The following is a 72089-nucleotide window of genomic DNA, read 5'->3' on the forward strand; positions in this document are numbered from 1 at the left end:
CAACCTATGGTTGCATTGTCTAGTACTGAGGCTAAGTACATGGGTGCTGCATTGGTAGCATGTGAGATTACATGATTGTTCAAACTTGTGCCTGATTCGAACATACAGGTGGTTGCTCCAGTGACCTTGTTATGTGACAATCTCAATAGTATACTCCTAGCAACGAATCCAATATACCATGCTAGGACTAAACACGTTGACGTACACTACCATTTTATCAGAGAGATGGTTCTTGCAGGGAGAGTAGATCTCATACATGTGAAGACTGATGAACAGGTTGTAGATATCTTTACCAAGTCTTTGGGTAAAGATAATTTTTGTGTTTTTAGACAATTGATTGGTGTGCAGATATTGTCTTAAGCTTGAGAGAGAGTGTTAAGATTTCAAGCTTAGCTCTACTATCTTTAGGTTGTGTGTAATCAACACTTAGCTTGTCCAGCTGTTCCACATGCGGACATTAAATAAGTTGGTGACTTTAGACTTAGTCGGTACTTGGTGTGAATGGTCTTACAAACCTTAGTGTGTTGTATTCACTTTAGTTATATGGGTTACTAAATATGAAGAAAAGTAGAGAGTATAAGACTCCTCTATGTTGCTCCAACACTTCTCTCTCTATCTCTCTCTTTCAACATATGAGGCCTTTATAATTTCAAAAATTTGCACTTTTCAAATGAAAAAATGTCATGAGCTTCTTTTTAATGAGACCTAGCTAAACCTAAGTATTAGGAGGAATACTTTTAAGCCAACCCCCCTCCCTTCCAATTTTTTTGTGGCAAGTTTCATTCAATTAGCAAGCATGAGATCCATGTGGGCTAAAAAAATGCCCCAATCACTTAACCTAATGTTTACCGACGGAAATGTATGTATGAAACTCTTAGAACTAGACCACAAGTAATATATTTGCTACCAATTCTTTCTCTTTGTGGACCCTCCTATACACTCACAATTTTCCATTATGAAAATCCTCAAACACCATTATGCATTTCTTTTTTACCATCTAGGATTGTACTTTAATTAGTTAGAAGTTCATGGCTTCCTTTGAGCATAGTGAAATTTTCAACTATTGAACTAACATGCCTACACACACACATGCACATACAAAGACGAAGGAATGGAAGAATGGAAGTTGTATTAATGTCCTCTAAGATGCCTCAAACAAGGCAATGCATTAAGATTTTAGTTACAATCCACTTTGAGGTGCTTTCGCACAAATAAAGAAAAATCCAACTACTATAATAAAGGTTACTAAATACGTCAACCCTAAATCAACTTGACACTTGAGCTTCCTAAACTCCTCTATGACGACTTTGCAAGGTTGATAAACTACCCATTTATTCCCTTTTCTAGCCAACTTCACTTTGGCAAGTTTATCTAGTCACGCTTTGAATTAGGATCATATAAGTTCATCAATGATCCACATTTTTGTACACTTGAAAAATGTCAATTGCTTCAACGGTTCAATATTATATTGTATGTCTCCAAACATGATTAACCTAGTGAGCAAACATGTCAATTGCTTCAACGATTCACTATTATATTGTATGTCTCCAAACATGATTCACCTAGTGAACAAAATGGCACCACCCAATTGAATCCTTGTTTTCCCAATATTGGCCATATTTGGTCTCTAGTGTGCACGATTTTGAGCATGCTTTGCAACATTATCTAGTTCCTCATGTTTCTTCATACCACTTATCAAGGAAGCCTTGTTTATGTGCATGGGATGCAATCTAACTTCAACTATTCAAAATAAGTGCCACTTATCTACTTCCTTGTTTCAATTTCCTTTTAAACCTCCTCTTGCAATTCAATTGTCATTTCCTTAACTTCATCTTCAATCTTCCAATTAGTTGCAACTACCTCCGTCACCAACTTTTCCTCTAAATCTACCAAGTGGATGCACACTTTGGCAAGAGAGTCCTTCAAGGTAATATCTCCCCTTTCAAGTTACAAACTTGCCAACAAAAATTACTCCCACGGGCTTGGCTTGGATAGTGCTTACCAAGATCCACACTTCAATGCATCAATTTTATTAAATCCTTCAAATAGCACCACGTAATAACATGGTGCAAAGTATTCATAGAGAAAAGTTGCCATTGTTATTTAGAAGCCAATTATTATGATCACATTTTACAACAAGAAACCACAAGGTCAAGTGGGTTGTCATGAGTGTCTTTTCTGAGACGAGTTACTTACAAAGTTGGGAGATAAAGACCTATTACAATCAAATTAGTAGATTATTTTTTCTATCAAAATACTTATAATCTAGTATCGCAAACAAGAAAAGCCATAATTGACAAGACACAATGCACTTAGATTTTTACCTAGTTCAACCAAATTTTAATATCATCAAAAGATAAAAATGATCACTTCACAAGGACAACTACTGGATTACCTCCAAAAAATGGATTTTAAAATACTTGACATTAAAATCCAATAAAAGATTTAGAAAAGAGAAACTTGAGAGGTTTAACTAATATCATGTACTAATATAAACAATGTTTCCAACAAAAGGACCACTTCTAGATCATTTGAGGAAAAACAAGGTCAAAACATTTCATTCAACATGTGAATGGCATTAGACAAGGAAACATGACAAATAAAACAAAAAAATATGTTAGTTACACACCAAATGATAAACACGCAACCACTACCCAAAGTGGGCAAACAATTTTTAAAATTGGATGTAGACATAGACACTATCTTTATATACTAAAATGACATTTTGCAAAATAATGAAAAGTAATATATTTCTTATTTTTTTGATTGGTTACAAATGCAAAAAGTATACCCTTGTCCACCACTTTACAAATTGGGCCAGGAAAACTCCTCTCATCTAAAGATGAACAAGGAGTTCACCTATTTAGCAAGTAAACAAGTCATATCCACTCCAACGTAAAAAACTATGGATGCCCAACCTCTCAATAGGTGCCTTCATTAACACTTACAAAGTGGGCATCCACCATTTGGTGTGTAACCAACCACTAGAAAAGACCCCTTTCGTTTCATAGAGCAGGCTGACTGCATGAGCAAGTAAATAGCCAAGTAATGAACAAACGCAATAACCAAACAATTCCCAATATGCGCCAAACATAAGATTTCTTTTGGGATCCTTACCTAATCAAAAGATCTATGTTGGACCCGTGTAACAGTAAAGGAAGATTCCCTTAAAAATGGAAAATATGTACTACCACCATAATATGGCAGAATGTCACACCTTAATCATGATACACGTGAGGAGTAGAGAAGTGTCATCAACTTATTCCAATCGACTCCCCTTTTCAAAAGACAGGCACGCTCTCGGGTGGTAGACTCGCTATTTATGGTCTCACTTAAAGAATTCCTTCGGAGTGTCCCGTCAAAGAAACAATTCGATCTTGCTGTGGGAGCTGTGGCAGACGGTGGGCTTAGAAAGAGCCAAGGCCATTGACCAAAATATGTACTGTCATCGGCTTTCACCTGTTGTCACTTGCAAGAGATGATCCAGCTCACCAACTAACAGAAGCCCACCATTTTTCAACCTCAAGACGTAACAGAAGCCCAAACCGCTCTGATTTCAAGAGAGAACACTCAGCTGCGGTGGAGGTTTTGCTGCCAAATGTATAGTCATTGTAAGGCTGTCGTTTTACTGGAAACCGGCAACCCATTGTCTACTGATACAGCCGGTGATATGGCCCTTACTCCTGAATTGCAAGCGTCAGTGCCCACTACATTGTAAGCATTTGGCATGGTGAAATTTCCAGATATTGCCGTGGTTATAGGCCTGACTATTGGTTGGGCAGCAACAGGGACTGGACGAGCAACAGTAACACTAACACTGTTTGAACTCAATTGATGATGTGGTGGTGGTGGTGGTGGTGGTGGGGGCGGCAGTGGCTGTTGCTGCTGTTGTGGTTGTTGGTGTGATGCAGCAGTCTGATCCGTCCTGGTTGCCTTTGTGGAGTATTGTGTGGCTGTGTCAGCACACTCAAAATTATTTCCTTTCAAGTAGGACTTCTTTTAATAATAAACACAACGCACCAAAGAAACTTGCACAGACTGAGAAGAGTGAAAAGTTATGCTATCCATACCTCTCTTATTACCAACAGAGACTATCCTTCGCAAACAGTCTCGGAACTCTGAAAGGATAGCCTTTTCTTGCCTTGCATACACAGGCGTCACAGACGATGACTTGTGTGTGGAAATACTACCAATGTTAGACCCAGATGGAGATGGCGGTGCAGTGAACACACTGTCTTGCTCATCACACATCAAAGCCAGTGTTCCAGGAGACATGGCTCTTTGTTTGGTTACATCTGTACCAACTTCAGAGTCTGTCGCATCAATGCTCACATTTGAAGCTTGCCCAGTTAAGCCTCTCTCTCCTCTGTGTTCGTCACACAGGTCCTTGCTTTCATTCTGATTCCTTGTAGCAGAAACATCACTCTCCTTGATATCTGAAGTGCTCTTTTCCGTTGTCAGCACCTCAGCATTTTTCTGTTCTGCTTCTGCTGAAGCACCAAAGCCGTCCAGTGATTAAATGTCCTTCAAAGTTTGAATCGGAGAGTTTATATTTGTAACCAAAATAACTTTTCTAACGGTGATGGAAAAATGGAAACAACAGAAAAACCAAATATATCGTGGAATTGTGTACTGTCTTTGTATAGAAGCTTTAGAAACTCGCAATGATCATTTGAAGACACAGGAAGCTCAAGCAACAGTAGCTAAGCAAATTCTGGGGAAACCATCATGCAAAAGGAGATAGAAGACATGAAAAGAGAACCTTGCTGCAGCAAGATGCAAGTGACTGCAGAATGGAAATGGATCCTCAATTTCTAAGAAGCTCACACTAATCATTACCAGCAAAAGCTCTGCTGGCTTCAGCAGAGACTATAACCAAGAGTTTACAAAGCTCTTGAATTGCCTCTGGCTGCACCACTCCTGTTAGCAGTGAGCTGCATCACAAGCATCATAGTTTTAGTGTAAGACAATCCTGAAATTATGACTGTAGAAACCAACTTGAGGCACAGAGTCATAAACCTGTATGAAAGTTTAGAAGCTGGCACAGCAGGCAAGGGTGCGCGAAATGCTGGTAATGATGTGCCAGGGGCATGCATTGGCCCGCTACCAACCTTAGCACCATCAGGCTGTCAATCACAAGAAACATTAGCCACCGAGAAAACATGAAAATACATAATTCTCATAGACATATGCCACATCCATTAACACATGCATTAATTTCCCATGTGTGCAGCCAGTCTAATGCATTAAATATGATGCAAAACAAAGGCAATTTGTATACTGCAAAGATTGTGAAGTCGTTACTATCCTGCACGGTATTTAATTTTCCAAAACAGCTTGTCAATTTGTCACTGCACAACAACAGTGCACTAAAGTTTATGCTATCTAAGCTGTAAAAATGCCCCCAACATGAAGTAGACCTTCATTATGGGGATGGACGCCATGGCAATTTTGGACAATGACAATTCAGTAGCAGTTCTGATACTATGCCATTCAATAACAATATCAATATCACACCGTATACATATATTGATAGAAATATTCAAACAGATTATTACAAAGAACATTGATTTTCAATTCATAATGCAAGAAAAAGGTTGAACAGGCTAGCATTACCAACATTGACCTATGTATATCAAGCCCGTGCACCAGTAGTAAGATCTAAAGAAAGCATAGGCTTGCCCCTCAAGTTATTTTCAATGTATCAAACCAAGCAATAAAACTCAACCCTACCAAGTGAAAATTAGTTCCAAAACTCACTCTTGAACTTCACCCATGACTTTCAAGAGAGGAACTTTCCAACTTTATTTTGATCTTACAACAATCCCAAAAAAGCAGCAATTACCACTATGCTATCACGTCCCACATGGATTTCACCAGATTGGTTATATGCCTTTTCACAATGAGAATACAAAATATTTAACTTATACCTTGGAATATACGGGTTGTTTATAAAATTGTTTGCATACACAATGATAAATACAAAATAACTCCCAAGAAATGAAAGCCAAAAGGTTGTCATTGTGAATAGGACAGCTGTTTTTCTTGTTTTTGGCATTTCTGCCCACCAAAACAAGTTTAAAAATTTTGCATCTATCAAATGATATGGAAACATTAAATTTTGAGATGCTTTAATCTTGCTGATAACACTTGATTTAAGTTACTAATCAAATGTGCAAGGTCGTTTAGCACATGTGATACACATGGCAATTATTTCATGTAATAGGCCAAGGATCCCAAGGATGCAGTGATTGTCAAAGGCAAAAGTTGTGACGAGTTATGCTAGCCAGGCTTTGGTAGTCAATGCTAATTTTGACCCTAGGACAATTGTTTGGCCAATGAGTGTCAATGGTGACACAAGGGACTAGCATTAATTAATAAATTAATGCCAATCTAAGGATATAGCCAATTTAATTACAGATGGGCACATTTAATTTTGGGCAAGGTCAAAAGGACTAAAATTAATTTTCAAAATTATTTAATTCTAAAAATTGATTGCATGTCTGGATAATGGAGAAATTTGCGTTTAGAAAGCTACCACTTGACAAAGATACCCATGCAAACTAAGAAAATGTTTTTGGGGCTTGATCTCAATCATTCAAAGGAGTTTTCGCACAAAGAGAAGAGAGAAAAGGCTGTTGGTCCATTTTCTAAGCAAAAAACAACAGATTAAGACAGGTAACAACCATCTAAAGCCATCAATAGATAGACCACTGTAAAAGAAGGCCCCATCAAAGGCTGGAGACATCATCAACTGGCTGGCGACGGCATTCTGATGCTCCCAAGCTACAAGGGATTGCATTTCTTACTGGTTGAAACAAGCAATAAGTAAATTTGAGGGTTTCTCCAAGAGAAATCTCTAAATTTTCTCTCTCTATGGCATTCTCTAACCTTCTTCAATCAATTCTCAAGAGATCTCAGCTTATCTCAACAATTTGAAGTAAATCTCAGCCAAATTTGGCGGATAGCTGAGGGAGTTCTGCTATAAAACCTAAATTTTTGCAACAGCAACCACCTCAGAACCCATTCCATCAATAGAAGGCATGATGTTTGAATTCAACACCTAAAATTTGTAAAATTATCAAGGAATTTAGATGCCAACCCATCCATTGTGAATTTGAGACAACATTTGGCCTTTTGGGATCCAATTTGAGCAAGTCCTAGGTGAAATTTAAGAGGCAATTTGCCCAATTTGTGTACTAATTGTGTTTGCAACAAGGGGCTTTTGAATTAGCCAAGGAGATTGTGGAATCTCAGCTTGTGCCCAATCTATTAGTCAATGAATGTAAAGAGGCGCTAACTTTATGGCCAACAAGGTGTCTACTATCCAAGAATTTCAAGGTAAATTATGCATTTTTAATTCATGTTTATTCACTAATTGCTATAATTAAGTGCTTGATTAGGAGTTACTACCCTATCCGAGAAGAAAGACTCGTTTCAATATGTGTTTAAGAGATGCATGTCATTTTCCATCCCATCCAATTTATGCCCTGATTTTGAACTTGAGATGTTATTTGATGTTACATCATCAAGATGGACACGTGAAATGTCAAACCAAAACCACACATTAACCAAAAATGAAAGATGCCTCACCACGATGACATTATATCATGCATTTTTTAATGCTTATGCTTTTCTTTCATCCAATATCAAATGCTTTAATAACATGTACTAAATAGGTATGTTGAGCCACTAAAATTAGGGTTATCACTAGTCTAAAATTAGAATGGATTAATTACTATTTTACTCTCCTTAAATAGCCCTAAAAGGCATTAAATGTTGATTACCAAAAATAAATGGCTTTATTTTTGAACCGTAGGACAAATGCTCCACTATCCTCCATAAGTAAAATCAGAGGTGAGCATCCCATGGGCCATCATCCCACTCTAATCGTTCATCATAACTCCAGCCTTCAGCCACCTACTGTCACACAGCAGCCCGTACCCCAACTGGAGTTGCTGCAGGCCTATTCTCAGCCTTCCACCCTGATTTAGCTTGCTGTCCCCCATGCGGAGGACATTCATCATTTCCATAATGGAGGGCAGGTTCTGGACTCACAACCTGCCGCCCAGCTGACATACTCCAATCTGCATAATCTTCACAATCTGTTACACATCCCTTGGAGGCCTGTCTTCTGCTCTCTTTGTTACCGGCCAGTACAACACTTTGACGTCACTCTCATTGGCCTCTGCCCTAATCCTTGAGACACCAAGGTTCAATGCCCCTCATTGCCTAATTCATATTTTCATTGACCATTTTACAAATTGTCTTCATCACGATGTCATACGTGTTTGAATTTCTTTGTGTTTGCCATACCATTTCTTCACATAGTATGCTTTTTTGCCAATATGCATGTCCACTCAAAGACTTTTCTTATCCAAGACATTTGGATTCATTGAGCTTATCAAATGTATCACGTACTGCAAGAAAATCCCTATAAGCTATACGAGTGATGGGATCTAATTATTTTGCCTAACACCATATTGTGTTTGAAAACCTCACAACAATGCTGCATTTGTCGTAACTCACAACATTCTTAGTCCATCCCCCCCCCCCCCCCCAAAAAAACAAAACAAAACAAAAAAAAAAACCTCAATTTGTGTAATCACACAATCATTGCCTCAATCCTCGCAACATACACATTCATATCATGTTGCACACTTACATCAATACTTAGTGCTTGTATTTACGTAGAGGGAATAGAGGCCTACTCATCACGTTTTTATTCAACTTCCCTATAAACATGTTTGATTGCTCAAGCTACTCTCAATTATTCTGGCCTCTAAAATAATAGTAAGATGCTTGGGGGGTCTCATAAACCTTTGAAGCTGCCATTCATGGTGGAAATCATAAATAAATAGGTCTCTTGATCACAAGCATTACATTATGCAAATTTTGGCTACTATCATGGTCTCTATAGGCTTCATCCTAAGGATCATGTTGTCTTTCTCATGCTTGTGCTTTGTCTCACCATTCTCTTCATGAATATACAATGTATGTTTAAATATGGAGGTTGCACTCTTAGGTTTGGCACATAATTTGTCTCCCAAGTAATAAATATCACAGACATGCATCCCCTTGTTAGCATTGTTATCAACAATGTGATAAACCAAAGGATAGGTATTATCAATGCTCATGAAAAAAACAAAAAAAAAACATGTTTTTTGACCCAATCGTCAATCATTGTGTGTGCATGGGTGCACACACGTGTGTGTCATATACCTTATGACAACACTTGGAAATCTGGTTGACCCTATTTCTAACAACTTGGAACTCCAATCTCCACATTTTTTAGGACTCCTCAAAACAACAATAGCACTCTATCTTATCTCCAAGCTCTCTACTTTCCTTCCCCAAGTAAACTTAGAATCAAGGCAAGTTGTGCAGTTTGCAACTTTGCTATGTTATGTAAGGAGAGCTTTGACATATAGTATGCATTGCCAAAGGGCCTTAGCATGTCAACATACGTGAAACTAGCACATAAATTTGTCTCCCAAGCAATAAATATCACTTACATGCATCCTCTTATTAGCACTATCACCAACAATGTGATAAACCAAAGGACAGAAATTATCAATGCTCATGAAAAAGAAAACATGTTTTCTGACCCAATCGTCAATCATTGTGCGCTCATGGGTGCGCAGATGTATGTGTCATATACCTTATGACAACACTGGGAAATCTAGTTGACCCCACTTCTAACATCTTAGAACTCCAATCTCCACATTTTTTATAACTCCTCAAAACAACAATAGCACTTTATCTTATCTCCAAGCTCTCTACACTCCTTCCCCAATTAAACTTTGAATCAAGGCAAGTTGTGCAGGTTGCAACTTTGCTCCGTTATGTAAGGAGAACTTTGACATATACTATGCACTAGCCTTAGTATGTCAACATGCACAAAACAAGCACATAAATTTGTCTCCCAAGCTGCAAGCAAGAAATATCACTTACAAGCATCTGTTGAGAAACCGCTTTTTCAGTTCACACACTTTATTTAGTGTTTCACACTGACAGTCCCAAAAAGGGCTGGTATCCCTATAAATAGACAATCGCTTCATTCATTCTTCACTCCTACCACCACTTTCTCTTCAGTCATTCTTCACCACCTTCTCCAGTCACCACCACTTTCCTTCTCTCCCTAGCCCCTTCCACTGCCCTCACACCCCTTCAAGAGGACATTGCGATTCATGGCTCGTGACTCCCTTTATCCTTCCTCTTCTGCTTCAAGTGCCTTGTTCCATCATCATGCCTTGCGTGTGGGTATCTTCCACTTGGCATCACCATCATGTGCTTGGCATCAGCATCCTTCTTCTTTAGGCCCCACCTTCACCTACATTTTTCAATCTAGAGGTCTTTTCCTTGCCTGGCATCATCGTCTCCTACTTGGCATTAGCATCCTAGCCTCTAGCAGCAGTCTACATAATTGAGCATCAATGATTTCATTACTTCTCTATCACAAGGGCTACTAAGACATGCGTTTTTGCAGCCTGGCTTCTCCTCCATCACTTGGCATCACTCGTCTGTCTCAGAGGCTATTGGAACCTACGTTTTTGCAGCCCGGCTCATGTTCCATCGTTTGGCATCTTCATTATCCACCTAGTATCAGCATTTGGAGTACTCTCCCTACGTTTGACGCTCTAACACTCTAGAATTTGTGTTTTGCTGCCTTGATAGCTGGTGTTCATCTTCCACATCTCCAATGACATCAAAGAACTGCGGTCCACTCCCTCAACAATTCTCCTTCACCTTCCAATGATTACTTTGATCCACTACTCAGAGAAGTGTGTTTCACTCCCTTCATTATGTAGATTTCCCACATATGCTACTACTTGATTCAAACAGGACAGTGCAATTATCTTTTGAGTTTCGACTCTATTGTATCAACTTTACTTCTCATAGCATGATTCAGTGCATCATCACCGTATTCTTCTCGTTTTTGAGTTTCTCTTCTCTCACAATGTTTGCTATACACACACTATGTTACTCCCCGCAAACCCTACTATCTCTCTGCACTGTCACCTATTTTGAAATTGTATGAGAGCATACCTATTATTTTTGACATGGTATCAGAGCATATCTATTTTTTTTAATAGCATCCTCTTAATAGCATTGTCATCAACAACATGATGAACCAAAGGACAGAAATTCACTACATCTCACTCTCACATCTAAAGTAACTTAATATGAAACATTTGGTATGTTGACATCTTTATTGATCTTTTCATGTTGGGTTTTGTATTTCAATTAGGATTAACATTGTAGGTCCTACTGGGACTAAAGATTTGTCTCTCTTTTTGTGCCTTGGTGAGTATTGCCTCGATTAGCATGGAGATAAAGATCATATCTTCTCTCTCAAGATCGAGTCTTGGGCATCCTTATTCTCTTGGCAACGGTTTTTCTATTCTTTCAATTGAGGTCTTTTTATCATTTATGAAGGGAGAAGCCCAAGTGAAAGCACGAGCACACAGGAGCAATGGGGTGTGGGCTATGGCAAATGGAGCAAGAGAGAGAGACTCAAGATGTGAAAACTCCAACAATCACAATGTATAACTAGCCTTCCTTATTCTACTAGTCATTGAAAGAATAAAGAATGAAGCGATAGTGATGGGCACTCACCACCTACAATCATAATGACAAGAAATGTCCGAAATTACCTTACAAGACGCCAAATCACCATTTTCGCCCGGCCTGTGCTCAAAATCACATCCCTGTTAAGCAAGATGTTCCCTATCCCATTCCTAGTTTCCTATCAAAAATGTAAAGAGGAAACACAACATGACACAAACTTACACAATGAGTTGACTCCCCCCAATGTGCACTCACTCCCACTCTCCCTGGTTGTCGCCTTTCTCTTGCTATGACAACATGCCATGCCTCTACCCTCCACATTGCCCGCCAACCACGGAACTCCATGTTGCATGCTACCTACTTGTATTGCGCAAGCAACAACTAGCCGCTTTAGCCTTCTCTTGAATCTTCTCTTTACTCAAGATATGGAAACTCCAACAATCACAACTTGTGACTGGCCTCCTCTTAGCAATCTAATCAGCTAATGTGAGTTTGGACTATGCTTGATATTAATGGGTAATTTAGACATTTTATAGTGGTCATTTTAGTGATTATTTAGGAATTTATTACTAGCCGACCAACATTAAATGCTAACCGACCAACTCCCATATTTAGCATATTTAGGGCCTATTTATTCAATGGCTCCTCCTCCTCTCATTCAATCATCATCATTCTTCAAGTGGTCTTCCTATCGGAAGAGGAGCCACTGTCGGTGTCCGCACAGCCAATGGCTCACTATTGTACACGTTATCCTCATATTTGGTATATGGATTCCATTTCCCGAGCACATCTCTGAGAGTTCTCTTCCTTTGCAGTGTTTTTTTGTTCTTTTGTTTCCTTTCACTTTTGTCTTGTGTTCAACAATTTATTTCAATACTAGTCTATGCTTTCATTGCTACACCACTTTTGACATGGTATCAAATTGTAGAATAATTCATGCTACAATTTTTCTATTGACTACAAGTTTTTCTTCCCCTGCTGATCAAGAATGCGTTTCTGAAACTAGCAACTTGCATTTTCAACTTCCACCTGGATTTCAGCCCGCAATAGTTAGTTTGTTGCATCAAATGCTCCAACAACCTACCTTTTTGGTTTTTGCCCCCTAACCGTGGTCGAGAGCAACTGTTTGTACAAACAATTTTGCTGTTTTTGGCAATTTTTGGTTGACTTTTCTTCATTTTGCAATAGTTGGCCTTCATTTTTTTATTAGATTTTTTGTTACACTACATACGAACTCTCATTTTGTGAAGTCTTTGCTATTGGTTTCGCTATAGTCCCTCTCCGTATACCCTCTATCTTCTATCTTCTCTTCTTCTCCTCTCTAGATAGCTCCTCCGTGCACTTTGGAGTTCCACAATGAAGTCCATGCTTATGATGTCTTATGGGCATCTTGATACTGGCATTAGTTAAAGTAAGCAAGGCCCCCTTTGTGCATGGAGCTTTCACTAGTTGGCAAGTTAGGCATGTCTTCACTTAATCGATAATCTCTTTCTTCATGTTTGGCTAAAAAAACCATCTCCTTAAGGCCTCTAAGGTCTTTCTTTGTCCCTTGTGCTCCCCTAAGTTCCCATCATGCACTTCATGTAAGATGATCTTCTTCAACTCCACACTATTGGGAATGTACAATTTCTTGCCTACAAAGAGGATTCCTTCTTCAAGTGTATACATTCTATGTGGTGTTTTCTTAGCTTTCACTTCTTCTATCAAGTGGAAGATGGAGCAACAAGAAGAGAAGACACATGCTGATGTTAAGAGAGATACAACACTTCATAGTACACATGATCATAAGATTGATGTTTCAAGAGCAACTGGAGAAGCCCTAGATCATGATAATCTTTAATTTAGTTTGCTAATTATGACACATATATATAATCTTGATGACACTTGGGCCATTGCGCCATGACAACATTATATTTGCACTTACAGTCTTACAATTGCTCTTTGGACTATTTTTCACATGCCACATTTTGCTTTAGTCTACAAATTATACTTCATATTTGTAGTCTTTTAAAGTTTTTTAGTATGTCTTTCGGCTTAGCTCATTGTTCATTGTTTTATGGCATATGTTTTATACGTCTTATAATTGACTAGCTATGATTTAATTTATAGTAACTAGTTTTAGAATGATGTGTAATATCTTTAAAGTTAAAATGATTTGTCCTTGTGGATTATATACCTTGGCTTTAATACTCCACATGAATTATGAGTGAAATATTAATCCTTTTATAAATTTTAAGTTTTTAATGTCATTCCTATTCCCACGTCCCCATTCCCTAGGTTTGGCATCTCCATCGTCACTATCTCTGTTCTTGTTTTCCATTTTATGTTTTTATGCCTACAATGTATAGGTGTGCGGATGCTATCAATATAGTGAATATATAAGCGGCATAGACACAAGCGTCTTTTTTTCCAACAACCTTCCACTTAAAGACGAATGTGCCTCTAGTGAGAAAAAAACAAGAAAAAAGTCACAAAGTACAACAGGATGAGAAATGACGTTATCTTATCCAATGCTCATCGTCTTCCTAAGGAAGGCAAAACACTCCACTAAGAGACTTTTAATAAGCAAATATGCAAGATTTTGATCAGTTGAGATCTTGACAAGCTCAATGGACTTTTCCTTAACATCTTTGATAAAGCGGTAACGCATCTCAATGTGCTTTATCTTCGCATTTAAAAACCAGTCTCTTAGCCAACAAAATAGCACTCATAAAATCTGAATGCAATATAAGAACCACATCAATAATATCAAGGTCTACTACCAAACAACCTAACCAAAGAGAAAAGATAAAAACATAATCAGATATGGACTTCCTACTATTTGCATGTCCTACATAACCACAATCAGTGTATCCCACGACTCATGTATCCTGGCCACCATAATATATGCACATATTTACAATGCCCTTAAAGTACGTCATGATACTCTTTACGACATCCCAATGCCACCTGTCATGTGTAGCCATATAACATGCCACAACTCCCATTGTAAATGTTATGTCAAGACAAGTGACTATCATGACATACATCAAACTACCCACTACAAATGTATAAGGAATTTGGCCATCTCAACCTTTACTTATCAAACTAAAGACAATTGGCTTGACTAACCATCCCATAAGAAAGTAAAGGACAACTAATAGACTTAACGTCATGCATATGAAACTGCTCAAGGACCTTTTAGATGTACTCCTTCTATGATAAGTAAAGGAGCCTCTTAGAACGATCATGCATGATGTGCATCCGAAGAATATGTGAGACATGTCCCATATCTTTCATCTCAAAGCTCTTCTTGAGTTTGACTTTTCACGGCCTTCAACTCATCATGAGCACCCCCAACAATCAACATATCATCCACATAAAGTACCAAGATCGTAAGGTTACCATCACAAGCCTTCTTCATGTATAAACACAAATCCATATCATTACAAATATATCCCTATAAATGCATAAAAGCATAAAACTTGTGGTACCATTCCCTAGGTGTCTCCTTAAAGTCATAAATGCTCTTTTTCAATTTGCACACTAGGAATTTTCTGTCTTTTTCCTCAAAGTCCTTAGGCTACTACATATAAATCTCATCATGCAAGTTCCCATATAAGAAAGCCGTTTTGACATCCATCTGATAAAGGTCCAAATCTAATTGCACAACCAAGGCCAGTACCAAGCATAAGATAGGCATCTTGACTACAAGAGAGAAGACTTCATTGAAGTCAACACCATACTCCTGCTTAAAACCCTTAGCAACCAATCTAGCCTCATACATTGACCTATAGTATCTAAAAATACTCTTCAACTTGCACATCTAATTGCATAGCAAAGCACGCTTTCCATTAGGCAAAGAAATCAAATCTGTAAACGCCCCGAACAACATAGTATGCTTAACAATTATAATATTCGCTTGTTTTCGAGATTTAATATAAAAGAGAATGAACACTTAAAGCTGAAAATGAAAATTACTCACAAAATTACAGCCATGAAAATATAAAAGTAATGGAGACAAGATTGAGGGTTAAAGATGGGCAACCCCCTCCCGAAGGAATGTATTTCTGCTCAACCCAAGTCCCTTAGGGAAGAGCTCAGTTACAATCAACCTGAGAGTGAGAAGAAGTAATTCTCACTCTCACAAGATCATGCAAAGATGTACAAACACACATGCATTATCTATTATGCAGTGATAAGAACTGATTTCTTTACAATATGAGAGAAGAAAGAGGGGAAATCAGCCTTCTCCATCGTTGAACAGTAGTACATGGATAGGGCTTGCTTCTTGTTGCTAAAATAGAAGAAAGAGCTTGAAAAGGAGGTGCTGTAATGAATTTACAGACTTGTTGTCCTGTAAAACAGCAGTGATAGAAGAGGGAATATGGAGGAATTTGATAATGGAGAAGTGGAAGATGATGATGAGGATGGATGGGGCCAGTTTCTGGCTATCTGTGGGTGCTGTACATGAGTTTACAGCAAAGAAAAATGATGCTGAATGAAGAAAAACGAGCTCTTATTTATAGGAGAGGGAAGAGCTAGTACAAAAGGGGAAAGTGGAGTAGCACAAGACAAGTGTCCAGCCACATGTCATGAGATGTGACAAGTGGTGGGACACTTGGAAACTTGTGTGACAAGTGTCTTGACACTTGTCTCTTCTCTATGGCCTTCCTTTTTGGGTTGAATATTGTCAAGAATAAAAACAACCAAATGTAGTAAGCACAGTCAGAGTACAGAACTTACTATTTTTAGAATGACATCCCTATTTTTTAGGGCTAGCATTTTTAGGCTAATTCGAGGCTCCTAAAATTTAGGAACCTCCTAAAATTTAGGGACCCCCCCAATATGGGTATCATATGAAAGCTTTTTCCGTGTACATCGCAAAAACGGTATCAAAATCTTCATGTGACTTTTCTATGCAAAGAAATGTGCATTTCAAGCTTTCAACCCACACATGCACATTATACAAGCATTTCATGATCATGCCATCTTGTTGATTGTATACAAATTCTATTTCTATAGAGTTGTGACAAAATCCCACAAATAATTTTTCTACAATGAGTCATACTCTAATTGTATGGCCCTCTCTCGAGAATGACTCACCTCTGCACATGGCCTCATCATAAGTAAGAGGCTCACCAGTATCTATCACCATAACATAATCTATGGAGGGCACAAACTAATCAAACTGATGTCTCTCACTAGTAGACCGCCTCAAAATAGACTATGGGACCCGTACATCCTTTCTAAGATCATTGTCATGGGCCAATGGAGCATTAGCTACTACAGGTTGTCTAGCTGGTTGTACAATAACAAGAGACTCCTCCTGAAATATCACCCTACGTACCCAAGTACCAACACATGCTACTTATAAATTTTCTCTTCATGAAAAACAACATCATAGGTACCAATGGCCTTTTGAGCCTACAGATCCCATCAACGATAGCTCATCTCACCTGCATCCCATAACCAAAAAATATGCATTTCACGAACTTAGAATCCAGCTTATTGTGCTTGTCCTTTGAAACATCACAAAAAGCCTCACAACCAAAGACATGCAAATGAGCATATAATAGAGGTTTTTTTAAATCATATCTCCTTTGCAACCTAATAGTCAAGAGTAGTATATGGGGATCGATTAATCAAATGTACAGCAATAGTAATTATCTCAACCCAAGAGTGCTACAATAAGCCTGCCTAGCTAAACATACTATAGACTCTTTCCTAAGTCGTCATGTTCATGTACTTAGCTATATCTTTTGGGATGGGGTGTTTGGAGCCGTCAACTAATGCTTAATACCCCTCTCATCGCAAAATTGCTCAAAGACTTTAGATACATACTCATCCCCATTGTCAAATCATAGGCATCTTAGCCTATATCCAAATTAGTTCTCAACAAAAGCAAGCTAATATTGAAATGTAGCGGAGACTATCAACTTCTTTTTTATGGAGTATACATGGATCTTATGTGAGAAATCATCAATGAAAGTAATAAAATACTTCACACCACCTAACGACTTGCAAGGCATGGGTCCACAAACATCAAAATGAACAAGAGCCAAAGGCTCATCCATGTGCATAATGCTAGACTTCTTATGCAAACTACATATCTGTCTATCATAAAGACAATGACCACAAGAATCAAAACATTTATAATCAAGAAGTGGAAGATACTACAAACAGATAAGCATTTTCATTTCCTATAATTACATGTGCCCAAGGCAAAAATGCCACAACGATACATATGGTACTACAACCACTGCCAAAACATAGTCAATAAACCCAAATATAAGTAAGGGATAAAGAATGCCAAATTGTTAGAGAGAAGCAATGCGGAAGCGAATGACCATAACAAAGAGTGAACAAAGAGAGAAGAGAGAGAACAAGGGACAGTGAAATGCAAAAAATCTGCAGTGAAGCACGCTATATAAGGATGCAGAATTATACACTGGTGTAGAGAAAACATCTACGTATGTCTCCACCTCAAGAATCTTGATCAACCCCAAGAGCAATCTCCGCAATCAACAAGCTAAAATCTGTCAAAGACAATATCACAAGATTGTTGGAAACTCAACCTATTTAAAGGCTGAAAATAATGCCCAAAATAATCAGGACGGCAGCATTAAATACAACTGATTGCAATTGGGACTGTCCGACTACTGCCAGGTGGCATCCTGCCACATGGCACTACTGACGTGGCCATCCAAGAACTGACTCTCAACACCCCCTCTCACATCCTAGACAAGGCAATAAACAGTGGGATCTAGAGTGTCGATAAGTAAAGCCTAGGAAAGTGCCTTCGTAAACAGATCTACAAGATTGTCTTCGGTCTTACAATATTCCACATCAATGGTCTCATCCAAAAGCTTCTCCCTGATAAAGTGATACAGGATCTCTATGTGCTTTGTCCAATATGAAATACGAGATTCCGGGCCAAGGCAATGCAACTCTCATTGTCGCACCGCAAGATAGTAGAACGAGTCTAGGAGCAGCCAAGTTCCTCCAACAACCGCCGAGGCCACACAGTCTCACATGTGGTAGAAGACGCAACCCGATACTCTGCCTCAGTCGAAGATAGGGCTACCGTAGGTTGCTTTTTGCTACTCCAAGAGATAGCACCAACACCCAAGGTAAAACAGTAACATGTAGTAGACCACCTTTGATCCACATCACCAGCCCAATCTGAATCACTTTAACCTGCAAGAACAAGATCAGAAGCACCTATACCTACTGGATAGAAAATCCCAAGGTCAAAGGTCTCCCTCAGAAACCGAAGTATCCTCTAAGCAGCTTGCCAATGCACCTGCTGAGGTGCACTCATGAATCCAGCCAAAAGATCATCAACAAAACATAGATCAACCCGTGTGTTGAGGAGCCAAATCAATGATCCAATCAATTGACGGTAGCGAATAGCATCTGTCAAAGGAGAATTTGCATGTGAAGTGGTCTTCCGATTCGGATCCATAAGAGTAGAAATGGATCGACAATCCTCCATCTCAAAAGTCACCAAGAGCTCCTGTACATATCTCTACTGAGAGATGAAAATCCCCCTCTTAGACTGATAAATCTCGTAGCCCAAAAAGAAATGGAAAAGTCCTAAACCCGTCATCTCAAACTTCTGATATAAAGCTGCCTTCGTCTCTTCAACTTGCTAGGCATGATCACATGTAACAATCAAGTCATCAACATACAAAATAAATAATGCACGATCACCCTCGGAAGTGTACACATGAGGCTGTGGATCAGCCCTAGAGTGCCGATATTCCAACTTGGCATGGAGAAACGAATCAATCTTCTCGTTCCAAGCACATGGAGCTTGCTTCAGGCCATATAAGGCCTTCTTCAACCTGTAAACCTTCCCATCTGAGGAACCAAAGCCAAGAGGCTGCTCTATATAGATCTCCTCCTTCAAATCACCATTCAAGAAGGCCAACTTCACATCCAACTGAAAAATAAGCCATCTCCTATGACCAACCAAGGCAAAAACAGCTCGAATAGTCACTATACAAGCAGTAGAGACAAAAGTATCATGGAAATCGACACCTGGGCGTTGTGGAAAACCTTTAGAAACAAGGTGAGCCTTGTGCTTGTCCAAAGAGCCATCACTATGGTACTTGGTCTTGAAGACCCATTTGACACCAATCACCTTCTTATGAGAGGGACGAGGCACAAGGGACCAAGTGTCATTCCGCTCAATAGCCTCCAACTCGGCTTCCATCGCTTAACAGGATCATACAATCAATAGCCTTGAGATTGTGAGCTATAGCCCACAAACACTTGTCTTCTGAAAGCCGCTTTAAATTTATCACAATGTGGCTTCGAGATGTGAACATAAGCATTACATCCAAAAACCATGAAATAAGAAATATCAAGCTTTGATCCAAAGTATGCCTCAAAAGGAGTCATAACAACAACAACGAAAGTAGAGGAACGATTAAGGATGTGAACTAAAGTAGCCACAGCCTTAATCCATAAACACTGAGGTGTCTGACGATACTCCATCATAGTACGGGCCATCTCGATCACACTGCAATTCTTCCGCTCCAAAATGCCATTCTCCTAAGGGATGTTTTTATTGGCAAACTCCTAGTATATACCACGATCTGCACAAAACCAAGCAAACTCATTAGAAACAAATTCTCCGCTCTCATACGATCGTAAGGTCTTCAACTTCTACCCCGATCGGTTCTCCTCAAAGAGTAACCAATCCTTGAAGTTGAAGAAAACCTCCGACTTCAACTTCAAGAAATAGACCCATGTCATCCTACTGTAATCATCTACAATGAGCATGAAATACAAACTCCCTCGAAGAGATTCCATCCTCATCGTTCCACAAAGATCAATGAAAACAAGCTTCAAGGGTGCTGAAGACCACCTCGAAGCCTTGCTGGGAACAACATCACAAGTCTGCTCCCCACAAATGTAACATACACAAGGCTACTAACTCACCACAATATCTCGCAAACCTCAAGCAAACTGGTCCTTAGATGCCTTCTGAAGATATTCATAATTGAGATTACCAAACTGAGCATATCAAAGCTCGGACTGAGTTTGGGAGGTAAGAAGAAGAGACATCAAGGCAAAAGAAGACCGCAACTTGCAGACTCCATTCTCCTCATAACCTGAAAAAAGAACCGCTCTCGATCCTCAATCAAGAATCCAAAAAGAATCCACATCAAATTCAACCGAGAGACCAAGGACACAAATCTTGTGTACCGAGAGAAGATGGTATCCCAACGCCAACACATAAAGTACCTCAGAAGCATGGGCACCACCAAACCCATTTGGAATAAGATGCATATTGCCCTGTCCCTGAATAGGAATAGACAAACTATCTCCAATAAGAATCTGACCATAAAAAGGCTGCAAATGAGTAACACCTGCTGAAGAAGGAGTCATGTGTCTAGAGACACCACTGTCAACAATCCACTCTCGAGAAAATGGGGCTATCAACGCAACATCAGAAGCCAGTAGGGTCAAATCCTCAACCACCTCCAAATGGAGATTCTCAACTACCTCCAAATGGAGGAACGCAACTGATGAGGAAGCAACCACCGCTCTGAAATCCTTTGAAGATTTCTCCTTCTTCTCCTTCTCCTTTTTCTCCTTGTCGAGGAAATCCTTCTTTCAGTGACTTGTTTTGCCACAAACGTGACAAGTAGACTCCTTGTCTTTATTCTTCTTAGATTTGTCTTCCTTCTTCTTCTTTTGTTCCTTCCCCTTCTTCTGAGATGATTGACCAACCAAAGCTTCAGATTTCAAAGCATTGGTTCCTTTCAATTGCTCCTCTTAGTCCAAGACCATAGGAACCAACTCTTCCCACTAAAGTGTCTCAGACCGCCCTGAAGCAATCAAGGTCGAATAAAAACCACTGAAGCAAGGCAATAACTGTGAAAAAAGAGTTATTGCCATATCTTCAAAAGTGATCACCTTCCTTGCGTTTTGAACCTGCATTTGAAACTGCCTTAGCTTGTTGATATGCTCTCGTATGGATGATGACTTGTTGACACTCATGGTCCTCATTTGCACTTCCAAAGAAACTTGCTTCATGATGGTCATCATGATTATACATCTAATCCAACTCCAAACATATCTCCCTAGCCACCGTCAAATGCTCTATATGAGAGAGAACAGTTGTATATGAGAGAAATAAAAGCAAGCAAATGCGTGCATTGAGTTTATTCCAATGTACTTGAGCCTTTGCCAAATCTTCCTTCTCATTGGAAGCGAGTTTGGACTCCTCTCGCGAAGAAAGATGATTGATAGCCTCCGTAACAAGCTCCGCTAAATCATAGGACTTCAATATGGCAAGCTTCATGACCTGCCAAATGCGATAGTTCTCACCATCAAGCTTTTGATCTAAAAAAATACCCGGTAGGACGGGCACCTTCCGATCCATGATCGCCTAAAACTCTGTCTCGGCCATAGAAGACATCTTCACCTACAATGCCTACACAAAACACAAAAAGCAACCCTCTCAAACTGTGAAAATACAACCTACTAGGGCTGAGGTTTGCTCATCCTATTCCTTCTTCACCCGCCAGAGGCGATGAAAAGGTAAAATCTACACTTGAAGGCCAAAAACACAGCCTTCTTCCTTCTCTAACAACAAAAATAACAACAGCTTCAACAAATCTTCTCTTTTTTGATACACCCATACTCGTCTCAGTCTTCTTCTAATGCACAACCCACATACTTACACTTGAACGCAAAAAACGCAACCTTGTGTCGCGCTGAAAACTCCTCTTCAAATAGATCCACCCTAGGTCAATCCTTTAATGCTCTAATACCATGGCAAAGTGAAGCAATGCAGAAGTGAATGACTGTAACAAAGAGTGAATAGAGAGAGAAGAAAGAGAGAGAAAGAGATAGTGAAACGCAGAAAATCTGCAGTGAAAAATGTTGTATAGGGATGCAGAATTATACAAGGGTGCAAAGAAAATATCTGCGCATGTCTCCACCTCGAGGATCTCGATCTTCATCAATCCCGAGAGCAATCTCTGCAATCAACAAACTAAAATCTATCAAAGACAATGTCACAAGACTGTTGGAAACTCAACCTATTTCAAGGCTGAAAATAATACCCAAAATAATTAGGTCAACTACATTAAATGCAACCGACTGCAGTCGGCAAACTGTCCGACTGCTACCACGTGGCACTGTTGACGTGGCATCCAAGAACTGACTCTCAACAAAACTTGGCACCTCATGCCAAGACAAGATTCCCATGGATAATCTTTCATGAGAAATCCCCAAAAGATACAAAGTAACATGCATCATCCAACTATGCAGCAAAGAATAGGCTTTTGGCCAAAGCCGAAGCATGGCGTACATCATGCAAAGTAAAGATATTGCTTGAAGCAAACTACAATTGTACATCTCCAATACTAACAATATTCAATACCAAGTCATTACCAAATCTGACAAATGCTATCATACTACAATAAAAGTGAAACCACTCCCGATAAGAAGTACCATGAAATGAAATCCATGAATCAATCAACCAACACTGAGCATAGGTAGATGAGACATCAGTCAACTGCAAAACGTCAAGAGAAGAAGCTGCAAGTATATAATCATCATCATCATCATCAAAATCAATCTGCACGATATTAATCTCTTCAATCTTGACGTTAGACTTACTAGGGACAATGCTGCGATCATCATTCTTTTCCTACACTTTACCCTTTTCCTTTTCCTTGTGCTTGTTATCATATATCTTATGGCACTATGGCCGGCTATGACCTTGCTTCCCACAATAATGACAAGTCAATGCAAACTTATAGCCACGAGACTATCCATGTGATTGAGAACGAGACTTCTAAGAGGCTCTTTCACGGCGATCATTACTGCGCTTAGCATTACTATCTCTGATTGTCACAGCATAAGAACTACGAAAAGCATCAGCATTCTTTCTCTTAACTTTTTCATTCAATAATACACCCTCTACATCCTGTAATTTCAATCTATCAATAAGCATATTTGCACATATAGCAATATAAAATATGTCCCATGATTTAAACAATGTAACGAGTACGAACAATGGTGAAAGATTCTTCTTATAGTCAATCCCCTACAAAAACAAGTGACTAAAAAGAAAAATGAAACTCATTTAAATGGGCGAACATAAAAGTCACTTCCTTTATATACGAAGGTCCATGAGTTGCTTCAACCAATACATCTGAGAAGCAAGGCTCTCCTTCTCATAGACATCACAAATCTCCCATAACTACCAAACAATCTACCTTTAGAGACAACATTATAGAATACTTGCTTAGAGAGTAGCAAAATGATTATGGATTTACATAACTCATAAAGTTTAGCATAATCTTCTGCATCAAAGCATTCAAACTTGACACCTCATGTCTCAATGGCTTAATTTGCAATTTTTGCACCAAGACTTGCCATACTTGTGCCTTTCAATAGTTATAATTAAAGCCATTGTCATCTAATTTATCAATGTTAAAGATAGCATTGTTATTTGATCCACTAGTCATCATACCAACAAATAAAAGCATTGTATAAGAAAATAAGCTATTGTAAATGACTATAAATAAGCTCCAAATCACAACTAAGACAAAGCTTTTGCCTATACACAGCAATGACCCAAACTAAAATATAAATGGAAGCGTCTATCTCCCACAAGTCGAGTTTGGCCTCTCGTGGACGTTAATAGACTTTCTTTCTTTCTTTATTTCTTTCTTTCTTTCTTTGGATACTAGAACCAACCATGTATAAGTTCATAAAGAAACCAAAAACACAAGGAAACTAAGAAGATCAAATGATAGAAAAGAGAGCTAAGAACGGAAGATCACAAATAAGCAACTAGAACATTTGTTAGAATAAACTATGTAATATTAAAATTCCCTATGCTCTTGAAACACAGATATTCTCTTAAATTATTTTTCATTCTTGAATTCTTCTCTTAAGTAAAGGTATACCAATTATAAAGATCCTTGGATAGACTTTCAATTTTGATAAGAAGTAAAACCTTCCACTTTTAAGCAAAGAGAAAACCTATCGAAAGGTCCCACCTAGAAAAGACACGTCTTATTGTAATACTTATGTTACTTTATACTCTACACACTCATGCATACAAAAGAAAACTTTTGGCACTCCTATGGTTGTTTGGATACTAAAACCAATCAACTATATCCAAGTTTATACATCCTCACACCAATTTCCACTTCACTCCATAAATAAGAACCAACCGAGGGGGTGGTGGTGGTGGATGGGGGTGGATTCTAACATTGGGACCCTTACTCTAGTATACCTTTCCAAAAGTACAACCCTTGATTTATTTGAGCATTTACCACTTTTTGTTTTAGGTTTACAATCTACAATTAGGATCATCATGTTTACAACTAGGTTTTAGAATTCTTGTTCAAAGAGAGTGTTCTCAAGGGAGGAGACAAATATTGGGTAAATGTTGAAACAACATGACCTTGCTGCCATCAAGGGGCTTAAGCCTCATTGTAGCCCCAATTCCAAAGGCCTCCCTTTACCATTAAACCCTCCACTAAACTAGCCTTTAAGTTGATACTTGGCTGGTCTGGTTACTCCTACTTTGGCACAATAAATTTTATGGCAGGGCAGGCTGGTGACAAGTTGATGGAGGGAGACAAATGTGATTTGGGATACAAGGGCTGATACCATGATAGAACCATCTAAGAGGCTAATAACAGCAACGTGAGACATTGGCCAAGGACACTGCAATTTGAAGACACTAGAGCAAAGATGAAGAGAGTAGATGGTGCTGGTGAGATGAACGATCGGCGGGCCTGATCATGGTAGCATGATGGCAAGCAGAATAAAGGGATAGCGAATAAGAAGACAAAAACCTTTTTTCCCCTCCTCCTCTACTACATTATAGTTTCTTGAAAGCTTTTGTGAAAGAAGAAACATAAGCAAGACAAAAATACCTGCAACATTTGAGGTGCTCTTTGCAATGGAATTTGCTCCTTCAGCCCATGTCCAACAAATACAAGATCATTTGTTCTTCTTTTTTTGGATGAAGGTGAAGGGGAACTGTAAGCCACATTTTGTTGCCCCAAAGGCATCATAGGGTGAAGAGTATAATTCATGCTTGTCGTCAGTTCACCATGAAACAATGCCCGTCTCTCCTCACTGTTTTCATAATTTTTGCAGTCCATACATTTGCAGTTATCAGAACAAAGAATGTTTGCCTGAAAGCATTCACAGTACTTTTTCAGGCATCCTGACTTCTTGCAATGACATCCTTTATTATGTTTGCCTGCAAAAGGTAGCTCACCAGCATCTTCCTGTAGCAGTTGTCAGCACTCAGCAGACTGCTATAAAGATTCAACATAATGCAAGGCTATAACACAGGCACAGAAAACAAATGTTCCAACATTTCAACTAAAAGGTTTCCATTGACACATTCACAATATACATGTATCCAATCAGATATGAGAACCTCAAGGTCTACAATTGTTGTACTCAAACTAAATTCTTTTTCAATGCAAATAGCTTTGTGGTAAAACTTCCCCTGATGTGAAAAGTAAAACATGAAAATCCATGGAAACTTACAGAATACACAGATCAACAAGAGCATCTTTGACTGTCTTTGCCTACTTCTATGAAACAAATCAAAACATCTAAAACCCCTGTTCTTAAGCCAGCACTGCCATTAACCTAAATTCTACAAAACCAATAAAAACGTCTGACACTTCACTTCTCAAGCATCACAAAGCCTCAGGTATTCAGTGTTGCTCTTAACCTGAAGTCTGGGACATCCATTGGAAGAAAATTAAGATATCATAGCCTTTAGTTTGCTACTCATCCAAATGCAATTTTATGTATTCACCCTCTACAACTAGATGGAAACACTACTTCAAATGGGACACCTATCTAGAGAGACCAACAGACTCATACGAGAGACATGATCACTGCTGGTACCAGATTGAGGAACACTAAAAAAAGGAAAGTTGCTGTTCCAAAGAAGCTAAGTCAAGAGACATTGATGCAGATAGGGATATTTAGAATGTGTGCAGATAGGGATATTTAGAATGTGTGAAAGCTAATCAAAGCACAGATGCAAATAGAAAGAATTTAAAACATAGTTTTTTTCATGTTTCCTTGTAGTATGGAAATATGATTGGAGTAGAGTTCAACCATTGGGGCTGAACCATACATGACCTACATTTCTTTGTTTTTTCTTCTTCTTCTTCTTCAAATGGGACACCTATCTAGAGAGACCAACAGACTCATACGAGAGACATGATCACTGCTGGTACCAGATTGAGGAACACTAAAAAAAGGAAAGTTGCTGTTCCAAAGAAGCTAAGTCAAGAGACATTGATGCAGATAGGGATATTTAGAATGTGTGAAAGCTAATCAAAGCACAGATGCAAATAGAAAGAATTTAAAACATAGTTTTTTTCATGTTTCCTTGTAGTATGGAAATATGATTGGAGTAGAGTTCAACCATTGGGGCTGAACCATACATGACCTACATTTCTTTGTTTCTTCTTCTTCTTCTTCTTCTTCTTCTTCTTCTTCTTCTTCTCTCTCTCTCTCTCTCTCTCTCTCTCTCTCTCTCTCTCTCTCTCTCTCTCTCTCTCTCTCTCTCTCTCTCTTTTTGGGCGGGGGGCGCGTTCTCCACATTTTATAATCAAGAGTCACAGACCTTTGCCCTCAACTTGGAACTTCAAACTAGCATTAACTTGATTTCACAAAAGATCAAAGCACCACAATGTCTCCTAGTGAGATGAAACATGAAGTGTTGCAAAAAGTAAAGGCAGGTCAATAGTAGTAACAAGAAGACTCAAGGGTCAAGGTTCAAAAAATCAAAAAACACCAAGTACGATATGCAAAAAATTATCCACACCTAAAATGAATCTTCCCATGTAGGTACTCTTGACACCCACAAGTATGAATCCAACTATGATGACAAATATCACAATATATCAAAAAACTGTTGCACCAAATCCCTAGATGCTTCACCTTTTATCGATCTTTGAAGAGCTACGTTAAGCATGATTAGCACAAACAGGCCTCCAAAATGAGAAACAATACCCTGTTTTCTCTTTGACCGCCAGGACTGCTTGCAATTTTTGGCCGAAAAGCATTGGGGTTTCGTTCTAGAGTAGCTTCAACCGCTTCTTTTCGAACAGACTCATTCTCCACATTATTACAGCAGTTCACACAGTTACACCCATCACAATATGTTCCTGATGCAAAACACTCACAATACCTGCAGAACAAGGTGTTGGTTCTTGTGACCTCCGCATTAATAGAACCTCTTACAGCATATTGGGTACCCAAATGCCCAAATATCAAGGAGATACATTAATCGACACACTACTTACAACTTTAAGCAACGGGAATTCTTGCAATTACATTGCTTGCACTTTTTGGGTGTGCCTTCTTTTGTGTCATATGGAGGTCTAACCCTGGAAGTTCTCGGTGGAGAATTGCTTTTCCTGTGCAGCATGCCACACATTCGTAAAAATGCAAAACACAGGCAGATAGTTTATCAAAGTCGACCCACAAAAAACTGCAACTGGTTCACATAATTAAGAGACAACCCATCCAGTATCACATCACAATTAGTGTGATTGTAAGCAGGTAGGTAAAGGTTATCCTTGGTCTGATACAAATCAATGAAGTGCTACTACTGGAGATATAGACAAATAAATGAGCCATTTGTCACACATAAATCGTCATACACTATATTATTTGCATGAAAATTTACCAGACAACAAATTGAGCTACAACAAAAGAATTTCAACTGTAAATATATAGTTCTACACATGATCTTAAAGCAATCATGTATGCTATCCAAGCACAATACTTGTAGGATTTAGATGCATCATATCCTAACTCAAAATGCAGTACTTAGACACCCTCAATCCTGGCAGTTAGATACCTACATTGAAGCTGCCGGCCGGACTAAAGTATCTACAGATGCACCATCATAGATGGAAGTAAAGTCCAACTGTCGTACTGGTTTTCTTCCAGGATGTTCCTCTTGTTGAATTGGCATTGTTTGAATTGATATCACATTGGATGATACACCATGTCCAAGGGATGGAATAGGCCGATACATGACTCTACTGTTACAGGTAATAGAATCCTCAGAATGTAGGGAAAAAAGAAAACATGATTTTCAACCTTGTAATGGTCAGAACATTATGGTTTAGTAATGGCCCAAGCATCAGTCTCACCTTTGCGCTGGTGACAATGGAAGGGTTGATGGTATTGTTGAAACTGTGCTGGGGCCATAGCCACTCATCCCTTGTGTTGCCCCTGTTAAATGAGAACCTTCAACAAGATCAACATTTCAATCAGAAATCCATCCAATGCTACAGATTACACAGATGAAGCCAAACACATGTTGCACAGAAAACTGAAGGATGCCAAAACACCAGAATCAACATTTCTCGCATCAATGCACGACATCAGAACATGACAATATTTGTAAATTGTGCAATTTTCAAGACAGGCTTTGACCAAGAATTTTTGAACTAAATCTTATCTGCTCTTATGATGTTGGAGTGGACATGCAGCACTGGCAACAAACCTATAACACCTTAAATTGACAACAATAGCCGTGGTGATTGAAAAAAAATCATATATGTATAACAAATAAATATCCTGGAAACGTCTAATGATGCTGCAACCAGCTCCCCCCTGAATTTAAATGCTACAGGTAAAGATGTGTACGTTGGGAATTTCCTTCAGTGTCATTGAGGCGTGCTTGGTCCACCTGATCTCCTGTGGAATTAGGAAGCCCCGTCATCATAGCCATGCACAGCTTAAGTGTCAACAATGCCACAAAATTGGTTGTCCAAGACTGATCAAAGCGAACATCTCATGAACCCTAGCACATCAATACAAAATTCAAAATCAAGGTAAGGACAAAACAATGCACTAGCTCTCCTAAAATAAAAGATCCATTACTGCAACACAAGGGAATTGTCTGCTTAGGAGGTATCAAAGGAAACCTGCCGCAAAAGAAATAATCAACCAAATCTGGAAAACGTCTCTATATAATATAACAGAATAGGAGAAGGAAAGGTAATACTGTAGCAAACAGACTTATTCACCATTGTCTACAGTCGAAAGGAAAAAAGCCTGATGCAGATCAATTTGGGAGAGGGGACGGTAAAATGGTGCATGTACATTCAAATTGTGAAGCAGTGGAAGAACAGCTAGATGGACCAAAAATGCGTTCTATTGCTTGACAAAGAGTGAAGAAGATGAAGCGAGGCAAGGAAAGCTGCGTCTGGAGTACCTGAAAGGGAAGCCGATGATGAAGGAGCGCTTGTGCCTGCTCGAAGGCGTGGTCCAATCTGAGGATAGAGACGAAGCAGCTTCGATGGAGCAGATCGAATGGCGAACTTGTGCAGTAGGTGAGGAAGAAACCTGTCTTCATGAGAGAGCACAGGCACAGACAGACACACACAGAGAGAGAGAGAGAGAGAGAGAGAGAGAGAGAGAGAGGATCTCAGGCAAAACGAAGAAGACGATTGAGGGCCATCAGTAGGTAATCAAATTGAATTCAAAAAGCCCGAGCCCGTAAAAGGGAATATTTTTTCTAATTTTTTCTCTGTGTGCCTTCTTTTTTTGATTCAAAAAACCATAGGAAATGAGGGGGGGCTTCTCCTTCTCTCACTTCCCCTCATCGGGCTTCTGCCTTTTAGCCTATTTGAATTTTCAAAAATATCGGACCCCATGCTTTCCTCATGCCCCCCCCCCTTTCTCCCCTCTCACCCTGGTGTAAAGCTCTCTTAAAGAACGTCATTGACCCTAGCTCTCGCACTTACTAGGGTTCAGGTGCTAATAGAGTGACGGCCCCCTCTAGCTTGACATACCCCCTCGCCCTAGCAGAGTGGTAATTTTTGTCACATTTTGAAAAAGATTATTGGTTGCATCCCAAAACATGCATGTGATTGGTTGACAATGTGATGAAATTCGTCCTTCTTCTCACCCTAGATTATCACTGAAAATTTTTCTAAAGCATTCCTCATCAACAAGGCGTCCTTTCAGCTGAGAAGCACTTTCTTAGCTTGCTCGTGCCTTTTTGCTACTCGTTGCAAAAACAAATTCGATGGCTCTTGCCAGAGGGTGGTTTTTTTAATGGCAATCTATTGGCTCCTGTGCCTTAGGACCAATTCAAAAGATGCAGATCGGCACCTCATCTGAGTGCCAATCGAGACACTCCATGGTTAGTGTTGCAAATATGGATTGTATTGACTTTCAAGAATTATGCATAGAGTAGAACAAGGAAGACACTACAGGTTTAGTTTTGCAAATATGGACTGTATTGACATTTAAGGATTATGCATAGAGTACAACAAGGAAGACACTACATGGTTAGTTTTGCAAATATGGATTGTATTAACATTCAAGAATTATGCATAGAGTAGAACAAGGTAGAACACGTGACATGACTAACTTGCAAAATCTAATTGGATGTTTTAAATAAAGCTTATGTGATTCAACGTTTTTCCCATTTAAGGAAATGCCATTAAGCATGTATCAAAACACACCTCTTGAGGACACAACAATGTGGTATGCAAATAATGATTTCTTTGGCTCTACCCTCTTATCTCTCATCTAAAAAGGAGCCAAATGTGTCACACATCAAAAGTTTGAATGTGTGCCATTGGTTCAAGGTCAATTATGTTTTCCATACTTCTCGATGCATCAAAGAAGAATTGTCAAATGCTTGATATTGTCTACCATATACATCAATGGAGAAACAATGGGCGTGATAGTTTCAACCACATCCAAGACTCTAGTTGCAAAAGACTACAATTGATGTAAAAATATGTGGAAAGACGGCATGTAAATGTTCTCATGAGCCGACAATAAGGAATGCCCAAAGTTGTTCATGTTTCACAACTTAAGAAAACATGTGGCTACGACTTATATTTAAATTGTTTTGCAAAACAACTGACATTTGATTAAACAAGCCATGCTTCAATGTGTGAAAATTCAAATTCTTGGTGGTTCCTTGAAAGGTAAATATACCATTATGATCAAGGTCGATTTCAAGGTGTCACCTTAGTGCTTATGTATCATATGACTTATGATCTGTTATCAATCTTTGCATATTTGTAAAGTGTTGTCTTTGGACTCACAAGGACTTAACCACTCTTTCTACTTTTTGCAAAAGAAATGGCATGTGCTCTTTTTATCCAAATCATTGTTTCTTAAGTCTTTTAAGTAATACTTAGCAAGTTATGCACAACTTTCACCGTCCATCCAAAGCTTTGTTAATCAAGTCTTCTAACCAACTCCTTGCAAGGTACAATGCTTTTATAGCATTTCCAACAATGTAGTGCTTATAGTAAAGAAAAACAATCTTCATTGTAATCTTAACAATAGCTCTTTCCTTGTTAAACATCTCATGTTTCTAAGAAATTACCTCTCAGATCACAATAAAAGTAGCTTCCCACTTTTATGATAGCATCAAATTGAAGTGTTCCCCTATTTTAACTCTCTTGTCTAATTTTAAAATTTTTATCGCTTCTACTAAGGTAGGGTTTTTTTGACATCAAATAAATATGATTGAAACTTCAACTCGTTCTTTATGCAATACTCCTTATGTTGGAGCCCTTAACTTGAGCTATAGGTTGGCATGTGCTAGGCTTGCATGAAACCAACAATTGTATGTTTTCATACCATCCACCCAACCAACTTTTTATGAGAGCTTATTATACAATACATAAATTTGAAATCCATAATGCAACGATCCACAAAATTTACACATAATGGTACTTGGATATTAAGATTTTACTTTGAATGTTTGTTTTGAGTGTTATCTTACTAATTTCTACATAGCAACAAAACATCATAATGTAAAAGAAGTGATTTGCAAATGGTAAAGTGATATCTCATATATTGTATGGTACGATTTTGTAGGTCAAAACTTGAATTCCTATGTCATTCTTTGTTGAATATGTGAACATGGGCATCGAGGTAATAACAAGCAACAATAACCAATCAAGGTCCAACATTTTTAAAAAGTCAAATTTATAAGATAACAATATACTTACTTCAATGTTAGCTAACTCTTAGATTTGTGCATCTTGATTAACCACCTACAAAATAACAAATGTAATACTCCCATGCATTTTTACTATTTACATGTATGTGACAATGTACACACATTCAAATCATTACTTTGCATTACATGTGTACCGACTCATGGTTTCACTTAACAAAACCAACTCTTCACTTATGATAAAGGGTTTGGTCCCTGAAATCATTACTAAAAATTGAGTTTGTTGAGGAAGATTTTCGATTACACACAAGCTAAGGTCTATTGATGCCATCTAAATGGCATGCATGTTATCATTGGCACATGAGGTTCAAAAATTTGTTGTGCTTCGATGATGTAAACTATTGCCTAGCAACGTCCTATGGCTACCCCAAAGTGGCAACTTAGCTACCAAGGATACTGGGTGGGTTGCTCTTGCTCCCATGTTCAATTCCTAGTGGCGAAGTGGCTTTCTAGGGTATTTTATTGTCAAGCAATCCTTGATGATGAAGAATCCATCTAATCAAAATCAAACATGCTAAAAAGCATTGCATTATTTTAAAAAATCCTATGACTTCATTTTTAACTTTATAAGAAATTTATAGGCTTCAGTGTTCACCTTAATTGTTTTAGCATGGTCCCATATTCATCTACAAAACTACATTGTGAGGTGACAACTATGAGTAGTAAATAATACTTCTTTAGACTCTTCTTTGAGATCAAACAAGGTTTAAGGAGCAATTTCCACAATGTTCACCCTCTACCATAGTCTATAAAATCCAATTGTCTAGTTAATAGTTGGGTTTTCAACTTGTAGTCGCTTGAGAATGCAAAGTACAAAATTTATTCCGTGATTACAACTCCTTAACTATAATTAAAAGAAATCAAGTGTGGCTTCCACTAGTAATATGCAACAAATGTCACACATGGATTAGTAATTAACATTTCTTTCCATGATCCCAAAACTAGATACAACCCTTGTCTCTAGGGGATTCTTTGAAGTTTAGGAAGGAGAATGTCTATTGGATATATGGCAAAGCAATTTTTGTAGGGGTGTAACATGGGTTATATGGGCATATCTCTTTGGGAAAGAGTGTAAAATCTATCAAGAAATGCAAAAAAAGAGAACTATGGATTGTACGAGTTTTAGAGATTGAGTGTATAGGATGGCACCTAAAAGGAGAGCCCAAATAACCTCGTGTGTCATTGTAGCTTTGGGCATCTCTCTTTAATGCCATGCAACAATGTGGTTATCGTGTGAATTGGAGGCCAAATACAACAATTACTTTCTTGCTTCATTGAGAATGTTTGTGTAATATGTTTGTTTCTTTATCAAATCAAGTGAGGATTATTAACTCCAATCAATATTAGCTTCCTGTTGTTATTAGATTATATCGACCATGCATAAAAATGTTATATATATAATTCTTTAAAGGAAAAATATATAAACACATGTTCATTTGTTGATTGGTTCTTTTTATGTTAGGCACTTGAGCTCCCCTCTTTGAAATGGTAATGTTTGTGGAATAGCCACTAGTTTGCTTCCTCAAGAGCATCAATGTACCACTCATACAAGAAGTGAAAAGTAGGTTTTAAAAATGTATATGTTGGTTAAAGGCATGGAGACACTAGTACCACCTACTAGAGTATCAAAGTATCGAGACTACTTTGCAATAAGATCATAGGGAGAACTTATAAGGCCATTTCAAAAGCTGTGAACCTTCAAATTTTTATTTAATATATCATTTTCAAATAGATCATTTTCTGAAACCAAGTAGGTACTCAAGTCATAGCTTCAGAGTCTAAAATAAGGTGCAACTTCTTAATAGAATGACCATATTTTAATCAAACTTTCTTGCAAACTTATCCTAAAGCTCAAGGATGTGTATCCTATTTGAATGTAATATTGTTCTTGCATAAAGTTTAAGCCCCATAATACAATATTTCATGAAGTCTTTGAGCACTCTATTGTTGTTTGCAAAATCACTTCTATGGACTCTAGATGTGAGCAAGTTAATGCAATACATTGATTTAATACATGGTGTAAATCCTCACTCCTTAACTAAGGGATTGAATAAGCTTTGAGTTCCACCACTAAGAGGAGGCATATAACTATTGCTTTCAAGGAACTTAGCAAATTGGTTGTGGACATGTAAGTAAGTTGGTAAGATAAATTCAAAAGTCATTGTCTTTCTCTTGCTTAATCAATTTGTTTAGAACTATTAAAACAAAACTAACAATAATTATTAGACTTGCCCACCATACCATGTTGCTAGGATGCCCCTTTTAGTAAAAGAGGCTCCTATTGGGTGAGAGATATTTGTGATAGACCCAAAGAATTCACTTGTTTGCTAGTGATATGACCTAGCAACACCTTTAGACCTAAATCTCCAATCTAACATCATAGCACACATAAGTCTTATTTAGCAACTCTTATGTTTTGCTTCTTCCAATGCATAGTTTCTTGGTCTTGCTAAAAAACTAGGGAAAAGTTACAAGTGACACTTAGTAACTGCATATTACTTCATTGACCTACTTCGTAGGGGATTTAGAAATTAGGGTACATTTAGGTTAGACTAGAGTTTATTTAGACACTACAAGTTCCTCCATGACCTACCTTGGGGGGTTGTTAAACTTTGATCCTTTCAACATGTGCATTTATTTCCCATTGAATATTTGTAAACTATCATCTTTCTATTCACAATGACTTAAACACTATTTCTTAAAGTTTTTTTGCAAAAGAAATGGCATGTCCTATTTTCATACAAATCATTGCTTCTCGTGTATTTTAAGCAATTCTTAGCAAGTTATGCCTTTAGCACCTTTAAAGCTATATGGTGTTTCAAAGAAAGACAATGTTTACCATCCATCCCAAGCACTATTAGCCAAATATTGTAACTAACTCCATTGCAATGTATGATACTAGGATATATAAATTTAGTTTGAAAGTCTTTTAGGGATCGTTATCTTATTAATTTTGAAAGCAGCAAAACAACATGATGTATAAAGGAAGTGATTTTGTAAATGGTAAAAATCTTGTATAACATTGTAGGCCAAAAATTGAACTATGTACTCATTCTTTGTTGAATATGTGAACATGGGCATTGGGCATCGTGCTCAATAACAACCAACAACAACCAATCAAGGCCTAAGGGCAACAATACACTTATCGAAGTGCTAGATATTTTTAAAATTGTACATGATGGTGATTAACGACTGCAAAATGACAAATGTAATATTTGCATATCCTTTTCTTGATTATGTCTACTAATAAGCTTTAATGTTCAAACCATACAAATGTATCATTAATTTTTTGCACTATATTTATACTAACTCTTTGTTTCACTTCAAACAACCAACTCTTCACTATCGTATAAGGTTTTTGGCTGCCAAAATCATAACGAAAGCAATCTTCACCTTAATCCTTTTAGCACGATCTCATGCAAGTAAATAAGATGCCATTGTGAGGCAATAGCTATGAGTAGCAAATCATACTCCTTTTGACTTCTTCAATATTAGAGTTAAGCATGAATCTCATGAAAGGAGGCTTGAGCTGTCTAGGTGATGGGAAACTTCCATCCATGCAATGCAAAAGGGTTGGAGATGATCCCCAAGGTCTAATTGCATCAAAGGCTATGTCACTTCTACGGGAGCAAGGGTAGCAAATGCAAGGAGAGACTTATGCTACTTAGTCTTAAGAGAAGCCCATTGATGTTGAAGCAGCCTACAAGGCCCTTTTATGTAGATGTGTAGAAGATTAATAGCATCAAAAAACAAGCTGTCAAGGCTTCAAGTAAGAAACTACACAAAACAAGCATCTCCTCACTTGCCGAGGTGATTTGCACTAGGTATTATGATTTCTCAACATCTGGCACATTCTTCAACTTTATGGGGAAGATAGTAATGAATGAAGAATTTAGTCGATGATTTAATTCAACTTACCAAGCTCACTACTCTTTACACTACTACAAATTCATTGGCAAAGGGTTTTACCAAGCATTTCTTAGAACACACGTGTGCACACCCCCCCCCCCCCCCCCCAACACACACACACACCCACAAAATTAGCACATGCCTTATAAGGCACTCTAAGGTCCACCCATAGACTCACAATTTATCAACTTCTCTCAATAGTTCACCATTTATACTTATTTCACTCCCTTAATGTTAGTCTCTTCTCTCCTTGCTTATCCCCTATGCTCGCAATACTAATGTACTCCCAACACTAAGCCCCCTCCAGAGGTAATTAGCATGTTGCATTTCACAAAGCTTTTCGAACCTTTGGTTGTTGCAAGGTAACCCCTTTAATCTTTGTCATCCTCCCAAATGATTTGTAATAGGTAAATCTCTAAGCATCTCCATGCATTGCTTTAGTGAGTTCCAAAATCCACAAATGGAAAATCTAGTGATTATTCCCAATAAAATTTCAATTATATGATTCTCTTTTCTTTCTCTCCCACTATCTCCTCTCTCTTTCTCTACACCCACTTAAAAAATATTTATTTCTCTTGCCAATCGTTTTGTCATCTCATTGACTTTTCAAACATTAGATACAGCTACCGAATATAGAATCTCTACTAGTAACTTAATCCTAGGAAATTCTAAAGTACTGGAGATTTCGAAATTGCATTCGTAAAAGATGTTCTCACAAGTACCATCAACCCCTTTACAAGCTTATTTACATTGACAATCATCTCTAGAGACAAAAGGGAACCTCTATACCACAATAATAATGTCTTCTCTTACTTCAAATTGGGACTATCTACATGGTGTGAATGGTATAACAATCAAGGTGGTCCCCTAACAAGTGCAACCCGTTGATACTTTTTTAGTCCTTACTAAAAAAGTAAGTGAGTGGGTCCGGTTGGTTTTGTAGGTTACAGGATGAGAGTCTTCGCCATGCTATTATTACTTTTGTTTGTGAAGTGCAATTTTCACACTTTAAAGAATGTAGTATAAAGCATTTCTCATTGTGGACTACAAGATTCCAATGTGTATTCCTCTAATTGGAGGATGGTTCATCGTACCTCGTGTATGCTTTATATCATCTACAAAGAGATGTAACCACAATTATTTGAAACTTTACTTTATTGTCATGGTGTTGTGAAGACAATAAGCTATTAATTTGTTGTGATAAGCTCTCTAGTAACACACACACACACACACACACACACACACACACACACACACACACACACACACACACACACACACACACACACACACACACACACACACACACACACACACACACACACACACACACACACACACACACACACACACACACACACACACACACACACACAAGGTACTCTCCTATGTTGTTGGCTATAAGGGTAACTTTGTGCATGCATTGCCTTGGTTGGCAGCTTTCTCATGAAATTCTATTGTGGATTAGTTTTCCTAACCTACATCCAATCTTTGAAACTAAAGAGCTAAAAGCCTTGCTTTAGCATTAGGGAAGGTCTTGTACATTCCCCCTCTCCCCATTAGTCCAAGGGGTGAATGACATTCCCTTAAGCTTTTGGAAATCAAAGATAGTAGAGGGTTTGAACTCATATATGATGTTGGATTCTCACAGTTTCCTAATGCAAGTTACCATTGCCATGAATTTGGACATTTTGCATGAAACTATTCTAAAAAAGACAAGGACAAAAGAGAAGAAAGATGACGCAGTATATAGACTTTACCTAAACTTGATAAGTAGAAGAATGTAGAGCATGAGCTTGTGGTGGTTGATGACTACAACAAGCAAAAGGGTGCTGAGTCAAAACAAGTATTGGTGGACAAGCCTAAATCTAGCAAAGTATTGGCCACCAACTTGAACCAACCTATTAGTAAAAGAAAAAGCAAGTAGTCATAGCCTCTAGGCAAGGAGAAACCATAGAAAAAGGATAGACAAGTGCTTGAAGACAATAGGAATAAGTCACCTCTAGCAACAAAGGACAAAATGTTTCTCAAGAAACTTGCCAAGAACATCCAAGCTTTTACTAATGTTTATGGCCCTCTAGGTGATTTGGATCTAAATGTTTAGTCTAATCTTTGCAATGGAGAGGGCATCAAGAAGAGTAACTATTTTGACTTGGAACATTAGATGTCTTTGTTCCAAAGACAAGATGTAGTCATGCATGTGATTGATTGGGCCAAGAAAGCCACTAGTGCTTCTAATTTTGTTAGTCCTTCCAATAGAAGGAAAGGGGGAACTCTCTTATTAGTGAGGATTGCTTTATGGATTGAAACCTCTCCTTAGAGATATTGTGGGATATATTGTAATCAATCTACATAGTGACTATGAGATCATGGATGTTATCTTAGTGTGGTGGAGGTGGGATGATCAAAGATGAAAATATTACGTGGTAGTCCTTCAATATAAGGAAATGATTAATCAATCTGATTGATTTGACTAGGGAGTCTTATTGCCAATTCACATGGCACAAAAAACAAAATTAGGGAGAATTGGAGGGCAACTTGACTTGATCGGTGTATGCTTGTGTTGGTGGAGAATAGATATCTCCTAATCTTAGAATCTTAGATAAAAGTCAGTGAATACCAAAACTTAGATCATGTCCTAGTTAGGATTGCAGTAGGGCTAGTTAGTGAGTACCAAAACTTAGATCATGTCCATACTAAAATTTGAGTGCAAGAAAGTTGTTGTTATGCATGTTACCCCCTTCATCAAGTGGGGGAGAATTGATGTTATATCCAGATATTGTAAACAACAAATGGTTGCTCACTACTATAATGCAATGATTCAAAAGCTATGATTATGTTCTTCTTAACACTAGGGATGGTCATCTTTTATGCCTCCTACATAGTGTGGAATGTTATATTTAGAATCAACAAAGTGCTAGAGTTTTGACTACATAGGTTCAACTATGAGCCCAAGATATGAATATAGGGAATTTTCCCATCAAATGTTCTTCCAAGCCTTGTGCTGGGTGAAGCAGAGATGTGATATTATCATTTACTTGGATCATGAAGTAGGGCATTTGCTCAAAAAGGAGGAAATCACCAATATATTTCTGAATCATCTCTCTATTACTATTGGATCCTTGCCAAAACTAGTAGAAGAGCATGAGTAGAGGTTGCATGTGTTCTTTGGTCATGTTTAAGTCTCATTGTTTATAGAAAGTCCTCTCTTATGTGATGAAATGCTCTATATCAGTAAGAAAATGAAAAGGGAAAAATCCTAAGAACTTATGGTATACTTTTAGAGGTAATACTTACAGTATGGGATCTATGTGGTAATGATTTGTCCACCTTATTAAATACTTGCAAAATGATAGGTGATATGCCGGAAGATGAAAATAGAGCACTTATAAAGTTGATCTCAACAAGAAGCTAGAAGAACACCTAATCACTATAGGTCTTGGACTATATATGTGCATACAAGATTTACTCCAAAGCATTAGTGCAGAGAATTAAACTTGTACTGCCTAAATTTATACACCCAACTTAATATGGATTTGTGCATTTTAAGAAGATACATGGTGCTATCTCAAACTTTCTCTTTGGGATTGAGTATGCATTGGAGAAAGGGGATAAGTATATGCTTACTAATATGGAACTTAACAAAACATACGATAGAGTGAGCTAGGACATTGTCGTTAGAATTTTCCCTTGGAGCGGTCTTGGTAAATACCTTTTGTAGGATGATCAAAGCTTTGCTTAATAATGCATCAATTGTGATATATGCATTAATGGGTATTTGAGCTAAAAAGGTCAAATAGGTAGGGATATTCTCTTACCTCTCTACTTTTTGTCATGGTGACACAACCACTTTCGTGCCATATTATTTTCAAGGTTCAACAAGGAACCATAAAGGGTTGTGACTCAGTCAAGTAGTCAAAGATTCACCTCCCTAACATTCATAGATGACAACTTGAATATTGTTGTTGATCATAATAAATATCATCTCCAGCTTGCTATTTACAAGAAGTTTGTGGCCCTTTCTGCCTTAGTAATAATAAGCAAGGAGAAGACCGAGGTAATAATGCTATATCTTCTAGATGGCAGTGATAAGAATGTTGTACAAGACTTTAGCTTCATTAGGAAAGGGTATATATCTCGATATCTAAGTGTACCTATAGGGGTCTCTGTTTGAATGAAGCAAAGTTTTGAGTGGCCAATAATTAAGTTTAGGTCCAAAGTTCAACAAAAAAGCAATATGTGCTTGGACTTGGTGAGAAGACTAATTGTGCTTAAGTCAACCTTGATCCCCCCATGACTATTTTCAATGGATCTATTCCTCACTTCAATAAGTTTAATTGGAAAGCTACTGAAGCAATGTTCAATAAATTTTGTTGATCCTTTGATGGGGACACAAGGATTTGAATGCAACCTTTTGGGACCAAATGCTCACTCCAAAAAAATAGGGTGGTCTTGGATTAGAGTCTTTATATTCAAAGACTCTTGTACTTACTTTCTAATTGCTTAAGTGATGACTAGATGATAACCAATCATGGCGTGAAATGATGAATCATTGGATCTACAAATCACTAGTTGTGGAAACTGGACTATTCTCAATGCATGGGATGCATTGTTATGTAGTGATGTCAATATAAAAATTAAACCCTAATAGATAGCCCAAAAAATGATTGATGCCTAGTGGATGATATTAAAATCCCAACACTAGGAAGGTGATCTTGATCATAGATTCAATTCATATTTAAGCTAGGTTACTTGATTTTAGTTAGCAATTTTTTAGAATTCTTACTCTCCTATATCAAAAAAGAGCTAGCCAAAGCAAAGAGGCTCTTTGACAAAGGCATTAAGTGGTTAAATGATGTGTGAGATGATAGTCGACTTGAGTGATATGGCACTGATATGCTTGGCCAACAAAATAGTTTGAATGAAGAAGAATAGGACTATTTAGTAGAGCTATTTTGTAGGGAAAAAGTTGATTGTCAACAATCAAGTATCTGAGTGGAGGGAACCCCCTCAAATATCTATATAATGTAGGATGGAAGGTTGCAAATAGACTCAAAAAGGAAAAGGACTTCAATACAAGCACCGATCTATGGATAAAAAAATCCAAAGAAGGATGGAAGAAAAACAAGCCAAGAGGAGCACTTAGAATATGGAGGAAGATGTTCAAAAGGGTATGGTCAATAACCCCATCATTCAAGCCAAATCTCATTCTATGGATATTGCTTACAAGGAAGGTCCCCACTAAAGACAAAGTTAAACATACACGACATATAAAACATAGCAATATGACACTCAAAAATACATCTAATTATTTTTCAATTTGAACAAATGTTTTAATAATGTAGATATATGTTAATGGAATATGTATTTAGATCAACCACCTAGTGTGATGATGGATCATGGCAGGCTTGCATATTCTTCAAGTGCTTATAGTGGTTCTTGAGGGCTTTGTATACTTTGTCCCTATTTGAGTTTTTTTGTAAAAGGGAGGATGAAACTAATTGTCATATGACAATTTTGCCATAAGACAATGTTGAATTTTTACACTTTGTCCATATTTGAGTTCTTTGTATAAGGGACAAGGCTAGTTGTCATAGGACAATAAGTTGAAACAAGCCTTGCTTGGAGACAAATGATGCTTGAATGATGCTAGTTACCAATTACACACTATAGTTAGGGCCGTACTCATTAGGTCAATGTGGATATGTAGAAATACTAATATTTTAGGAAGAATCAACAATTTTGGTGTTTTGAACTTTGTAAAGGAGAATTTGTTTGCTGATGTAGTCATTGTTTTTGGTTAGCTAGGTAACTATCACTTTTAAAATGGCTCGAGGTTTTCTCTAAAGGTTGATTGCATCTATGTAAAGAGGTTGTAAATACTTACTCACATAACACAACACTACTCTTGCATTAAAAAGCTTCTTCAAGATTGAACAAGGTGCAAGGAGCAATCCCCATAATATTTGCTCCCCTATAACATAATATATAAAAGCTATTATCTAGTCACTAGTTGGGTTTTCAACTTGTAGCTACTTGGGAATTAAAACTACAAAATTTATTCCATGATTGCAATTATTTAAATGAAAATAAAGGAAAGAAAGTTTGACATCCATAGTGATGCCCAACATAGGTCATATATGGATTAGTAAGAACACTTATTTCCATAAGCATAAGAATATATAAAACCCTTACATATGGGTGATTCTCTTAAGTTTAGAAATGAGTGAATGTCTATTTAAACACATAGCAAAATAGAAATTATGGGGATGTACTAAGGGATATATGGGCACTTTGACGAATAATTATAAATTTATCTAGAAATGCAAGAAAGAATATCTATGTATGGGTGTGCCATTGTATCTTCAGGAATATCTCTTTAATGTTGTGCAACAATGTGAGTACCATGTGCCTTAGGGGCCAAAGGCAATAATTACTTTCTTTCCTATACATATGATTGAGAAGGTTTGTTATCTAAGAGCTTCATTTCTTTGTCAAATAATTGAGGGAGGATTATTAGCTTTGATTCATATTTCGTTTTCATTGTGATTGGGTTATATTCACCACACCCAAAGGTGTCATATGCCTAATTTGAGGGAAAAATATACAAACAAGTATTCCTTTATCGATTTGTTCTTCTAGTGTTCGACACTTGAACTCCTCACTTTGAAATGGTACTATTCGTGGAATAGCCACCAGTTTGCTTCTTTGAGAGCATAAGCGTACCACCCATACAAAAGAGTGTAAAGGAGATAAAATAAAGGTACACATTTGGTCAAAGGAGTGGAGACATTAGTACCAATTAATAGAGTATCAAATTATTAAGACTACTTGTACTAATGTCATAGGGCAAACTTATAAGACCATCTCAAAAGCTAAAAACCTTAAAAAAAATTCAAGCAAGATCATTTCCAAAAACAAAGTAGGAAGTTGAGTCACGGTTAGAAAGTCTAAAAGAAGGTGCAATTTTTTAGTAGCATGATCATATTGTATTTAGATTTTCTTGCAAACTTATTTTAAAACTTTAGGACATCTAACTACAAATCATGCAATGAATGTTCTACTATTATGCTTCCATATTACAAGCTTTTGTGGACTCTTTGAGCATTCTATTGTTATTTTGCAAATTCCCGTCTATGGACTTTAGACACGAGCAAGTTGATAGAGTATATTGAGTTAATATGTGGTGTAAATTTTGACAATGGGATTCTATGTGCTTTGAGTTCCACAGTTAATAGGATGTTTAAAAGTCCACTTTTGAGGACCTTAGTTAATTCGTTATGGACACATGAGCACATTGGTAATACTTGTAGTAAACTCATTATCCCTTTCTAGCACACTCAATATTTTTTAGAACAGTCAAAACAAAAGCAAGAGTAATTAGTCATGGGCACCATATAATGTTGAAACTGCACATCTCTTTGAGCACACCCCTTTTAGCAGAAGAGATTCCTATTGAGTGAGACACATTTATGATGGACCCAGAGAGTTCACTTGCTACTGATATGGTCTAACAACCTCTTTGGACTTAGATCTCTTATCTTACATCATAGCTTGCATACACCTTGTTAAGTAAGTCTTACTTTTAAAATTTGCATTAAGTGCTTCTTCTAACTTGTAGTTTTCTAGCTTGCTAAAAAGTGTGAAAAAATTTGGAGTCACATGAAGCAAATACACTTTGCTTCATGGCCTACTTTAGGGGCCATTTAGACTTTAGGGTGAAGTTAGGCTAGATTAGAGGTTGCTTTGGGGTGTTTATTACACTACATGTTGCTTTGTGACCTACTTTGGGGGCCATTTAGACTTTGGGGCAGATTTAGGCTAGATTGGTGATTACTTTCAAGTGTTTACTTGTGTGCTTGGGTCCTATTTTCATTTTACCTTATAGGCTATATAAATATCTCCTCTCTTCACTGTAGCCTTGGGTGAGTTGAAGATCTAGCATTGTTGAGGGTGTATTCAATTTTAGGCCTTTTCAAATGTTTGCATCTAGATCTCTTCGTCAATATAGAGGAGTGGGTGACCTTGCTACCATTATCTTTATGAACATTATAGATATTCTCATGCCACACCCATAAAAAAGAATGGCAAAACTTGTTTTTGGTCTATAATTTTGAGTTAAACAAAATATAATTATGCCTTTATTACAAATCCTATAGCTAATGTTGGAATTTGTATCCATGCAATACACATTGGTTGATGTTGTACGTGTTGGTCAATTTTTAAGAGTAAACCTTACTAAGAAGTGAATGTTACCTATGGAGTGTCACATCTGACTTTCACAAAAATAAAGTCTTCCATGTCTTGGTCTTGTGTCCTTCACAACTATGATGCCCTTTACAACTAATGCTTGAATAGCAACACCAAATTTTGCACTCCCTAGTTGTTGGATCTCTTAATTTATTTATAGCATCCATGGTCTCATCTATGCAATTTACATTAGATTGCTACAATAATCACAGCTTGTTCTCCTAAAACAAAATGGTTTGAGTTGAAAGTCATTTACAACTTCAAATCTAACTAATTCTTTATCACCTAAAGTTGGGTCCATTGGTCCATATAGTGGAGCTATTGGGACCTATATCCACACATTTTCCACCTTATGTACCTATTAACTTTGAATATCTAAGCTAATTATAAAGTCATACTAATTTGATATATATAAACAACTTCTATTTTAACTTGGTATTCAAGGTCTGTTACATGATCAGTTAGGCACAACTTGTCCACCAATCAATCAAACTTTGCAAAAAACAATTTCTTTTATTTGGTACTTTACTACAATCCACATGCAAATTTTGGCTCCTACAAAGTTTTTCCACTTCTCATCTAGAATTTGAGGTCTTATATCCCAATCCGTGCAATGGAGATCAAAAGTTATTGGATCTAGGCTATTGAGGGATTTGCTTGCTCGAGTTACCTCTAGGCTCCTTTGACTAAGATGACTAAGCACAATATGCTTTGCCTATTGCAAAACTTGGCTCACAACCCTAAATACCATCATCTTATCCTTTTTCCCTCTAGTTGTATTGTTTGACCTTGGGGATAGTCTAACTATTGATTGTATACGGTTGGTCCCACAAATCCAATTCCCATTTCTTTCTAAGAAGCTTCTTATTAATCACACTCACAAGCATCAAGCAATGACATAAAAGAATGAATCCAATCCTTTTTGAGTAATCTTGATAATATGAATAACTTAATAACATATATATGCTACAAAAACCACTTTTGTCTCTCCATTTCAATACCTCCTATTTACCTCACTTTGTCAACCTCTTTCCCTCTATATCTCAATCATAGGTCTCTCTCTCTCTCTATACACACACACACACATGTACGTACACACACACACACACATCTAGTATATCTCTTTTTTTCTCTCACTATCTCCATCTCACTCTAATTAAGCATGCGCGCACACACACACACACACACTCTCTCTCTCTCTCCTTGCACGCCTACTCCTACCTCTCTCTTCCTTGATCTAACATCTCTCTCTCTCTCTCTCTCTCTCTCTCTCTCTCTAAAATTACAAGGCACAACATACAAAATCTAGGCAAGGAATGGATACACAAGAAATCAAAGAAGAACAAAATTTTCTTTAATTCCAAATAGGCTAATACAGGATGGCTTTATCCACCGTGCTCTTCCACTATGAAGCTTAGATGGATGATAGGTGAAGATCTTAAGGCTAATTGGAAGAACTCTAATTGGGTAAAAGATAGACGATCATGGTTCTAAGGAGCTCTCCATTTTATAGCCCGCAAAGGTCGTTAGGTTGACCTAACTAACCTTCCATATTATGAAACTTTGCTTGTTGACCATGGAATATTTCCTTTACCATTGAGTTGGGTTTCTACCCTTGCACCCTCACTAAGGGGGCTATTAGACCCCATAGAATTGGCTAGCTAGGGGGACTTCTATGGCCTTGGAACCCTAAAATAGGAGTCCTTGATAACTCCCATAGTCTACAACTTGATGTAGTTTGTCTTGTACAAGTCTAACATGACAATTGAGAAAAAATTCACTTTAGAATTGCTAAGGTTTACAAGGCTTTAGCAAAAGGGTGATTCACATACAACACCATTTACTTTAAATCAAAGGGCAAGGGCATTACATCCTCTTCCCTAAAATAAATCGAGATGTCATCATCACCACAAAAATCGGGGATAGTATTTTAGCAAAGTGACTCAATAAATTATGTAGATTTGATACTAGTGTGAGATGACTCCTCCAATAGACCCGAAGGAGTCCTCTTAGTAGTCGACTAAAATTCATATCCATGCACATCACCATCCCATCTCCCCATGGGAAACCTTGGACTTAGTTGAACATGGGAATCTCAGTTCTATTTCACAAGGGAAGCATGGACAAGTCACCCCTGACAGCAATCTAACGCCCACCTAAGAAAGACCACTTTGTAATCAATCAAAGGCAGAAGTGAGGCTAACACCGCACTTGGTTCAAAGAGAGTGAGAGACACGGGAGAGTGTGAGTCGATCCCCCTACCCATAAGGTAAAATCTCAGCTTCGGCCCCCTAAAACGGTGTTAAACTTGGTAACTAATCCTACTGGTATTGGGAGGGTCACGATTTAATCAGCTCCATCTAGTATTGGAAAGTTACCCGACTTATCGGATCCACCCACAGCCATAAGCATCCAATCGTCAGGATCGAAGCCTCCCACTTTCCTCGATGGGCTTGCTTAGATTTCTAATTAGCAAAGCATACTACCACACTGTTTGGACATATAAAATCAACTTCCTTTTATTAATCCGTTAAACTCAATCTTTAGCACATAACAAACAATTCAAAAATCAGATACTTTATTTCACCATCACTCCGCAAAGTGGTACAAAATCGTATTTCCGTAGAAAGACACTGTCCAGACCTTCCAATCCCTCGGGATTGGGTTGTATGTGATCACCCTCCATCTGTGGTCAACATGGAATTTACTGGCTTAGAGCCCCTCTAAGCTTCCTTGAGCCTTCGGAGCCGCCCTACATAATAGGGGCACTTAGCACTCGGCCCTTTGCCCTCTCAGGTGATCGAGTGATCAAAAATCAAAAACACCTACCTCCCTTGGGAGCATAGGACCCCCACCCGCAAGTGAGTTTTTCCACACTCCATAGAGTGTTAGGGAGCATTGGGTTGGGGATCCCAATGTCTCGAACCACCACAATCCTCAACTCGTCCATCTATGCAAGCCTGGAATCATAAGAGCCATATCTCATCATTCGCAAATCCAAAAGTAGTCATAACCATAAACATTTTTAACACAGTTGTCAATGTGATGCATGGAATCTATCCCCTCCATCAATTTTCTGTTTCTTCCTAACAAAACAATTGATAATACTAATATGTTTTTGTAAATTTAAGTACGTTTTAACTGATCGTAATCTATGTAACGGACTAGCTTATCCCTCATTAGGAAATTGTAGAGTTAATAGCTTAAAGAATAATCCTTCTTTTATGTACTAAACCTGATTATCTTCGTTCGGCCATCCATCGTGATTACGGTTTATGGCCACATCCTTGAATTGTTGTGGGATGGCTGATTCTTCGGTTTGAATGGGTTCAGGGTTAACCCCCGTTTGCACTTCAATATCATGTTGAGTTCCCTCGAAAGTGGCCACTTCTTCGCATTGGGGAGCTCTCTGAGCATGACCTCGCTCAGTATCTCAACGTCTCTTGGGATCCATGGAATAAGCTGATGGATTCGAGCAGCGCTCCCGCGTAGGTGTGGGGGGGAGAGAGAGAGAAATTCGACTGGTTGTAGCAGAGCTTCGTCGCATCAACTTACAGAGAGACTTTTGTGTTAGTGTTTGTTCTTGACGTGATGCTCTACCCCTGTTTATATAGTAACCAGGGGGGAGGGGGGAGGAGGATGCTTGCTTTTTAGCATTTTGGATGACATCATTGATGATAAAGAGAGACACTTTCTTTTAGTGTTTTTGACGCTGTCATTGATGACATTAGGGAGGGGATTCATTTTCATAGTGTGAGAATACCAATTTAACGAATATATGGGTGAGCATTGCACGTCTCGTCGTTAGGCGGCGTCACTCCAAGGCTCATGACCAAGGCGACTATAATATTTTCATGGGCCGTAAGATCCTCCCGCTTATAATTAAATCTAAACAAAATTTTTTAAATGCCCCCCTTTGTCGGTGCCACCAACTTGGCAGAGGGAGGGGGAGCTGCAGTGGTTGTCGACATTGGGAGAAGGTGAGATGACGTGGTAGGTGGTGGAGCTGCAGCAACGAATGTGACGATGATTTTGATGGGGGGGAGAGGCACACATGTGCCACCTCCAACGCCCCCACTACCCCTTCTTTTTTTTTCCCTTAATTAGGGCCACATGGCGACGGGTACACAGGCCGTGGAGGGGAGCTAAGGGCTCCTTATCACATCACCCTTCCCCCCAATTATTACCCATCTCACCCCTATAAAATCCTCGTTCATTAAGCAAAGAGGGACATGCTATTCTCCCCTTGTTGTCGATTTGCGAGAGAGAGAGAGAGAGAGAGAGAGAGAGAGAGAGAGAGAGAGAGAGAGAGAGAGAGAGAGAGAGAGAGAGAGAGAGAGAGAAGAGCCTCAAGGGAATTTATCTATTTGAAGAAATTTCAAATACCCCCTCTCCTTCACTATTCCCATGATCTCTCTATCAACTGCCCTTTAGTTGGCAGAAGGTTGCGGAAGTCAGGGCAAAGCATAGGAAACTCCAACACAAAGGAGTGCTCTGAGAGAAGAGAAGGCCACAACCGCGGAAGGAGGATAGGGCAAAGATGTCACCGCTAACACGAATGGGTTTTTGGGTTTAAATCCTAATTCAACACTCCAAAACCAAGTACCATTACGGTTTCTAGCCCTGTGAATGGAACAGTAAAGCATAATCATCGTAGAATCATTAAGCCTTTACAATTACCTTTCCGATTATGCAATTTACTCGATGCAAAAGTATGACAAGGTGCTGCTGGCTATGGCAGCCATCAAGGAAAGCTTGAAGATGGAGGCTTTTTGTATTTCCCCAAGGATAATGAGCTCTTGTCGAGCCTTACCCTTAGAAACACCATGTTACCTTCCTTGAATGTTATTATGGATCTTTCAAGATCTGCATAGGACTTTTGTCGATCTTGAGCAGCTTGGATATCATGTCGGTGGATCAATTGGATTTGTTGGTCCATCTCTTCAAGCATAGTTGTAGAAGCCTTTACCTTGAGAGTGGGATATGAGAAGTTTAGAGGTGTACGACAGTCTTGCCCATACAAGGCTTGAAATGGCAACATCTTGATTGTTTGTTGAAAGGCAGTGTTATAAGCAAGCTCCACCAAAGGTAAACGTTCAATCCACCGTTTCTGTTCTTTGCCACAATAAGACCTTAGAATATCTTCAATGGTTTGGTTCATTCTCTCAGTTTGGCATGATAAGCAGTACTGACGCATAGCTGCGTTGTTGCTTGGAATAGGCAAGTCCAAAACTTAGAGATGAACCTGGAGTCTCGGTCATTGATTATGCTCTTTGGTAATCCATGTAACCTTAAATACTTATTTGATAAAGACTTGAGCAATGTCAAATGACTTATAGGTTGTTTTGACTGGGATCAAGTGTACAACTTTTGTCAATCTATCAACCACTACCATGATGGAATCATATCCACCACCAATAATAGGTAATCCAACAACAAAGGTAATCCACCACCAGTAATAGGTAATCCAACAACAAAGTCCATAGTTATTGACTCCCATTTCATTTGTGGAATGCCCAAGGGTTATAACTCTCCAGGCATCTTGATTCTTTCCGCCTTAACTCTTTGACAAGTCAAGCACTGAGTTACGTACTTTAATACATCCCTTTTTAATCTTGACAAGTGATAGCTCTTACGAACTGCATTGAGTGTCTTGGCATACCCTGGATGTCCTGCAATGGGATTGTCATTTGCTTTCCATAAGATACTGGTCTTCACTTCTAGTCCTTTTGGGACACAAAGGCGATCATGGTAATATAGACAACCATTGCTAGCATTGGTGCATAGAACAGATGCTATATACGCGCATAGTGAATGTTGGAAGGTCCCCAAGCACAAAGAACTCTACAAAACCTTCATAAAAGCAAAAGGGAATTTGCACGACATGAGACCAAAAAGACAAATTGGGTGCAATCTCCCCCCATGCCTTGTGTGAGCACTTCATAAGGCATGTATTTATAAATTTATTTATCTTTATGCTAAAAAATAGCCCACTTTACAAATAGCATGCTTTTGACTTTTGTGTTTGCTTTTGCCCAAATAAAGAGTAGGGCGTTTGGGAGTCCAAAATTCACGGGTTGTGCCTAAATACAAATATCAGGTAATAAAATATTTAACCGACTGCCTATGCACATACATGATAATAAATATTTTATCAAGCGTTTTAATAAATAAGTGCGTCTAAATAAATATTGGTACCACACCTTTAGTGATAAGACACCCACCCATGAAAAAAAGTAATTCTTCTAGGCATTTGAGTTCACGCCATCGCTCCAGTGCTACCCAATGCCATTGACGTCTGCTCTACACATCAACAACTGAAGCATTCACAATTGTTAGAAAATAATAAGATAAAACCCAACAAAAGTGAATACCTAGCAGCCTTCAACTACAAAATATTTAAATAGGTTGGAACTCTATCCTAACCTTAATTTAATTCGAGTGCGCACTCTAAACTCATAAACGTCCATTAATTTGATATGTATTATGAGGAACCACCCGCTGTGGAATCACCCACGTGCACATTCAATTAATTTGACGCTCGAAAAGGATAGGCATCCTCGTCAACTTCTCACACAAGGAATCCACCTCGTGTACGAGCCCCGGCAAATAAATAATTTTACAGAATCCACTGAAAAACCTCACAGAATCCACTATGGAATATGCCTCATAGCATCATACCCCTGGGGTGGGATAGCAATTGTCCTCAATTGTTATTAGCTCAATGTGGTGCGAGTAGTGAGAGGTAAGCACTTAGGTTGCGGGCGTGCATCCATTGGGCCTCTTCAACAGGATGATTTTTAAACTTAACCAAATATCTAGAATATCTACAGCCAGTTCTAGTGGTCATAAAGTTAGTGTCTAGAATAGTTTCAGGTTCAAAGATTTTAGTTTCTTTTTCCAATAAAGGATGATTTTTATAGATAGGGTGGATAGGTAATTGGCCTCTAAAAGGTCGTTGCAAATTGATATGAAAAGTATTATGGATCTTCCAATGTTGACGTAGTTCTAATTTAAATGCATTGTCATTGATCTTGCGAAAATTATTTTGAAAGGTCCATAAAACCTAGATGCTAATTTAACAACAAGGTGTTTCTCAACACTTTGCAATCTTCTTTTTTCAATGCGTAACCAAACATACTCACCAACATTGAAGCTCATGGCTTTGTCTTTTCTTATTAGCTTGTTTAGTATATGATTGTTGGACTTTTGCAATCATATCTTTAACTTGAGCAAAAATAGTAGTATGCATATTGGCAATATCATTAGCAGCTTTAACTTTATTTGACAATGATGTAACAGGTGTAGGCAATTTATGTCCATAAATAAATTCAAAAGGTGCTTTATGAGTAGCTGTGTGTAGTGTATTATTGTATGCAAATTGGAGTAGATGTAAATGCATATCCCATGTTTTTGGTTTTGAAATTGTGTATGCACGCAAAAGATCTAGAATTGTATTATTGGTAGCTTTTGTTTGCCCATTGGTTTCAGGATGGAATGCAGATGAGAAATCAATCTTAGTACCCAAATTAGCAAAGAAAGTAGTCCAAAAATTATTACAAAATCTAGAATCACGATCAGAAATAATAACTTTTAGTAAACCATAATTAGTGAAAACAGTCTTAAAAAACAATTGTGCAGCATGTATGTTGTTTTACTAAATCGATCTACTATAGTCCAAATCATATCATGATTAGCCTGTGTATTATGCAAACCAATTATAAAATCCATTGAAATATGTTCCCATGGATGGTCAGGAATTGGTAAAGGCATTAACAAACCATATTGCTTACCATGGTGTTGCTTGACTCTTTGGTAAATTAAACACTCAGAAACAAAGTTAGAAACATCGGATTCCATTTGTGGCCAATAAAAATCTTCAACCAATGTTCTTAAAGTGGAAGAATAATACCTTTATATCCTTGATATGGGGGACAATGAATTGTAGAGCTTTGCGTTTGGAGACTATGGAATCTCTCTTTATGGTCATTGACTTATACATAGCTTGTCCTTTTAGTCATTGATCACTGTTAGAGTTGATCTCTATTTGATATTTGGTTCTCTTGTACTTCCTTTTGTCCAAATAGATTGTCACTCATGGGTACATGCTTCATTATATACTGAGCTTCACTATTCACGAGCATTGAGTTGGTTGTAGTTTGGTAGATTTGATTGTTGCTTTGAGATCTCTTATGCATAGTTAGCTTATGTCATGGTTACCCTGTGGTTGTGTTTTTGTTTCTCACTCTTCTAGAGTCTTGGGATACCTTCCATACTACTATTGGCACTAATGCACTTGAGGTAGGTTTTGAATGCTTAGATGTAGAGGGAACCTTGCTTATTGAGGACGTGAATAGAAAGAACGGTAATACATATTGTACCTCTCATGCCCTTACAAGTAGTGGCAAGAATGATACTAGAGGTAGTTATGACCGTAGTGATAGAGATCCACATAAGAAAAGGTCTAAGTTTAGACCTCATACTAGAGGTAGTTATGACCGTAGTGATAGAGACCCACATAAGAAAAGGTCTAAGTTTAGACCTCATAGTTAGGGTCATAGTAAATCCTATGGTCCTAAGTCATCTCTTAATTCTCATGATTATGGGTAGCATGGACATATATGGCCATAAATATGCCAAGTTAGGCATGAGAAAGGCAAAGGAAAAGTGCAAGATAATACTAAGACATTCAATGACTGCATTATGAAGTTGATTGTCAAGATTGAGGAGATAAATGCATTGGTGTATAGTTCAAATGATTATATTTTGGTTGCTTCTTCACTTGATACCATGTAGTTGACTAATGGTCAATCTTCATTCTCTTAGTATTGGTTATTTTATTTGGGTGCTTCCTTTCATGTGACCCCGCATCATAGTTGGTTCTATACTTACTTCTCTATTTCTAGTTTAGTATGCCTAGGGAATGACCATGCTATGTTATTGTTGGCATTGGTGATATATGTTAGCAATTTTCCATTGTTATATCATTTTTCTTCATGATGTACATCATGTACCAGCTTTGACCAAAAGCCCTATCTCTGCAGGTTAATTGGATGATATTGGATGTCATGTCCCTTTTGGTGACCTTATATGAAAAATCACCTATGGCAATCTCATATTTGGTAGAGATGACAAGATTTGTAAATATCCTTTACTTGTTTATCTTTGTGGCATCGTCACGTTAGGCATATGTCACTCAAAGGAATGAACTTTTTAACCCTTTTCATCCCAAAAGAAAGCTTCTTTATTTAACCTATTGGTCAATGGTGCAGCCACATGAGCATAATTCTTGATAAATCTTAGGTAGAAAGAAGACAAACAAGGAAAACCCCTCGATGAAGTAGCATTTGTTGCTCGAGCTCTTCTATGGTAGCCTTTGCCAGCAATATTTGTAAAGCAATATATATTTGTATGTATATCATATAATATTAGAGCAGTGTTCCCTATTCAATCATCAAACAAGATAAGAATTCCATTTAATCATCGAACAACATAAGAATTCCAAAGCATTGGCATCAAAACTAGGAAAGAAAAAGCAATAAACAAAAACAAGCAATGCCCTTGATCAAGCACTTAATGCTCATGATAGGAAATGAAAACAACTTGCATATCATCAATCCTCATGTAAGGAAACACCATCAAAAGTGTGGGGTATGATCTTGATCATCTTGTAGAGCCCTTGACATTAGTGGATCAGGACAATATATGGAACTGTGTATGAGTAGTGGCAACAAAGTTACAACTCATATATAAAAAACAAGGGGGGTTTAAAAAGATGATTAAAGTAACATATCTAATGAGATCAAGGATAAAGATGTCGAGAAAACAAATAATTGTATGGAAACCATGATGGAGTTGGTCAATGCCTCTTCATTAAGATGAGAGAGCACTTGAACGTCAAGAGCATCAAGTTCAACATACATCTCTTGCCCTCTCAATGATATAACGGCCTAGGTGGGGGGCTCTACGCTCGATAGGATGACCATGCACTTAGTAAGGATGGCATTGAGCTCTCTATCAAGAACATCCACCTTCTCCACCAAAAGTGGTGGTGGTTGGTGAGCTATGTTGGGACGAGCTATATTAGAGGTAAAGGATAGGGACAATGTGCAAGAGGTGGGGGGTAGTGGCTACTAGGGCACTTGGGCTCAAGAACCTGGGGCTGGGGTTGGGGATTCTGGGGCGAGGGCACTTAGGCATGGGGCTTAGGCTTGAGCTCGTGGGGAGAGGACACTTGGGTCTGGGGCTCAATCTTAAGCTCATGCAACAAGGGCACTTGGGTCTAGGGCTAGGGCTCATGGGGTGGAGGCATTTAGGTCTAGGGCTTGAGCTCAGGCTCAAGCTCAGGCTTGAGCTTGAGAAGCCCATCATATTAGAGTTGCAGCTAGTGCAAGTTGTTGAAATCTTTTGGGCATGACCATCACCTTTTGGGCATGGGTTGCAATTATATATGCATCTTCATACAATTCAATGAGAAAGTTTTTGGAAATCTCTTGAAGTGTGAGAATTGCCAAGATGGTCCATTGTATATCTATGGTCTAATGATCACAAATTTCTTGAACCAAGCTTTGAAAGGGCAAGTGTGGTATTGCACTCTGCCTACATAGCTTGTTACGAATTGTACAATGAGCTCGATATCTTTTGTGCCTTCCACAAAAGGGACTCTGGCATGGCATGAACCCTGTAGCATAGAGCCTAAAGAGTGAGCTTGATATCTTTTTCGCCTTCCATAAAAGGGAGCCTAGAGTGCCATGAACCCTGAAACATAGACCATTTGTTATATTTATGAATTGCTTTGGTGGTGACCCTAGAAGATAAGGACACTCAACAAGGGTCACTAGCAACAAGTGATAGAGGTTATACCTAGGCATTGTCATGAATTGCTTGGTGGTGACCCTCAAAGATAAGGATACTCAAAGAGGGTCACCATCAAGTGATAGAGGCTACCATTGGAAAAAGGGTTGCCGCAAACTGCTTGATGGTGACCCTTGAAAGATAATGATATTAGATGAGGGTCGCCACCAAGTGATGCGGGTTGCACTATGGAAAAAGTTTGCCACAAATCACTTGGTGGTGAGCCTCAAGCTTCCTTACATTGGACAAGGGTCATGACTAAGTGATAGAGGTTGCTATGTGGTAAAGGATTGCCACAAACTGCTTAGTAGTGACCATCTAAGATAAGGACATTGGATGAGGCTCACCACCACAACTGATAGCGACTTCCCCATAACAAAGGTTTTCCACCAATTTCTTGGTGGTAATCCTTGAAGACTAGAATACTAGAGAAGGGTTGTCACCAAGTATAAAGAATACCCATGGGCCAAGGGTTGCCATGAACCACTTGGTGGTGACCCTCAAAGACTAGAACACTGGATGAGGGTCACCACCTAACTAGAGGATAGCCTTGGGCAAAGGGTTTCCACAAACTACTTGGTGGTGACTCTTGAAGACTAGAACACTAGAGGAGGATCACCGACATGCTGGTTGCCTCTAGGCAAAGGGTTGCTACAAAATACTTGGTAGCGACCCTCAAAAAACAAAATATTGGACAAGTATTGTTATTAGTGTAATGGAAGAGCTTATGCATTAACCAATTTTGAAAGTGGGGCTATCAAGTACTGAGTGCCTTTGCATTAAGTGGTTAAGGGTATGGGGATTAAGTTCCCAACACTTTTGCACCAAGAGGTAATATTTCCAAATGATAAAAGTGCTTTTTTTAGTCAATAACTTCAAGGATACCATCAAGAAGGACCACCACTGCCAATATGGTGATGTGATAAGAGTAAGAGAGCATGTGGATCAGCCAGATGGCAAGGAATAAGATATAATAAAAAGAAATATATGCTAATAATTCCAAGCCTCTCTTCCCTCTCCATACACACACACACACACACGCATGCACGCACGCACGCACGCATGCAAAGAGTCCCTTTTCATTAATTTTAGATACTAAATAGTTCAAAAAGGAACCTTGGGTCTAGCAATGTAACTAAAAGGGATAACCATATCAACTCTTGGAGGGGGACCATTAATTGTGTAGGTTTACCTTACACTACCAAGGGATCACTCAAAAGGGATTTAGGGTTCAAAACTTTGGCAGGATGCTCTTTGCTACTACACTCATGCTCTCTCAATCTCCTAGTATCATGCTAGCTCTCTTGCTTTCTCTTACATCTACTCTCGATTGCTCCTGCTTCACCCATGCACCCTCGATCTCCTTCAATCATGCTAGCTCTCTTATGTCTGCTCTTGATTGGCTCTTACTTTACCCCTACGCTCTTGTTGTCATGATAGAGGCATCACTAATCAAGGATCTCTAATCCAATGATGGATCTTGGCTTTTCATGTGAGGCATCATCCAACAATGTAGTAGGTGTTGGATATTTCTAATGCTGGGTATTTCTAACTAAACTAAATAGTAACTTCATACATCTAGATGCTCATTAAAGGGACATGTAGCTTCCTAAGGATGCTCTCAAAGACTTGTTCATGTGACCCTTGTATGGTATACATCCAAAATGGGTCACCACCATGCACACTAATTTCTATGTTCATGAGATGTCCCACATCTTTACTTTTCCACTTCCTATTGAGGATGCTTTGCATTCTTGTACGAATGTATTGAGTGTCCACATGGAGGAAAATCAAAGAATGACTTCAAGTGGTGGCACAATGAACATAGAGGCACAAGAATATGTTCATAGTAATGACTTTGCTACCAACAAAGTCATGAAGAGAAAGCTAGCCAAGGTGTTGTGAATAACTTACCTAACAATGCCCACAAGGACATAGAGACCTGCCCAACTAAAAGAGATGTCATCTTTTGCAATCCCCCTTTGCATTCCTTTGCTATTTGTATCTCCTATAATATGAGAATGACTCAGAGGGAACTTCACATGGATCGTGTGGTGCTAAGGACAGAAGACAACATGCCATTACCATTAGAGAGGTTGAAGAGGCTGATGAGATGATACCCTTCAACATAGAGGAGGAGAGAGCAAAGATTGCTCTACAAAGTTTTAATTGAGCCCTAGCTGCCCCTAACAACCTAGAGGGTGTCCAATTGATTGATGCATGTGAGGAAGGAAGCTTGTCCATCTCGTACCTACCTACACTTACTATGTCAGGTGATCGAGATTATCTCTTGTTAGGCAATATAATGGATTCACTAGACACCTTTGAGGACTACAACCTTCGTGCCCTAGCACAACTTAGTGAGGCTTGGGTAATGGATGAGATAGATTTGCATCTCTTGGCTAATTCTGTGATTATCAAAGATGCAAAGTTTGTTTATGCACTAGTGAGTAGACAAAAGTATTGAAGCGGAGGCTAGGGCTCATAAGCAATGATAATTGCCTACCAAAGAAAAAAGAGTTGCAATAATTGAAAGACTTAGCCTTGATAACATGAGAAAGTATGAGAGACATTAGCTACACATGAGGATGGGAGTGGCACAACCCCATTGTGGATGCCACATCTGCTTGAAAGCAATGAAAATAAAATGATATTTAGTTGATACTCTCCTTATTCTTGGTCAATGAAGTCTTTTTTTTTCTTGGAGTACAATGATGACTTGCTTGGTTGTGCAGGAGGCTCAAGGATATCGGGTAATAGCAGCTCCAAGTCAACAAGGCATGATGTAGCTCTTTTGCATTACATTGGAAAAATGGATCATACAAAGGTAGAGAACATGCATGCATGCAAGTAGTATGGACTACAGTTTATTATAGAGAAATATTGTATTAATTTGAATAAAGGATAAGATTATGTTCATCATTACATATAATCATTTTTCATCATGAGTATTCCCATGACAATGCAAGGCTCCCCCTTTTTGCATTGAAGGTGCTAATAAACAAGTTTTGTGGAGGTTGTCCCTTTTCTAATGAATGCAGAGAAAATAATTTTTGTCAAAAAGATATTTGCATTGCAGATGTTTGGCATTGAGTATGGATACCAATCTTTAATTACTTCCTACTACATGTCATATGTTGCTCATCCCATTATAGTGGGTATCGAGGATGTGTGTAATTTGCATCCTTACTCAAAAAGAGAATTTTTGTGGTGGATGAAAGGTGGGGCTCCTATGGAATCACTACCTCCAATAGTGCCATCATCATGTTTACAACTACCGACCTCAAAGGATGAGGATGATGAAGATGATGGAATGCTAGCAAAGAAGATGAAACTATCCTCTTCCAGCCCATGTAGAGAGAAATAAAAGCTTATATTACTTGTTCTTCGAGTCCCATTTTTGGCCTTGCCTCTCCCTAGAGGCTAGCCATTATAAAGCCTTCTCATTCGCACATAAATTATTATAAGCTTCTTATCTCTTTTTTTTTTTCCATTTGTAATGCAAGGGTGCATAGTCATCATCCATATCAATATGGAGGTGGTATGGATGTTTATGGTCATCTATTCTTGTAATAGTCTGATCAAGACATTATTTGTGGATAGAGAACATGCCTCAACATATTTCTTATCCTCAACACTATATTTGATCTTTCAAATGTGAGTGGTTTCTACAATGTGAGATTACTTTTGCCAATCGAAGCTTGCATTTTGTAACTTTATTTTTGGTTTGGATGTTAATATACAATGCTACTATGATTTTGATGTTAGAAAGTTCAAGGTCATCACTATCATGGGGAGGGAGTGGTTTGAGGAGATGAAGGGGATAGGGAAATAGTGTAGAGGTGGTGTCAAGTTGAAGAAGCTTAATTAGTAGTTGTGCATGAGTTTGAATAGGCCAGACAACAATTTGAAGCCGATATGGCAAAAGTCAAAGAATGGGTTCAATCGAGGGTGATTGTGGAACTATTAAATGAGTGGCCACAAGGGGTGGAGAAAAAGGGTTCTATATTGGAAGCTTTGTGGTGTGATATGGAGGATACCACCGCACATTAACCATCCCAATCACAAACCCAATCCCAACCTCATTGCCACCAACCTTGTAGTCAAAATCCCAAACCCAACCTCACCATCCATGATAAATCCACCATGTAGGTTGCAATAGCTGCCCTTATGCTTAATCTTTTAACTCCTATCCTAGAGGGGACTATTGAGATATTTGCAATCACACCTACTTCAGTCCCTTTGTAAGGAGTAGTGAGGGCTCATGACCAAAATACCATATGCACAATAGGAAAAAGTGCCACCACTCAATTCCTACAAAGCATTGTACTTGCACTCTTTTTCTAATGCAATGATAATACTCTTTTCTTTCCAGTAAAGTGTCTTGCCACTATCAATACATAAGATTGTTTTTATGAGTCCAAGTCTCAATCTTGGAACCTAATTCACTAGTGTGACAATTCATCTTTGTTAGGGTCAATGTCGTCATGAGTTTCTTCTTCCTCTTTCAACCTCCATAGCTTCTACATCTGCCATGCTCTAGATCCCGCATATTTTGACATGGTATCACAGTCCAGTTAGGCATGGCACTGCACCTCTAGCTTCATTCTACTCTCATCTAGCTCAGATAGCTCTGGTTAAGTCTAGGAGCTAATCTCCTACTCCTTCCTCTCCATTTGACCTTGTGGCAGCCATAGCCACCCTGCACCTATCACACTTCAAGCCCTTAGATCTCTTCAATTAGAAGAGATCATGACAAGCTTTCTTTTGGAGGTGTTGTCCTGCTCCTGGAACTCCTCTGTATCACCTCAGAACTTGACATTGCCCTATCCACTAATCAACATTGTCATTTTTCTCAGGATCTATCATGTGGCCTCCATAGCCAGGCAGTACCTAGGCATCTTTGAGCCTATGGATCTCACACTATAGGCCACCATTCATCATGATGTCTTCTAGGGGAATCTTTCCCAACTTCAAGCACAGCTCAGCGGCACATCAAGCTCCAACATTGGTGATGATTAGGCCCAGCATTGTCATTTCTATAGGTCGCTGTTCCAAACTGCGCGCCTGATCAGGTCGTTTTGCTACTACGTGCTCTACAGGGCACAATCCCAGCCATTACCATAGGGCAATGATAGCTCATATAGTAGGCTTCTATCACCTACAAGGGATCATGATAATTCCTTTCGTACTGATCATATAAAGCAAAATACTAGTCACTTGTTTATGAAAACCCTAATATGCCATAGCTCACTTGCACTGAAGCTTTTCTTTTACTTCATCTACTCATTGATTCCAACACATTGAAGGTCCTGTCACTCAGATTTGAAGGTACCAGCATCAAATCAAGAAGGGGAAGATTTGGATTTGAAAGAAGTGAAGGATTTTGCAGATTTGGAAGACTCAAGGAAGAAACATAGTGTCCATTGACACTCATTTAGTGCTCTTAGCACTTGTGTTTTTTGACACATCTCAACCAACTCTTTTGTTGCTCAACCTAAAATGGCAACTGTGAGAACAATGATTGCATTGGCAACATCTAGAGGATGGAATACGTATCAGATGGATGTGAAGAATGCTTTTCTCAATGGTGATTTGATTGAGGAAGTATACATGGATCAGCCTGAGGGTTATGTACATCCAAATTTTCCTACACATGTGTGTAGATTGAAGAAAGCATTGTATGGGCTGAAGCAAGCACCTAGAGCTTGGAATGCTAAGATAAGTGCATGCTTACAGAAACTTGGTTTCACTATGGGCAAGGCTGATCATAGTCTATTCACAAAGAAGATAAGGACTGGTTATGTGATATTAGTCATCTATGTGGATGATTTGATAATTACAGGTGATGATGTCATAGGAATTAGAGGATCAAGGAAATGATACATGTTGAATTTCAGGTCAAAGATTTGGGTGAATTGAAGTATTTCCTTGGGACTCATGGTACTTGGTTGTTGCAAAATCAGTATGCACAAGACATGTTAACCAAGTATGGTATGATGGATTGCATGTCTTTGAGCACTCCATTGGAGCAAAATGTTAAGCTTTGTAGATGTTGGACATGAGATTGAGAATGTCACTATGTATAGACAAATGGTGGGTAGCTTGATTTACCTTACCATTACTAGACCGGATCTTAGCTATTCAGTTGGACTGATTAGCCAATTCATGTAGAAGCCTATGAAGCCTCACTTGGATGTAGTGAGGAGGATCTTGAGATATGTGAAGGCTACATCAGACTATGGTCTATTCTATGAGCATGGTAAGCCTTTGGAGCTTACAAGATATATAGATGTTGACTGGGAAAGAAGTGCCTATGACAAGAGATTTACTAGTGGGTATGCATTTCCCCTTGGTAGTAGTATGGTCAGCTGGAGCAGTAAGAAGAAACCTACAGTTGCACTCTCTAGTATCGAGGTAGAGTATAGAGGTGCTGCACTAGCTGCATGTGAGGTAGCATTGCTCATGAAGCTTCTTGATGATTTGGGCATGTAGGAAGTCAGGCCTGTCACATTCTATTCTGACAACATAAGTAGTGTGCTCCTAGCCAGTAATCATGTCTATCATGCTAGGACTAAGCACATTGAAGTACATTATCACTTTATTAGAGAAAAAGTGATTGCATGTGACATTGATTTGGTCCATGTGAGGACAGAAGACCAAGTTGCAGATATCTTTACCAAGTCATTGGGTAAAGATAAGTTTGTGTACTTCAAAGAGCTACTTGGAGTGAAGTGCCCCACTTGAGCTTGAGGGGGAGTGTTGAGATTCAAGCTCATATTTTGTGGTCAGTGTTCTATCTTAGTTGAATAAGGTTAAGTCATACTGACTTAACCATGGTAAGATCTAGGTTACTTGTCTTTTATATGAGTGTGTTGTACACAATTGACTTGACTATGTGTTGAAGAAATGGAATGAACAGGAAGCATGTCAGCTACCCTTTTGTCATGTGCCTTTGTCCATCTCTCACTCTGATTTCGTACAAAAGATAGTAGGTGTCCCCTTCTCGGTGAACTTCCTCTTTATGAAGGGAGTAGATTACTATATCTTACTAGGCAGACCATGGCTGAGGAATGCACGGGTAATCAAAGACTAGGGTAATTGCCTCATATTCCTGGGTAGCAGATCGGAGGCAGTAAGAGTTGAGATGGATACCTGGAAGACCACGCCGGTCGACTTAGATGCCATCTCCTCTATCTTGAAAGGAGACACCTAAGCTAGGAATTCGTGTAGACCCTTGATCAAGTACATTCCTTGCCCCGAAGATGAGTGGGATTAGATGCATGTGCTAGCCACCATTGACTTGCCATTTTCGGATGAGGAAGAAGATTATAATTAAGCTACAAGGACAATCGGTGACTCCCATAAAGCCACTGCACCACCTCGAATTCCAAGGGGTAAGATCCTACCATCAGTGCCACTTTGTACGATGGCCAAAAACCCTAGCAGGCAACAAATACCCATCCCTTTCCATATCCCATTTAGCAAACTTGAACTCCAAGGGGTTCTTAAGTATCTAAAAAGGGAGCTAGCTGGTCAATCTCAAGCTGCTCCAAGATCTCTTGGATGAACCGAGATGGCAATGAACTAGAGTGCATGACCTAAACCTTATGTACAAGTGGGCACTAATCACAGATGTAAAGAGAGTCGAGAATAGAGACCTAGATGATGAGGAGGAGCCATAAGGTAGTGGAGCCCCAAGAGAGACACCAAGGAAAAGGGGATTCTACTGCAAGAAAATCTATCTTGTAACATCAACAAGCTTTTATTTCATTCTTTTGATGACCAAAACAAAAAAAAAACAATTCTTCACGTAGCATCATAGTAGATATCTCCCACGGATTTGATAGAATCAACCATAATCTTCAACATCTTAATAGAATTCTTCAATAGAATAAAGAACTCATATACAGTTACACTGTTTTGATAGAATTGACTATCTCTAACTCTCTCTCTCTCTCTCTCTCTCTCTCTCTCTCTCTCCATCAATAGTACATCATCTCCTCACTACTCATAATAACTCTTAATAATCCTTCTTAGATCATGGATGCATCTCTCAAGAGGTATGTTTGATGTGAAGAGGTACCAGAGCCACTACATTGTCTCTTTATAGCTCACTACTGTCACTGTCACTCAGTCTTTTCTTCAGTCTTTAGCAGCTGCTTCTTCCATTTGTTTTAGCTCTTTTGAACTTAGATTCATCCTTTCCAAAAGTTAGAAAACTTTCCCAAAGTCACACATAATTTCTACAGAACACTTATAGAAGATCTACAGAACAGTATAGTACAGTACCAAAGTAGATACAGAACAGTCATAGAACAGAGATAGAGCAGAGACAGAGCAGAGATAGAGGCTCTACAAAAGGTCTATAGAGGGTTACAAAAGGTCATCAGAACCTCATAACTCATACTAAAACCATTCCAAACTATCAAAAACTATTCAACAAGCTTCCAAAAGATTTCAATCTTCATCAATCATCAATCCATGCTTTATGCATAAGATAATCAAAACAAAACAGAAGCTATATAGAGGGTATACAGAACCAATCAAAACCTCAACAGAACCAATCGTAATATCACATAGATTCATATCTCTACTAAAAATCATTATGAATTTCCAAAACATAATCAATGTCATCCAAAACACTCTCAAACACTTCCATTAACAACCATACATCACTCCAAATTCATCAAAAATCAACCATTCAGACCTCAAAAACAACAAAAATCAGTCAAAAATTCAGTCTTTTTTCACTCTCAACATATCCCCACACTTAGAAAGCAAGCGTCCTCGCAACCTAAGGAAAAGAAGAATATAAGTTCACTAAAGAGCTCAATTTTATCTTCAGTAGGATCTTCAACAATCTCGCCAAACCATGACCCCAACTTATCACCTGTATCTCTAGAAAAAACTACTAGTAAAGAAAAACTTCGTTATTCATTAACTCATCTAATAATCATTTAAAAGTCATAACAAATTTGTAAAGGATATAAGAGGTTCTTCTTCAGCTTTCCACCATAGGCTTTCCATCCACCATCAATAGTTTGAAAAGAGCTCTCGAACAAATTATTCTCAATCAGCACTAACTCATCACATACAATTATTACAACACACACACAAACACTAACACACCCATCTGAATGACACCTCCAAAAAGAGAGATATATATAATTAAGAATAATCTAAAATACATTGCAAAGGTATCAATGAAGGTGATCCCTTTTGAAGGCTTGGTGTTTACGAAAACGATCCATGGAGAAGGACTCATCCACAAATGTCTTGGGAGGATTTTGAAAGAACTGCAGGCAACACATCCTTTCTAGCAAAACAAGATATTTACTAGGTAGACATAGGGCATGAAAATAGAGGACATCCAACTGTTGGGAATCAATGTTCACATTGACATTCATACAAAGCTTTGGAATGGCCTTTTGATCATTATGGGAATGCCTATGCATGTATGCTAGATAGCAAGCAAAATGAGCTGTCAATCTCACTGAAGGATCTAGAGATTGTGAATATTGGTGAGCAAAATGAAGGTAATTCTGGTATGCTTGACTAGCAGTTGTCCAGTCCCCTAGAATTATTGGCTAGTTAATCTGGGGTCCTGTGAGAGAATCAGTCAAGTTCCATCCTCTTCTTCTTGGAATCTGCTGATCAAAGCCTTCATACTCACTAACCAACTGAGGGGGTTGAGAAATAGAAGTGGCAGGAGATGGAAGTGGAATAAATAAAAGAGGATGAAGAGATGGGTAGGCAAAATCATAAAAGGAGGAATAGGATAAAGAAGGAGTGGCTGAAAATTTAAGTGAATCAGTTAGGAAAGGTGTCAATTGATAAATAGAAAAAGTAGAAGGTATATGGATAGATGGAGAAGGGCAAGGTGGAGAAGGAGAAAATACTCGATCTTCGATGAAAGAACAATAGGTAAATATAGGAATTTGAGGAAAACCCTAAGGTTGGAAAAGAAGAGGTAAGATTTCTGCTGAGTCGGTTTTATAAAGGGAAAGATAAGTATCATAGCGATGAGCCATTTGTTGATAGTACAATAGGCTAGGAACAGAGGGACCTAAAATATATATTCTCTGATAGGCATAAAAAAAGGATGAATCAAATGGATGGTTTTTGGAAAGATAAGCTAGGAGATCCACCCTCAGTTGTTAGTGCTCTGCACATAAGTAGAAGCTGTATTCTGACGTTGATTCAGGACCACAGAATCAATCATTGAGTGTCATGAATTGTTAGGGCAAGTAGCCACTTTTGAAGAATAACATTGGAATATGTCATCTATCTGCAACTCTAAATAGTTGACATACAAAATAGCTTGCAAAACCACATCCCCCACATACCAGGCCAGATCTACTTCATCTGAAATCAATAGATCACCTCGTAGATACATGTAAGACAACAACATGGTATCCGTCATAACATAATCTTCAAACACCATACGGACCACTTTTGTCAGCAAATCAGGAGACCAATCTCCACTCCAACCATCATCTAGAAGAGGAAGATCCATCGTTGAAAGCTTCATATAGAAGGCCAACTTTTGCAACTGATAGTGGATAAATAAATAATGGTCGAGAGGAGCATACTCCTGAAAGTGCTCAAATGTAGACCATAACAAATCCATCCTGGACTACAATCTTTCCACTTTATCTTGAAACAAGGGACACAATGTGACCTATCTCTGGAGAACTGCCAAGTCCTGCTTAGAGATAGAAGGAATAATAGGAACATTGGGGCTTAGAGGAATGGACCGTGACTGTGCTAGTTGGTCTTGCAACTGCTTAATCTGGGAAGCTTGTGATTCCACTGTATTATGAGCAGTCTGTAAGGCTGACAGTTTTGCATCTAAAAGAGTTTGAAACTCTTGAGCTTCTTTGGACATTCTCTCTTTCTCCTTTGAGACTCTAATGACCTCTGACTGAGCTTCTGTTAACTAAATCTTCAAAGAAGATATTTCTTCTCTCTGGGTCTCAATCAGTTGGGTCTGCTACTCCATCTACTTAAATAGATCTGCAAGTGTGTATTTAGCAGAGGCTAACTCTCAGGTTTCCTTATGCAACTGGTCTTTGGATTGCATGAGTTCTTCATAGAAAGAAGCATACAGCTGTTGAACACAAGCTGTCACTAAAAGTTCAATTGAACTCTGGATGTCATTACAAAGGAATGGAATAGCATCTCCTGACACTAAACTGTTCAGTGAAGGGACTGATATTTCCAAAGAACCCTCTCTACAAAGGAATGGAATAGCATCTCCTAACATTAAACTGTTCAGTGAAGGGACTGATATTTCCAAAGAACCCTCTCTATGTGCCCTGAATAAATTATTGCATGTGAGGTAGGCAGGGAGGTCACTCCCAGAAGTAGCAGGAATTGTAACTGAAGGAATGATTGAGGGAGTTTTATATGCCACACGCTTCAAGCGCTTCCGCTAAATGACCAATGGAGGAGGGGAATCAAGATCCTCTATGTCAATAGGTTCTGACCCTTCTGAAGGTGGAGGGGGAGGAACTGGATCAGATGGAGGAGGTGGTATCACACCCTTCTTAAGACCTGAGTATGTCAAGAAAGCATATAAGTAGGAACCATAGGTAACATTTGTAACATTTCCTCTGGTTACTTTGACAAAATGTTGGTCCATCTTTGTAAGCAGGTAAGTACTCCAATCAATGGACACCCCCTTTTAACACCATCCTAGAAGCTGTGAAGAGTTCTTTGGACAAATAATGAGATGGTGTTTTGGCAGGCATAAACCTGTATTGGAGGAACTGGCAGACTAACTTCCAAAGAGGATCAGTGATGATGGAAAAAGTTACTCGTGAAGTATTTATCACTTTCTTGACATCCAGAATCTCCTTGGTCTGCTTTTGTAACAGCTTGAAAATCTCATCGTTGGAGAATAATTGTTTAGCTGTAACAAAGGACTCTCCTTTGTAGGGAAGAGACAAAGCCTTCCCTAACCCTCTAGGTGTCAATACCATGGAAGCACCATGACCCAGACCCGACTTCTTACTGTATGATGCAAGAAATTCATCACACAAGGATGGATCATTTGGAATCAATGGGAATGAAGCAGCCACGAAAGTTGCAAGTCCTGCTTTTGCTATAGGCTCAAAAGCCAGTAGGGAAGAATAATCCCTACTGATCAACGGGACATACTGGATAGGAGGAGGAGTGTGAGGCGCCATTCAGATGGAAAACACACATACCACAAACACAGAAAATTACAAAGAATGCCTGCAAAACAACCAAAATAGCTATAAAAAATAAATCAATCAAAAGAAGGACACACATAGACGTAACTAACCAATTTACTACCCCAAACAACCCACATTCTAGAAAAAATTCGGTATGACCTCTACACATATGCAACTGAAAACTTCATGCGATGCAATAAGCAGCACCCAAAACCCCGTATCAGGCAAAAAAGAAATAAAAACTTCAAACCATATCCGTAATCGTAGCACATAAGTAAACCATAATACCATAAAATTCTAATCAGGAACTGACCATAACTTTGACCAACAATTTCAGCTAAGAGGACTTTACATGCCCATCCCACGAAGCATGTTTATTAAAAGGGAAAAAAAAAGTGCAGTGAGGGGAAATGGTTTTAATGAAGGGTTTATTTTAAGAAATTATTAACAATGGGTGACATTTTATTAGGTTATAAACCTTAATAAGAAAACAATGGTTCCTTCTTAAAATTTTAATTACAATTTATTAGGGTGAAACAGTGCTTTAACGATACCCGAACTACGATTCCTAGACTAGGGTCTCTAAATGCAAATTTATTAATTAGAAATTAATGGTGATGTGGAGGGCTTTTTTGTCAGTGCATGCTTTTTTGTGACGGTTGGTTCATTTATATTAAAATTAAGGTGCCTCTGAAGCGCACGTAGCGCGTGCAAAGTGAACGACTGGTTATTTTTTTAATTATTAGAAACATTGTGTGTTTAGCACGAGCATGCGTGGAAAAGTGGATGAATATAGTTCATTTTAGCAATTAATTGTGGTTAAGGGATGATGAAAGTGAATAAAGCTCAAAAAATAAATACCTGGTAGGGGTATGTATGTAATAGACTGAAGGCGCACTGAGTAGTCCCCAAATGCAAGGAATCCAGTCAAAAAAACAAACACCACTAACTAGAAAAAATAAAACACCTTAGTGTTTTTGTGTTATTTTGATTTTTTTATTTTTTAAATTTGTTATATATATAAATAAATAAATATATATAAAGTGTATTTATATTATATATATGGTTTGATTTTTTCTTTTTTTTCTTTTTTAAAAAATAAATATTTTTAATGATTAAAACGAGATATATGACACATGAACATGTTGTGAAGTGTAAGTACAGGATTTCAACAATCCAACAAGTGTCAACAATGTGTTTGAATTTATCCATGATTTTTCAGCTGATTTTTGGGATTTAAAATGAATTTTCATGAGGTGAAGTATTAAATTTAGGGGTTTTAGCTTCAAATAATACTTTGGCCATTTATGAAAGCATTGCTAATTGAAAAATTATTGGCAAAAGGGGTAAGAGGATTTTTGGAATTTTTTGAAATTTTTTTGGAAATATTTCTAAATTCTTACTAATTTTTAATGAATTTTACTCATTTTACATGTGTTTTTGAAAGAATTTTGAAATTTTGAATTTTTTGTAATTTATTTTCTTGAATTTCCACTTTAGAAAATATTCCAAATGATTTCAGTAATGTTGGAATTTTTTTTGAAATTTTTCTGTAATTTAAATGAAATTTTAAAGTTTTTAGGTGTTTTATGTGTAGTGTTATGTATTTTTAATTGTTTTTTGGGTTTGAAAACAAAAGATGGTACCCGAGCTACATGTGAACAACGGAGGATGACTGCGTGTGAACGACTGACTGCAACACTCCACTCAGTCTTCTCTTCAGTCTTCAGCAGTTGCTTCTTCCATTTGTTTTAGCTTTTTTGAACTTAGATTCATCCTTTCCAAAAGTTAGAAAACTTTCCCAAAGTCACACATACTTTCTACATAACACTTACAGAAGATCTACAGAACGTACAGTACAGTACCAGAGCAGATATAGAACAGTTAGAGAGCAGAGACAGAGGCTCTACAGAAGGTCTACAGAGGGTTACAGAAGGTCATCAAAACCTCATAACTCATACTAAAACCATTCCAAACTATCAAAAACTATTCAATAAGCTTCCAAAAGATTTCAATCTTCATCAATCATCAATCCATGCTTTATATAGAAGATAATCAGAACAAAACAGAAGCTATATAGAAGGTATACAGAATCAATCAGAACCTCAATAGAACCTATCAGAACATCACAGAGATTCATATCTCTACTAAAAATCATCATGAACTTCCAAAACATAATCAATATCATCCAAAACACTCTCAAACACTTCCATTAACAACCATACATCACTCTAAATTCATCAAAAATCAACCATTTAGACCTCAAAAACAACAAAAATCAGTCAAAAATTCAGTCTTTTTCTACTCTTAACATATCCCCACACTTAGAAAGGAAGCGTCCTCGCGACCTAAGGAAAAGAAGAATATAAGTTCACTAAAGAGCTCAATTTTATCTTCCGTAGGATCTTCAACAATCTCCCTAAACCACGACCCCAACTTATCACCTGTATCTCTAGAAAAAACTACTACTAAAGGAAAACTTCGTTATTCATTAACTCATTTGATAATCACTTAAAAGTCATAACAAATTTGTAAAGGATATAAGAGGTTCTTCTTCCGCTTTCCACCATAGGCTTTCCATCCACCATCAATAGTTTGAAAAGAGCTCTCGAACAAATTATTCTCAATCAGCACGAACTCATCACATACAATTATTACAACACACACACAAACACTAACACACCCATCTGAATGACACCTCCAAAAAGAGAGATATATATCATTAAGAATCATCCAAAATACATTGCAAAGGTATCAATGAAGGTGATCCCTTTTGAAGGCTTGGTGGTTTCGAAAACGATCCATGGAGAAGGATAAGTTCACCAGTGGCTCCTGTTGCTCTGACTGTTCAGTCCAAAGAAAAGATGATGATGATGCCCCTTGTCAATAGAAGCCAAAGCCCTCAGAGCCACGGCCTCTAGAAGGGCCGTGTTATGTGACATTCCTGGACGCATCCTTTGAAGATGAATCCCTGAGTCCTGAAGAGGTCACCATTCACATAGAAGCAAACAAGCTATGATACCCTTTCAGCAACCTCAATAGACAAATGAGTCATCTGTTCAGAAGGAGGACACTGGTTCTAGTGGAATATCAGACGAGGATACTACTCTCTTGAAAGAGTCAGATCTCTATCCAGAAGTAATCCGTGGGACATTCATCCGCGAAGTGGAAGGTGAAAGGCAAGTGATGTTATTCGATACTAACGGTACTGAACGTCACCTGAAAGTGGGCCTCAATCTTCCACAAGAAGAACTAGTGGTCCTGCGAGACTTATTAAAGGAGAACTTAGACGTGTTTGCTTGGTCATATAAAGACCTAAAGGGGATTGATCCCACAGTATACCAACATCACATTGACCTAGAGCCGGATGCCAAACCTGTAAGGCAAAGACAAAGGCGTATGAATCCTAATTATTATGCTCTGGTGAAGGTTGAATTATTGAAACTTCTTGAAGCAGAGTTCATTTGTCCCATGGCTAATAGTGAATGGGTTTCGCCCATTGTGGTAGTACCGAAGAAGAACAGAAAACTTCGAATATGTATCGACTTTTGAAAGCTCAATTCGAAGACGAAGAAGGATCATTTCCCTATCCCTTTTACAGACCAACTGTTGGACACAGTGGCAGGCCATGAGCTGTATTCCCTCTTAGATGGATTTAGCGGATATAACCAAGTCCAAATCGCAGAAGAGGACCAATCCAAAACAACCTTCACCACAAAATGGGGGACATATACCTATAGAGTGATGCCATTTGGGCTCTGTAATGCTCCTATCACCTTCCAACGAGTAATGATAGCTGCCTTCCAGAATCATCTTCATGGTTTTATTGAGGTGTATCTTGATGACTTTTGTGTCTATAGCTTAATCCGTGAGCATTGGGGACACCTAGAGCAATGTTTTGACAGATGCCGAGAGTATGGGATTTCTCTCAACCCCGATAAATGTGTCTTTGGCGTCTCCTCAGGAGTTCTCTTGGGCCATATTGTCTCGGCACAAGGGATTGCAACAGACTCGGTGAAAATTGAGAAGATTGCCGCTTTAACAGCACCAACAAACCTCAAGCAATTGAGAGGATTTCTTGGCCATGTGGGTTACTACAGAAGATTTATTGTACATTTTGCAACCAAGGTAGCCCCTTTGCACAAGCTCCTAAGAAAAGATCTAATTTCCTTTGGACCGATGACTGTGAAGAATCCTTTAATACCCTAAAACAGTGCCTTATCCAAGCACCTATTTTACAACCTCTTGATTGGACGAAGGAGTTCCATGTGCACACAAATGCA

The 72089-nt window shown here is 38.3% G+C and overlaps 1 protein-coding gene across 6 annotated transcripts; it reads right to left on the reverse strand.

Moving 5' to 3' along the window:
- Positions 1-2769: 2769 nt before the first annotated feature.
- Positions 2770-30144, reverse strand: LOC148019835 (protein tesmin/TSO1-like CXC 5). Of its 6 annotated transcripts, none has more exons than XM_087700027.1 (11): positions 29813-30144; positions 29242-29398; positions 28743-28824; positions 28449-28628; positions 27885-27998; positions 27592-27769; positions 25476-25835; positions 5020-5126; positions 4840-4934; positions 4071-4487; positions 2770-3953 (listed from the first exon to the last, which is right to left on the reverse strand). In XM_087700027.1, exons 2-11 carry the CDS (start codon positions 29324-29326, stop codon positions 3607-3609), a joined length of 1965 nt encoding a protein of 654 aa, XP_087556153.1. In that variant the 5' UTR covers positions 29327-29398; positions 29813-30144; the 3' UTR covers positions 2770-3606. The 6 variants fall into 6 exon arrangements, with proteins under 6 accessions (XP_087556153.1, XP_087556152.1, XP_087556150.1 ...); XM_087700026.1 differs by having other exon boundaries at positions 4071-4490; XM_087700024.1 differs by having other exon boundaries at positions 4071-4490; positions 28743-28839.
- Positions 30145-72089: the final 41945 nt, after the last annotated feature.

The sequence above is a fragment of the Lygodium microphyllum genome, chromosome 19, assembly GCF_053477565.2.
Source record: "Lygodium microphyllum isolate KBCC chromosome 19, Lygodium_microphyllum_v1.1.10, whole genome shotgun sequence".
Lineage (NCBI taxonomy): Eukaryota > Viridiplantae > Streptophyta > Polypodiopsida > Schizaeales > Lygodiaceae > Lygodium > Lygodium microphyllum.

Excerpts from the sequence above, each read along its gene's own strand:
- LOC148019835 (XM_087700022.1), bottom strand. The coding sequence starts at position 29,326 with ATGGCTATGATGACGGGGCTTCCTAATTCCACAGGAGATCAGGTGGAC. Across the intron at positions 25,836-27,591 it reads GCGGTCAAAGAGAAAACAGG|GAAGATGCTGGTGAGCTACC; the intron begins GTATTGTTTCTC and ends CAACTGCTACAG. Across the intron at positions 4,935-5,019 it reads GCTTCTAAACTTTCATACAG|CTCACTGCTAACAGGAGTGG; the intron begins GTTTATGACTCT and ends CTTGTGATGCAG.